Below are 72,089 nucleotides of genomic sequence, written 5' to 3' on the forward strand. Positions count from 1 at the left end.
CTCTAGCCCTTCCTGGAAACCCTAGTCCTAGTTGGAAATCCTAGCCCTAGCCTAGTTAAGTTTGATCAAAATGGGCGGCGGTTGAATCAATCTTACAGTAAAAAACAATTGCACAAAATACAAACACATACCCTCCTTGGCGCAGGTGGTAGCGTGTCAGTCTCATAATCTGAAGGTCGTGCCTCACACGGGGCACACTTTTATATAGTCCTAACTCTAGCCCTAGTTCGAAACACTCATCCTCGTTGGAAACCCTGGCCACAGTTTGAAACCTTAGTTGGCCTCCTTGACCTGAGTTGGAAACCCTAGTTTCAGAATACTCCGACTTAAAGTCACTATTTCTTTCTGTGAAGTTCAGTTTGATTGAAATGGCCGGTGGTTGGATCCATTTTACACCAAAAAAGAATTGTAACATCACAAATGTACAGCCTCATAGTGCAGGTGCTAGCAGGTCAGTCTCACAATCTGAAGGTGAAGAGTTCGGTCCTCAGGTGGGGCAGACTTTTTATATACCTAGTCCAAACTAGCCCTAACCCTAACTCTAGCCCTAGTTGGAAACCCTAGTCCTAGTTGGAAACCCTATTTTCAGTAGGGAGCAGGTTGCTCAGACTAAAATAACTTTTTCTTCTTTTAAGGGGTAGGGCAGCAAAGTAAGCAGGGATTGTGAATATCAGCAAGCACAGGTTGCTCGACTGGAGTCAAGAGAAACAAATTACCGTTTTTTTCCGTGTATAGTGCGCAAAATTTAACTAATTTATTGTCCTAAAATCTGGGGTGCGCATTATACATGGGTACAATTTTATTTTATTTATTTATTTTTTTTAAGAAAATCATGGTACAAGAAAACCAACAACAGGACTGACCGACAAAGACGTGGAACAAAAAGACAGGGTGACATTACCAAAGACAAGAACAGAAACCAAACAGACATCATGACAGTAACACATGCAATGATCCGACGGTGAGCGAGGGGCAGACAGGACTTAAATACAAAACACGTTACATTGATTGAGGTGACACAGGAAGGGAGGGGCGACGCGAACAGAAACTATGGCAACCTAGACACATAGCAAAACTGGGGACGAGACATGACAAATCTCCCTCGAAATAAAACTTGAAATCACCTTTCTTCTTGTTTGTTGTCAATCGCGCATCGCATTCAGCCATCCTGCCCAACACACTTAGTAAAATTCATAATTGACGACACATCGTTTGATGCGATGGTGCAATCCTTGATGGTGTGTTATTGTCAAATATTGTTTGTTTTTTAATCTCCATCGCGGACCGGACGTCATACGGAGGCAGTATGACTGCGCATGCGCACTATGGATCCGATGCGCAGAACGGATGCGCAAGACACGTCAGCTATATAAAGAGCGAGAGTTGTTTTCTTCCTATTAGTTTCAATTCACAGTTTAATTAGCAGTTTCAATCAGCAAATAACAAAATGCGTATTACAGGTAATATTTTATTTCACAACACTTTGCCTTGTTCCTTTCGTCTCTGCTGTTTACTTCAAACACGCTCCATACGACTGCAATGCTCTCGTATCAGACGCTTGCTCAATCACCTGCTCGTTTGCTGTCACAATGTACCCTACACAAATCCGAAACATTTGTTGCGGCTCCGAGTCACGACGAGGGGCAAGTTTTGGTTTCCAAGGGTGTTTTTATTCCTCTTCAACGTCTCTCCCATACAGAGCCGCCTTTTTCACGTCCGCACGCCTTTTTCACATGTGCGCACTGATCGCGGTGGTGCCTTTACGGGCAGTCGGAGAAATTAACGCCAACAAAAAAAATTACATCCAGCCTAGTTAAGACCATACCAAAGACTATAAAAATGGGACCCATTGCCTCCCTGCGTGTGTGACGATCATTGGGACTTAAAAAAAAAAAAAAATCATAAAAATTAGATGTGTATTATACATGGGTACAGGCTTTTTTCCAGCATCAACATGCCATTTTTAGGGTGCGTATTATACATGGGGGCGCATTATACATGGGAAAAAACGGTATGTGTATTTTAACCATTTGTAAAGGTTTCTAAAACAGTACTGAAATGGGACAATCTGCTGGTCTGGTTCATATATGCCTGCCTTCAAGTTTAGAGGGCACTACCTTTAGGGGGAGCATTAAAGGGGAGGGTTAAAGGTCAGGGGGTTACTGTTAGCGAGTTAGCAGGTTAGGGGTTAATTATTAGGGTTTGGTTATTGTTAGGGTTTTAGAGTTAGCGTTAGGGCCTGAAGTGAAGGAATTAGGAGCCTCAGGCCAACCAGATTCCATTTATTCCATTAATCACTGACATTCAGTCTTCAGGTCCATGTCACATGGGCTACCAATCGGAATGTAACGGGGTCAGCTTGTCCACTATGAGGCTCATTGGTACAGGGGAATGATTCTTGCATGATTCTTGCTTAGGATGCATGATTGCCCGGGTTTAGCTCCCGGACGAGCTCTTCTTGCAACCATCGGTATCTATCATTATGTGGAGCGTTTGACAAGCCAACGTTACATAGTCTGCCAGTTCTTGCTGTGGCTCGTTGGTCTCGGGGTATGATTCTCCCTTTGGGTGTGGGAGATCCTTGGGTCGACTCCCCGACGAGCCCTACTTTAAAACATTGCTGTTGATCAACTAGCCCAATTGAATCTTGGGCGCTAGCCCGAATCCATACACGGTAGGGATGGGCGATACCAATGATTTTGGAATCGATCCGATACCAAGTATTTCCTACCCAAAATACCCGATATTTGATCCGATATCGATACCGGAAGTGTAATTTCCCGCCAAAAAAACAATTTAAATGCAGTGGCATTCTTGCTCTTGGAGAGTCATCTATTGAATTTTGTAGAAAAAAGTATTACGTCATGTACATGAATTATTAACCTTTTTAGACATTAGTGCATTAGTGGAAGATGCATATTAATAGTATAACTTTAATAAAAAGGAGCTATTCTTTACTTTTTTCTCTCTCTCTCTCTGTTGTTGGGAAAAAGTTTTGTCTTTTAGTATGATCTAAAAAGAGACATGGTACCAACAGAGATGCAGGGTTTAATCGTCATGAGCAGCGAAACTATCAATTTGTAAAGCCACTGGATACTTACATTTAATATTGTAATACTTTAGTGTTGTTTATAGGAAGTGGAGTTACAAATAAAACGTATGGCGTTCGACCACAAATTGAAAAGGGGAAAACTTTATTTATAAATGACTGACTAAAGCGTAGTAATTATTGCTTCAAATAGCACATCAACCACAAATGCTTACGATTTTTGGTTAGCACCTGATACCTGGATATGTCTTGCCTTTCTGAAACGCTGCTTCTAAGGTACTTTGGTACCTTAGCCTCGGTGTGGCTGCAGGGTTTTCCGTCGCTGCCTTAGTGTCTGCGGCACGTTTCAATTGCAGCTCTTCATGAACCGTGGGGTGAATTTTGCTTAAATGTTTTGTCAAGTTTGTGGTGTTGCCACAATATTTAATTGTTTTGTGACATATTTCACATTTTGCCTCGTTGTTATTAAGTAAAATATAATATCCCCAAAACTGACTTCTCTTGCGTTCGGACTGGGCCGCCGCCGTGGCCATGCTTGTTTGTGTTTGTTTGGATTGGAACGGGGGGCGGAGGAGGAGGGCTTGGCTTGTGAGAAAAGGGGGCGGGAGCAGAGCAGTGCAGGACACGCCGGTGCAGCAGGCGGAAGGAAAAGTAGTGCTAGCATGAGTGCAAGTCGTCAAATTGGAGCAGAAAAAAAATGAGGAAAAATATAATTAAATAATTGTAAGTATCGATATTTTAGCTAGGGAGATCGATACTCAAAAATGAGCAGCCTGGATCGATATATCGATATTTTGGTATCGATCCGCCCTTCCCTAATACACGGTGGATGGCGGCAGTGATATTTGAGAAGTGAAATGAGTTTATTGGATTTGCAGACAGTGTGCAATCATTATTTCAACAAAAGTAGGCAGGTACATAAATTTAGTAGATCCTCCTTTTGCAGAAATAACAGCCTCTAGACCAGTGGTTCTTAACCTGGGTTCGGTCCAACCCTGGGGGCTCGGTGAGTCGGTTTCAGGGGTTCGGTAGAGCCTCCACTGCAGAGGTCCGAACACACCTGATTTATATATCTGCATATCTGAACTGGTCTCGCAAAGGCAACAGCAGAAGTCACACTGATTTGCTGGAATGTCATTTGTCGTGAATTCATGCATTGTGTTGGTGTTATTCTTTGAACAAGGTGATGTTTATGCACGGCTCATTTTGTGCACCAGTAAAAACATCTCTGTCTTGAAAATACAAAACAAAACAAAATTCACTAAAGAAGGGTCCGGTGAATGCGCATATGAAACTGGTGGGGTTCGGTACCTCCAACAAGGTTAAGAACCACTGCTCTAGATATTTCCTATAGCTTCCAATGAGTGTGGATTCTGGTTGAAGGTATATTTCACCATTCTTCTTGACAAATCTGAAAATCCTATAAACTTCATTTCACTTTTCAAATATCATTGTGTCTGTCCGCTATATGATATATTTAACTGATATTGCTGATCTGAACAGCCAACGATTTACAAAGAAAAATCTTGAAATTGATTTTGCATACGAATGAAACTTTTGCATATGACCTCAAACCAAAGGTTTGAGGTCCAACCGAGACTTGAGCTGGGATCAATGGATTCAGAGTCCAGAATGTTCAAGGAAGCCACAGGTGTATAGAAGAATAGGTTTTCATCGGGGAGCAAACAAGCAACCCTTTCACAGATTTTTCTCAGCAATATGACAATATATTTTAGGTCCCACCAAGACTTGAACTCAGATTGGTGGATTCAGTGTCCAGAGTACTCACCATTACACCATGGAACCCTGGCAGTGATGGAAGGAGGAGCATAATTTTTCTGAGCACAATGCGCTATCTAAGGCGCTCATTTTACGAAATTGACAAAATTATTGGAAGCAGTGATTACACACTCATAGTGCTGTACACAATGTACTGAGATTTTTGTTCCAGGTAAATGACTACAAATTGGAACTTCCAGCAAGACCTGAGCTTGTATTGCTAGATTCAGAGTGCTCACAATCACACCATGCACACATTACACGGTAATCTAGAAGAGCATTTGCTTTCGAACCATCCAAGATCTAGTAAAGTTAGTTCCACCAGTTGACGTTGTATCTCGGAAAACGTGATTACTTTATCAAATACTATTAGACCAAATATTTGAGGTCCTACTGAAACTTAAAACTCGGGTCACTGGATTCCAGAGTCCAGAGTGCTAACCATTACAGAGAGAAGGTGTGAATTGGATGAGCGGAGGCTTCGGGTGGCAGAAGGTCGTCTCAGGGTCGTCTACTTGTGGGTCCGCAGGTGGGCGTAGAGGCCGATCCGGGATCCACGTATTTTTGTGCAGTTTGGGCAGGGGAAAGTGGTGAGTGGTTGTGGTCGTGCTGGAGCCTGTTTTTGTCTTTCCTTACGGAGTTGTCGTTTGGTTTTTAGGACACGGAGTTCCTTTTCATGATGTGCTGCACCTTCTTGCACCGCTACCCTCCAGCAGTTCCTGTTCAAGGTGATGCGCTCCCAGTCCTGAGATGTTATTTGGAATTTCTTGAGATTGGTCTTGAGGTTGTCCTTAAAACGTTTATTCTGCCCGCTCGGGGCTCGCGGACCTCTCTCCAGCTGGGAGAATAACATCTGTTTGGGGAGGCGGGTGTCAGCCATGCGGATGAGATGTCCTATCCATCGGAGTTGGTGCTGCATTATTAAGGTGGTGATGCTCGGTATCCTGGCTTCCTCCAGAACGCTGATGTTTGTGCGTCTGTCTTCCCATTTGATCCTGAGTATTTTCCTCAAGGTTCTCTGGTGGTGTTGTTCAAGAGCTCTTAGGTGCATGCTGTAGGTTGTCAATGATTCTGCCCCATAAAGTAAGGTGGGGAGAACCACAGCTTTGTAAACCAGGAGGTTGGTGTCAACCCGGAGGTCTCTGTCTTTAAAGACTCTTTTCTGGAGTCTGGCATACACTCCACTGGCACAGCTCAGGCAATGGTTGACCTCAGAGTCAATGTCCGCTTTGGAGGAGAGAAGGCAGCCGAGGTAGGGGAAGTGGTGAACATATTCAAGTGCAGTGTTGTCCACATTTATGATGGGCGGACTAGATGACTGGTTGGGTGGGGGTTGATGTAGCACCTGGGTCTTCTTGATGTTCACGGTCAGACCCAGGGCTCTGTATGCCTTAGCGAGGGATTTCAGGATGCCCTGGAGGTCTTCTGCAGAGTGTCCTGCAATGGCATTATTGTCTGCATACTGAAGCTCCACGGCCGTGGTGGTTCTGATCTTGGTTTGGGCTTTGAACCTGTTAAGGTTGAAGAGCCTGCCATCAGTTCTGTACCAAATTGGGATTCCGTGTGGTAGTTCTTCGTTGATGAGGTGGAGTATGGGGGCAATGAAGACAGAGAACAGGGTGGGTGCAATGATGCATCCCTGTTTGACCCCTGTCTCTACAGTGAAAGGCTCAGTCAAGGAGCTGTTGTTGAGCACTGTGGCTGTCATTCCGTCATGTAATAAACGCAGAATTCTGACGTATTTATCCGGGCAACCATACCTCAGAAGGATTTTGTCAGGTCTATGAAAGCCATGAACAAAGGCAGTTTATGCTCACGGCATTATTCCGAGAGTTGGCGTGCTGTAAAAATCATGTCTGCAGTGCCTCTAGATGGGCGAAAACCGCACTGCGATTCTGGGAGAACTTCCTCAGACAGTGGCAGCAGGCGATTGGCAAGAACACGAGCAAGTACTTTGCCAACTGTTGAAAGGAGCAAGATGCCCCTATAGTTTCCGCAATCCGCTTCGTCCCCTTTCTTGAAAATGGTCACTATCAGAGCATCCCTGTGCTCCGAGGTGAGTACTTATTTTTCCCAGACCTTCAGAAAGAATGAATGGAGGTGGCGCTGGAGCTCTACTCCACCTTCCTTTAGGACCTCAGCTGGGATCCCATCTGGCCCAGAGGCCTTGTTGTTCTTCAGGGTCCTGATGGCATCTTGGACCTCTGCTAAAGTGGGAGGGTCACCCATGTCTTCCCTGATGGGACTCTGAGGGATGTGACTGAGGAAATCTGACTGAGTTGTGCTGTCACAGTTGAGGAGTTCCTGAAAGTGCTCTCTCCACCGGTTGTTTGTTGACTCATTGTCCTTCAACAGCTCCTGCCCGTCTTTAGAGCGTAGGGGGTTTTGGCTGCGATGGCTTGGGCCGTAGACAGCCTTAATAGCGCTGAAAAAGCCTCTGGTGTCAACAGAGTCTGCCAAACTCTGGATTTCCAGTGCCCTTTCTGTCCACCAGGAGTTTTTAATCTGTCTCACCCGGCTCTGGACGTCAGCCTTGGCTCTGGAGTGAGCCTGTCTCTTTGCTGTGCAGGTGATGTCATTTTGCGAGACACGAAAGGTTTCCCTTTTCTTGGATATGAGCTGTTCTATCTATGTGTCGTTGTCATCAAACCAGTCCTGATGCTTTCTGGCCTTGTACCCGAGAGCGGCACGGCAGGTGTCGAGGATGGAAGACTTGAGCAGGCTCCAGTGTTCTTCAATGTCCTCAGGGTATTCCTGATTGAGGCTTTCTCCAAGAGAGGCCCGAAACAGCTGCAGAGCGGCAGTTTTGTTCAGGGTCTCTAGGTTTAGTCTCTGCCGGCTCAGCTTCTTTTGCAGTCTCCTCTTCCTCTTGAGTCCGATGGACATCGTGGATCGTATCAGGCGGTGATCTGTCCAGCAGGCCTCTGAATCCATCATGGCTTTTGTGATGCTCACGTCGTGCTGATCCCTGGCTCTGACAATGACATGGTCAGTAAGATGATGTCACGACTCATCCCCGATCATGTCTGTGTGCTCATGTCCGTGTGTCTGTGTGCTCGCCCCTCCCCTCCTGTGTGCCCATGATTAGTGTGATCATACTCACCTGCCTCTTGTTACCTGTCACGTATTTAAGTCCTGTCTGTGTGTTACTCCCTGTCGGAGCATTGATGAAGTTTACTGTCATGGGGTTTGTTTGGTTCCTGTCTTGTCTCACGTCTCTGTTTGGTTCCTGTTGTTGGTTTCGTTAGTCAGTTATGTCAGTGTACCAAGTCTGTTAATTTGAGTTTGTTTCAATAAACCCTGGTCCAAACTGCACTTGGTCGCCCTGCTCCATTTCCACACTCCGATCCGTGACAGAATGCTCCGACCACTACAGCGACCAGCGCTTGGACCTCCCTCCACCACTAGCTCCCACTGCGACACCCGTCCATCGTCCGAGCAGGTTCCAGCGCGATCGGCTCCACTGTCGCCATCGGACTTCGCTGCCGCGACGCCGGACCCGCGGTCGCCATCGGAGTGCTTCTGGCGACAGCAGCTTCGCGGCCGCGATCGGACTCCACTGCCGCGTCGCCAGATTACAGGCCAGCTGCGACGGACCCGCGATCGTCCCTGGCCCCACTCCCACAGCTGCGGCGCGTGGTGGCTCTTGCTGTTGCCGCAGCCCCGCCTTCCAAATGCCGCTGATCGCGGTCCGGACTTTCAGGTGCCACCGAATGCGGCGATGACTTTTTTATGCCGCCCGAGTGCGGTTCTGTGCCGCAAGTTGCCGCCCGAGTGCGGTTTGGTTCCCCAAGTGGCCGCCCGAGTGTGGTTCGGTTCTCCAAGTTGCCGCCCAAGTGCGGTTCGGTTCCCCAAGTCGCCGCCCGAGTGCGGTTTGGTTCCCCAAGTCGCCGCCCGAGTGCGGTTCGGTTCCCCAAGTTGCCGCCTGAGTGCGGTTCTGTCCCCCAAGTCGCCGCCCGAGTGCGGTTCTGTCCCCCAAGTCGCCGCCCGAGTGCGGTTCTGTGCCCCAAGTCGCCGCCCGAGTGCGGTTCTGTGCCGCAAGTCGCCGCCCGAGTGCGGTTCGGTTCCCCAAGTTGCCGCCCGAGTGCGGTTTTGTGCCGCAAGTCGCCGCCCGAGTGCGGTTCGGTTCCCCAAGTTGCCGCCCGAGTGCGGTTCTGTGCCCCAAGTCGCTGCCCGACTGCGGTTCTGTGCCCCAAGTCGCTGCCCGAGTGCGGTTCTGTGCCCCAAGTCGCCGCCGTGCACGGTTCAGGCTATTTCAAAGACCAGTAGGGTCGTCTGGACTGGTGCGCTTAACCCCCCCCCCCCCCCCCCGCGTGCCGCCGTGGGGGGTTGGGTTTTGGGACGTCGGGAGCCGTCTCTTGTGGGGGGGGTTCTGTCACGACTCATCCCCGATCATGTCTGTGTGCTCATGTCCGTGTGTCTGTGTGCTCGCCCCTCCCCTCCTGTGTGCCCATGATTAGTGTGATCATACTCACCTGCTTCTTGTTACCTGTCGCATATTTAAGTCCTGTCTGTGTGTTACTCCCTGTCGGAGCGTTGATGATGGTTGTTACTGTCATGAGGTTTTGTTTGGTCTTGTCTTTGGTAATGTCACCCTGTCTTTTTTTCTCACGTCTCTGTTCGGTTCCTGTTGTTGGTTTTGTTAGTCAGTTATGTCAGTGTACCGATTCTGTTAGTTTGAGTTTGCTCCAATAAACCCTGGTCCAAGCTGCACTTGGTCGCCCTGCTCCATTTCCACACTCCGATCCGTGACAGATGCCATTGTTTAGAGCAGTGGTTCCCAAAGTGGGCGGTACCGCCCCCCTGGGGGCGGTGGAAAGATAAGGTGGGGCGGTGAGGAAGAAAGGGGCGGTAGGGGGACGGCAGTCCGAAGTCGACGTTTGTTTGACTGAAAACAAAAACGACTGAAAATTACTGACCGTGGGGATCTACGACTTCTTCTTAGTGAGTTCCAGCCTGATGTTGAGAAGCTTATGTCCCTGCACCAAGCACAACCATCCCATTAATATTAAGTGTGAGATAATGAAGGTTACTGGTGGAATGTTTATTTACCATTCTATGTTGCTGAAACAGTTAAAACTGCTAAAAAATGAATTGGTTTACTAAATTGGGTTTTATTTGTGAAATACACATTTGTGTTTAACCTTTCTCTTTTCAAATTGCAGCATACCAAATATCAAGAAAGAGGTGTTTGTTTCCATATGTGTCTGTGGGGGGGGGGTCGCTAGGAATTCACTGGGGAGTCAAGGGGGCGCCAGCCTGCAAAGGTTTGGGAACCATTGGTTTAGAGCGAGGGTGTCCCTTGAGGTTGTTCTTCTGGTGAAAGATGGTATTGGTGATGGTAAGGTCGTATTGAGCACATTTGCTAAGAAGGAAAACCCCGTTGGAGTTGATGTTTCCAATACCTTCCTTTCCAATGGTGCCCTTCCAGAGGTGGTGGTCTCGGCCCACTCTGGCATTGAAATCTCCCAATATAATCATCTTGTCCTCCTTAGGGATTTTTGACAATACCTCATCCAGACAGGCATAGAAGGACTCTTTTTTTGTCCTCATCGGAAACGAGGGTAGGTGCATAAGCACTAAGAACTGTTGCCGTCTGGTTGTTGGCCAGCACCAGACGGAGGGTCATCAGGCGCTCACTGATTCCCACAGGGAGTTCAGAGAGCTGACTGATCAGTTGGTTCTTGATGGCAAAACCAACCCCATGGATCCTAGGGTCATCTGTGGCCTTTCCTTTCCAGAAGAAAGTGTACCCACCCTTTTCCTCCTTCAGATGAGCTTCCTCTGCCCGTCGGGTTTCTGAAAGAGCAGCTATGTCAATCCGGCATCTTCTCAGTTCCCTGGCAATGATGGAGGTTCTCCTCTCCGGCCTATCACTGGTCACACTGTCCATTCCATGTGTAACCCAGGTTAACATAGCCTTGTAAAATAAGAGCCTGTTAAACATAGCCTTGTAAAATAAGAGCCTGTTAATAAAAACAGTCAAAAGAAAGTACATTGTAAATATCTTCTAAACAGACCAACACAGATTAAAAGCATGTAAAATATTAAAACAATACAAATTTATTATTTTATTAACGTTTTGTAGTTGATAAAATGACAAAAGTGTGAACATTCACTTTTATTTTGAAGGGACATGATGACGTAGGAAAAAACCCATGTGACCAGAAATGCGAACTCTACTTTTTTCCTTTTCCCGCCGTTTTTGTTTTTTTTGGAGAGAGGATGACAAAGGTGATACGGGAGTAAGTCCGTTAAACTAAAGAGAGAAAGGGAACGTGACACAGTATTGTATGAAGTTTTTTGTATTTGATGGACCTATTTTTCTGTTTCCAAACTTTTTTTTCACCTTGGTGATGCACTAAGTGCGGAACAGGACTGGATTCACGAGAGTTGGTTCGGAAACCTCTGAACTAATAACGAAGCTGATTTCTTGTGCGAGTCGCAAGATGGCGAGCCACCAAAGAGGCCTTTGAATTTTTTCTCACGCAGGAGCGGAGAGCACTTGCTGGACGAGGTTCATCGAACCTGGTAGGATCTATCCATATTTTTTTCCCCACTGCTACACCGAGGTGGATTTCGGAAAGGATTGATTGATTTTGTCACTTTAATTTTTTTGTGAACTATATGTACGATGATGCTGAAATGGTGTTATTGAAATATTGATTGGTGTGAACAAAACCAGTGAAATCGAGGGAATTTAAAAGTGGCTTTACTTAACTCAAATTAGATTTATTATTGTTTCGAATTACTTACTTGTATTGAATATTATTCAAACAACACAAAGTGAGGTAACTAAACCGATTGAACCTTAGAATTAATAAAACAACCCGGGTTTTAATTGAAATCATTTAAACTGAAAAGTTTACTGAAAGGAAACTTATTTTCTTCAACTAACGTTGAGTTTAAATGTGAATTGTATGTCTATTGTTGTAAATTGTATGTCAACTATTTTTCTCTATTTTTCTCTTCTAAAATAAGCCGGCAGTTCAATTCAAACTTTGGTCTGTGGTCATTTATTCTGCTCACTCTATCACCACTGCAAATATAGCCGAACTTAGAATTGGTCCATGATCTAAATTACTGTAAGCACTGTCCAAAGCGATATAGGTGTTACAGAAAGTGGCGAGCCAGCCAGGAGTGGTGGTTAATTCAAATAATATTACCTGACCCAGACCTTAAAATAGACCAAGCCGGAAAAAAAAATGGAGGTCATTGATAAAGAAAATATTAAAACCCCAAACTCAGTTATAGTTAGTGGGCTCACTGACACTGATGTTGATGAAGAATTAACTGACTTCCTGAGTAGGTACGGGCAGATTGCTAGGACAATTCAAATAGATGAACCCCAGTCTTCCTACCACAGAAATGCCATTGTGGAATATGAGAGCGGCGCTGCCTTGACCGCACTTGAACCTTTACTGCCCCATACACTTGAATGCTCCAATGAAGTCTCTTACCACATCAGAGCTCTGTCAACTGAGTATTTATCAACTGTTACGAACAGTGCCACCCACAGCTTTTTCAGTGAACTGCAGAAAATTGCCAAAATAAGCGGCAAATCTTTCGAAGATGTTTTGCATGAACACCTTTCCAAATGTGCTCAGTCGATTGTAAGCAACCCAAAAACACCCGAAGATATGGATTCCGTCTCAGAGAACCAGAATGAGCCAACAACCACTGTTGAAAGACCACCAGAAGTCACTGACCAACGTCAAGATGAAACTATGAAACCAATTAATCCGAATATAAGCTTCAGTTCTCCTGTAACAGTTAACCAACCACAAAGTGACCAACCATCTCACATACCAGCACGCTTTCTAACTCCTCCAGAGGTTCAAAAGGTTGTTGTGGAACACATAGTGCGAAGTGAAGCTCCTGTCTCACCGATAAATTCTTCTTTCCGCCTCAGACAGTTTTCAGGTAAAATACCTTATCCCAGTCACGAGGTTGATTTTGATACATGGCGTCACAGTGTTGAGCTCATATTGCAAGATCCTGATTTATCTGATTTGCATCGTTCACGGAAGATCTTAGACAGTCTTGTATCACCTGCTGCAAATTTGGTGAAACCTCTTGGGCCTAATGCCTTACCATCTGCCTATCTTGAACTGCTGAACTCAGCTTTTGGCACAGTGGAAGACGGCGATGAGCTCTTTGCCAAATTTCTCAACACATTTCAAGACCCAGGTGAAAAGCCTTCACACTATCTCCATCGGTTGCAAACAGCGCTATCCAAAGCCTTGAACAGAGGTGGAGTAGTAGCCGGTGAAGCTGACCTTCTGCGTCAATTCTGCCGCGGCTGTTGGAATAATGCCCTGTTAACAGATCTTCAGCTTGGAAAATTGAAAGACAAACCTCCTACATTCACTAATCTACTTCTACAGTTGAGAGTAGAAGAAGACAACCATATTGCAAAGGAGAGTAGGATGAAACAACATTTTGCTGCAACCAGACCAAAAGTAACAGCACATTCTATTGCTGCTAGCGCGAACTTCTCAGATCCTCCAATGCAAACTGATCTTGCTGAAATGCAAACCCAGATAGGTGACCTACAAACTCAACTGACACAACTGAAACTTAAAAAGGGACAACCAACGGAAATTCCACAAAATGACATCTTCAAAGAAATGAGAGCACAAATCGCTGAACTCCAGAGCCACATCACTAAGCTACAGCCACAAAGAAGCAAGAAAAGACTTAATCAACCATCAGCTAATACCAAGACAAACCCTGAACACAAAGTACCTGAACAAGCTCTCTTGCCACCTCAAGCTGCAAGTAAAAGACCAAAGCCTTGGTACTGCTTCCAGTGCGGTGAAGATGGTCACATCATCTCGACATGTACCAGTGAGCCAAACCCATCCTTAGTTGCTAAAAAAAAGAAACAGTTGAGAGAGAAACAGTCACTGTGGGACAAGCAAAACAACCAGACCCCACCTTTAAACTAAAAGTAGCACTCATGGCGGGACAAATGGGTGCTGAAACGGAAACTAGTCCCACTGAACATTCACCAAAAACCAAAAGACAATTCTTCCACAACCGCTTCACCACTGTGAAAATTCCTAAAGGTCTGATTGGAGCTAAATACACTGCTCAAGTACAAATCAATGGACACGCCTGCCATTGTCTTCTTGATACCGGATCGCAAGTGACCACAGTGTCCCAGTCTTTCTACAAAAGCTATCTCTCACACCTGACAATCCATCCAATACAAGATCTGTTGGAAGTCGAAGCTGCAAATGGTGAAAATGTTCCCTATTCAGGCTACATTGGTGTTGATATCACTTTTCCAAAAGACTGTTTTGGAACTGAACTCACTGTGTCCTCTCTTGCATTAATTGTTCCAGACACACGCTCTAGTGTCCAGTCTTCTCTCCTGATTGGCACTAACACGCTTGACCCTCTTTTTGAAAACCTTCCCTTGACTGATACAGATCTCCGTGTCCTCCCACATGGTTACAGAGTGGTCTTGAGCGTGTTACAACAGAGACACAAAATGAAAGATGACGGCAGTCTTGGTCTTGTCACACTGTCGGGAAAAGAACCTGAATTACAGGCAGAAATGCATGCTGTGCAAGAAGTGATGCAAACCAAGCAGAAATCCAACTTGAAGTCCACAGAGCTAAATTTAAATTTCTCTGATTCTCCCATTTCTGCTGAATGGAAGGAGCGAATCATACAGAAGCTGAGTGCTATGCCAGAAGTATTTGCACGACATGACACAGATTTCGGTTGCACGAACAAAGTCAAGCACCAAATCAAACTAAGTGACGAAACCCCTTTCAAGCACAGACCCCGACCAATACGGCCACAAGACATCGATGCAGTACGTCAGCACTTGCAAGAGCTGATGGAAGCAGGAATAATCCGCGAGTCTGAATCACCGTTTTCCTCGCCAATAGTTGTGGTAAGGAAGAAAAACGGGGATATAAGACTTTGTGTCGATTACCGGAAGCTGAATTTAACCACGATCAAAGACGCCTATGCACTTCCTAATTTGGAAGAAACCTTTTCTGCACTCACAGGATCGAAATGGTTTTCGGTCCTTGATCTCAAGAGCGGATACTACCAAATCGAAGTCGATGAGACAGACAAGCACAAGACAGCCTTTACATGCCCGATGGGATTTTTTGAATTTAACAGGATGCCTCAGGGTGTTACAAATGCTCCCAGCACATTCCAAAGGCTGATGGAGAAATGCATGGGTGACATCCATCTAAAAGAAGTCCTTGTCTTTCTAGATGACCTCATAGTGTTTTCAGAAACACTCGAACAACATGAAACCCGACTTCTCCATGTACTCAATCGCCTCAAAGAATATGGCCTAAAACTTTCCCTTGAAAAATGCATGTTTTTCCATACATCCGTGAAGTACTTGGGCCACATCGTTTCCCAACATGGTGTTGAAACAGACCCTGAGAAAGTTAACGCTTTAAAAACATGGCCAAGCCCCAAAAATTTGAAAGAGCTACGTTCTTTCTTAGGATTCGCAGGATACTACAGGCGATTTATCAAAGACTTCTCTAAGATTGTCAAACCTCTTACCGGTCTTACTGCTGGATATCCACCGCTGAGGAAGAAAAATGTCTCACAGTCGAATAAAGTCCAGTACTTTCAGCCGAAATCTCCTTTTGGGGAAAGATGGACAGACTGTTGCCAGCAGGCATTTGAAACGATAATAAACAAACTGACTTCTGCCCCAGTTTTGGCCTTTGCCAACCCCAGGTTGCCGTATGTATTACATACAGATGCAAGTACGACCGGGCTGGGGGCAGCCCTTTATCAAGAGCAGGGTGGAGAGATGCGTGTAATTGCATACGCGAGCAGAGGACTATCACAAAGTGAAAGCCGTTACCCCGCTCACAAACTTGAGTTTCTTGCCCTCAAGTGGGCTGTCACGGAAAAGTTTTGTGATTACCTTTGTGGCAGTCCTTTCACTGTAATAACTGACAGCAACCCTCTAACTTACATTTTGACCACCGCTAAGTTAGATGCAACGAGTTATCGCTGGTTGTCTGCCCTCTCTACCTTCGAGTTCAACCTCCGGTACAGAGCAGGAAATCAAAATGCTCATGCAGACGCCGTCCACACCCAGAGCCAATAAATGACCGTGTTTCCCTAAAAGAACAAGAGAGAATTCGCCAGTTTGTCCAACATCACTTACCTGGTGCCGATCCTTTCACTGATGTTCCTCCTCATGCAGTGAGGGCAATCTGTGACAAACACCTAGTCCTCCAATCTCTCAACTCAGACCACGATGCTCTTACATATCCACTTGTAACGTCTTTGTCCATGTCCGCTGATGATGTTCCTGACAGCTTCCACCAGTGTGACATTCTCCCTGTAATTCCAAGCATCTCGGAAGAGGAGTTAAGACAAAGTCAAAGAAATGATCCTGCTATCAATGAAATCATACACCAGCTTGAAACGGGTGAAACATCTTCTCCTATGCTACGGAAAGAACTTCCACAACTTTCCATCTTTCTGCGTGAACTAAACAAACTTGAGCTGCAGAATGGTGTTTTGTATCGGAAGAGGAAACTTGGTGAAACCCAGTATCAACTTGTCCTTCCTGAAAGCCTCAGACCCATGACATTGAAAAGTCTCCATGACGACATGGGCCATCTTGGGTTTGACCGTACCCTTGACCTCATCAGAGCCAGATTCTTCTGGCCCAAAATGGCTGCAGACATAGAGCAAAAGATTAAAAGTTGTCAGAGGTGCGTCTGCCGGAAAACATTGCCAGAGAAGGCCGCACCCTTGGTAAACATACAAGTTACCAGACCCCTGGAATTAGTATGTATTGACTTTTTGTCGATCGAACCAGACCGCAGTTCTACAAAAGATGTCCTTGTAATCACAGACTTCTTTACAAAGTACGCTGTTGCAACTCCAACGCCTAACCAAAAAGCTCGAACTGTAGCGAAGGCCCTGTGGGAAAACTTCTTCATCCACTATGGTTTTCCTGAGAAGTTGCATAGTGACCAAGGAGCGGACTTTGAATCAAAAACTATCAAAGAACTGTGTAACTTGGCTGGAATACAAAAAGTTAGGACTTCACCCTATCATCCCAGGGGAAACCCTGTAGAACGATTCAATCGTACCTTACTGAACATGTTAGGTACACTCAAAGATGAAGACAAGAGGCATTGGCATGACTTTGTAAAACCACTCGTGCATGCGTATAACTGTACCAGACACGATAGCACAGGGTTTACACCGTACGAATTAATGTTTGGAAGACAACCTCACCTGCCAATAGACCATGCCTTCAATCTTCCTCGGAACCAACGTCGGGGACAATCTCATTCACAGTATGTCAAAGCTCTCAAATCTCACCTCCAAGAGAGTTACCAACTGGCTATCACAAATGCTGCTAAAGTTGCTGAACGAAACAAAAGCAGATATGACAAACATGTAACTGAATCTGCCTTAACTGTTGGTGATCGTGTGCTTGTGAGGAATGTCCGAATAAGGGGGAAACACAAGTTGGCTGATAGATGGGAGTCCACGGTCCATGTGGTTGTGAGTCAAAAGGACAACTTACCTGTGTATATAGTAAGACCAGAACATCAAAATGGTCCTACTAGGACCCTGCACAGAGACCTTTTGTTGCCATGCGGATTTCTGCCATCTGTCCCTGCAAATTCTCCTGCCGTCCCACAGAAGCCCCGTCGACCAATCACACGACAACATCCAATACCAGACTCTGAAGAACCTGAACCTGACTACAACTCTGAGGAAGAGGATAACTACCCTTTATACTACTCTTCGGGTCCTCCACGGGAGATCTCGAGGTCACTTGAGGAATATAAAGTAGTTCTTCCCAGACCACATTCCAATCTTACTGATGAACAGAATGAACCAGATGATGATGTAATTCCAGAGCTTTTGATGTTGTCTGATAATGCTCCAAAGGATTCCATTGAAACTGAAATATTGCCGGAACTGGAAAGATCACCTGGAAGGGAAGGAGAATCAAGTACTCACTTGAGTGAAAAGGGAAATCCCCCGGATCTAAACCAGACTGACCATGAGGAGACAAGAAGACCTCAAGTAAATGACACTGAAACTGTGACAGATGACAATGAAGAAATTGTCCCAGAATCTGACCAAGTTGTCAGAAGATCTTCTCGAGAGAGAACGAAACCCAAAAGGTTAACCTACCCTCAGTTAGGAACCCCTCTTGTGAGCCTAGTTCAATCGTTGTTCCAGAGCTTAAGCGAATCTGTAACAAATTACATCGAGAACCATGAGGAGAACCATGAGATCAAAGTACTCTAAACTATGCGTTATGCAAAGGGACTTGCATAGATTTAGGCAGGGAGGGTGTAACCCAGGTTAACATAGCCTTGTAAAATAAGAGCCTGTTAAACATAGCCTTGTAAAATAAGAGCCTGTTAATAAAAACAGTCAAAAGAAAGTACATTGTAAATATCTTCTAAACAGACCAACACAGATTAAAAGCATGTAAAATATTAAAACAATACAAATTTATTATTTTATTAACGTTTTGTAGTTGATAAAATGACAAAAGTGTGAACATTCACTTTTATTTTGAAGGGACATGATGACGTAGGAAAAAACCCATGTGACCAGAAATGCGAACTCTACTTTTTTCCTTTTCCCGCCGTTTTTGTTTTTTTTGGAGAGAGGATGACGAAGGTGATACGGGAGTAAGTCCGTTAAACTAAAGAGAGAGAGGGAACGTGACACAGTATTGTATGAAGTTTTTTGTATTTGATGGACCTATTTTTCTGTTTCCAAACTTTTTTTTCACCTTGGTGATGCACTAAGTGCGGAACAGGACTGGATTCACGAGAGTTGGTTCGGAAACCTCTGAACTAATAACGAAGCTGATTTCTTGTGCGAGTCGCAAGATGGCGAGCCACCAAAGAGGCCTTTGAATTTTTTCTCACGCAGGAGCGGAGAGCACTTGCTGGACGAGGTTCATCGAACCTGGTAGGATCTATCCATATTTTTTTCCCCACTGCTACACCGAGGTGGATTTCGGAAAGGATTGATTGACTCTTCAGGAACAAAGCAAGAGAAACAAACTGAAGGGATATAGAGACATTTGGATAACGAAAGTCGTTCAGTCTTTTGCTGAATTGTTTTGAGTTTTGTACATTTTGTCACTTTAATTTTTTTGTGAACTATATGTACGATGATGCTGAAATGGTGTTATTGAAATATTGATTGGTGTGAACAAAACCAGTGAAGTCGAGGGAATTTAAAAGTGGCTTTACATAACTCAAATTAGATTTATTATTGTTTCGAATTACTTACTTGTATTGAATATTATTCAAACAACACAAAGTGAGGTAACTAAACCGATTGAACCTTAGAATTAATAAAACAACCCGGGTTTTAATTGAAATCATTTAAACTGAAAAGTTTACTGAAAGGAAACTTATTTTCTTCAACTAACGTTGAGTTTAAATGTGAATTGTATGTCTATTGTTGTAAATTGTATGTCAACTATTTTTCTCTATTTTTCTCTTCTAAAATAAGCCGGCAGTTCAATTCAAACTTTGGTCTGTGGTCATTTATTCTGCTCACTCTATCACCACTGCAAATATAGCCGAACTTAGAATTGGTCCATGATCTAAATTACTGTAAGCACTGTCCAAAGCGATATAGGTGTTACACATGCTCTAAAATTCATGTTTCTGTGTTTTCAACCGCATATTGGTGATCGCTCTGAACGCGGTAATCCAGTCGTGAGGCTATGTTTAGGGCACCTTTTCTAGCCCCTTCCCCCTCAGGGGTGAGCAGAGTGGATCCTAAAAAGGGCTGCTCAGTCGTGTATGCAGCTACCAAAGAGCTCTTTCTGCCTCGGTCCAAGAGCCCAACGATCATCTAACATCCACCGCCTGATGTGCCAGCTTGTGACTAGGGGCTTCCAGACTTCACAATCCTGACCCCGTTGCCACTTACTGGTCGCCACAGGACTTTAATCCGGGATGTAAGGTGGATTCCCTGAAAAAGACGCCTGTGCGTGACTTTGTTTAGAGTGAGGAGACTGGTGCACCGACAGTCACCACACTGTCCTTGACAGATCGGGGTCCAGTGGCAAGGAGACCAAGACGACTGGTGACCCTCTTCTGCTGCAGCCTTCATCCGCCTTCCCAGCTGTTGTGACGCCACCCCTTAGGTCAGCCATCATCCTCCGCCTGGTCCACCGTTGAGGTCTTCACTATTTAGCTATAGCTGGAGCTGTTTACCCACAGTGGTTGATGGGCAGTAGGGCGTGTCCACACACCGGTGGGCCTACATGCCACATCTCTGGGGCCCACTGCTGCTCCGAGATCCTGCACAACTTAGCCTGGGACCACGAGGTGCCAGTTGCCGTGTGTGGCCACGAGGAGGCGTGTGCAAGTCTTGGCAATGGAGAGGCTGTGTACCGGTTGAGGAGGCTTATACACTCCGCTCCTCTTTTCACTCCCGGAAACAGAGGGCTAGCCGGTGGCGGTAGCTGAAAGCAGAAAAGTGGCAAGCAGAGGCAGCATGCAGCATGCACAAACTACAGGCACTACGACTCCAAGACTACTGCACTGACGCATCACACGCCCTGTGCTGATGGAACAAACACACACACACACAGGGCAGTGACTCTCCAATACACGTAGATATCAAATGGTCAGGTGAAGCTTTCCCACCTTTTCCGGACAGTATAAAACCTTCTGACCTGGAGATGGGGGGGGTGTTGTTACATCTGCTGAAGTGCCATTTGCATTGACCGCCATTAAACAACCCAAGATCTTGCCAATAAAGAACCAACCGTTACTCCACATCTTAGTTTTCCTGACCCATGAACAGACATCATCAACAACATCCAACAGCCGTTGGTGGAATCAAACCTGCACTTTCCAAACTGTGAAGCGGACGTGCTAACCAGTGTACCACCGAGCCGCCAAAGTGTACGAACATTACTATGTTGAGTCAAATACAAGACAGATTACAGATTTAAAACCACCCTTCGACGAGGATGGGAATCCATGTGTGCAGAGCACAGCGGATTATCAATCCATCGCCTTGAACTCTCGGCCACCTCGTCGTGGACAACTTGTGTTGACACATCACATTATGTACGTTGTGCCAAGATACTTTGGATGTGAAGATAATGAAAATCTGGCGAGGATGTGATATGAAATGATGAGTGGAGAGAACAATGGGGTAGCAACACATCGCCTGAATAGCTCAGCCACCACATCTCATGCATGAGTTGTATGGGCGACATGGTATCGTATGTACGGTGTGGTATAAGCCGCAAGGTAATATAATACGATACTTTAGATGTGAAACCCAGAAGAGGTAAGCCACAAAAGAAGTGACACTGTCAACAAAGAAAAACGTTTTTTCAATTTTGTCTCACCCAAAATCTTTGGGATTATCGGATCTGCGCAGTTAGATAATTCCACCAACATTTTAACATCAACATTCTTTCATGGTCTGCCAACATAATCATACGATCAAGATAATCTGGAAAACCCTGACAGCCTGGGTGTCCTGGCTGAAGATCCTAAGGAAAAGACCCTAAAACAGCATCCCCGGAACGAATCTGGGTCATGGCGTAATTAGATTACCTTGCTGAATGTGTCCGTTGTTCACTGTTGCCAAACAGCCTTCTGTTAAACACAAGCTTCCAGACATTACGTCCACCTATATTTTAATATCAACTTTATTTCATAAAGTTTTTCCTAATTCATCTTGGTGAAACTCCCTCAGGCATTCCTATCTTTTTTTAGGCCTGGCTTCCACGAGGCGGCGGTAGACATACAATTATGACCCTGAAAGGATACGCGCAAACTGGCTATGATATTTATCAAAATTCATTGATCACCGAAATGCAGTACTCAGGTCCATGTCATATTCGCTACCAATCGGAATGTAACGGCATCAGCTAATTTGATACGGGGCTCGTTGGTCGAGGGGAATGATTCTCGCTAAGGGTGCGAGAGGTATTGGGTTCAACTATCGAATGAGGCCTACTTTGAAACACAGCTGGCGCATCATTTACAGGCTGCATTTGCGTGACACGTGATATGAATTTAGACAGAGCTAAGAACTACCAAATGGAATGTATCAGAGTCAGCATGGTTCCATCTAAAGTGAGTGAAAGAAGCCAGTTTTCACCCAGTCTCAAATCAGGTACCACAACATAATTGCAGCGCAAAATCGTTTCAATGTGTCATGGACTTTGCATAGGAACCAGCAATGACAAGAAATAGTAGAGGAAGCTGTTTCCACCCAGTCTCGAACTGGGGATCTTTCACGTGTTAGGCCAAGGGTCGGCAACCCAAAATGTTCAAAAAGCCATGTTGTCCCCCCCCCACACATAAAAAAAAACCATACCTGTCTAGAGCGGCAAAAATCTAAAAACCTTTTATAAGATAATATAGACTGTCAATACACGACCTGTATGCCTACTATTAAAATAATTAAGTAGGCTACAAATACAAAGCGACGCAAAACGTTGCCCCTGGATAGCCGCCAGACTTTGTTGTGCAGCAGGAGATCGGCATATTCCCTCTCAACTTCATCTAGCAATTCACGGAACTGATGGTGGTTTAATGCTTTTGCGATTATTTTCTTCACAATTTGGATGACAAGGTTCATTACCTCCATACACTCTGGTGGGAATGTTTACGCACACAACGCCTCTTGGTGCACTATGCAATGGAATGCAAGCAAATTTCGATCCAATGCTTTCTGTCGTAAAGTCACAAACTTTTGCGACCCTCTCAAACTCGGTGTGCCGTCTGTAGCGTCTGAAATCAGGTTGCCAGTGTGTATCGCTGTCATTTAAACACTGCAGCACAGCCTCGCAGATGTCCTCCCCCCGTTTTTGGCCTTTTAGTGGTATAAATTTCTTCTTGCGGCCCATTAGAGTTCACGTCCCTGCATACCAGAGCTGTCTGTTCGATATCCGTCATGTCACACAACTCATCACAGGCAATTGAGAAAGCTGGAGCTGAATTGATGTCCTTGATACATGAGTATCATGAACTCATGCCCTTCTTAAGATCTAAGGCCCCATCCCTGAAGATGAGAGGCCAAGTGTACTCAGCCTGCGTCAGAAGTGGTATGACGTACGGAAGTGAGGCATGGGTCCTGAAAACAGAACACAAAGACAAACTAAACAGATCAGAAATGAGGATGATCAGATGGATGTGTGGTGTGTCAATGAGGGAGGAAAAGACCAGTGCAGAGCTGAGAAAGAAGATGGGAGTGGAGGCCATAGTGGATGAGATGAGGAGAGGCAGACTGCGATGGTACGGACATGTAGTGAGGAAGGACGAGAACGACTGGGTGAAGAAAGTTATGTCGTATAACGTAGAGGGAACAAGACCCAGTGGCCGACCTAAAAAGACCTGGCAGACGACCGTGGCAGCCGACATGAAGGCACTCGGCATCAACCACGAGATGGCCATGGACCGTTCCCGGTGGAAGAAAGCCATATCGATAATCCAGAATCCATGATTTGCTGATCGGTAATATTGTTTGCCATTCGAATTACCATTTCGTTCACTGATTTTGCTGAGAGAGGCAGGTCTTTAATTTTTGGAATGATCTTGGTTTTGTTTTTGAAGTCCGAAAATAGGCACTGATATTTTAACGAATGAGTCCTTCATCGGCCATCGGTGAATGGTTTTCCGCGCTTTATTATCTCCCGGGCTGCAACAAAACTTGCAGCAGTCGTAGAGTTTGGAGATGCAATCTATTTCTTGAAACTGTTTTTTCGTTCCTCAAATTGCACCTTTCCTCTCAGTTCCAACTGGGTGATCGGCAGCAAATTTAGCATGCTTTAGCTGAAAATGTCACTCCAAATTTCTCTTTTTGTTATATTTGACAACTTCTCATTGCAAATCCAACATTCAGGCAATCCTTCAGCATTGGTAATGAAAGCAAATAGTTGAGTCCATTCTTTCTTAAACCCTCTGTTCTTATCAGCAATCTTTCTCTTTTTGCCTTTAGAATCCATGGCCCGTCACTCAAACACCTGTTTGTTTACAACTCGCCTGTGCTGTGTCGCAATTTTGCGCCATTCTAAAATTCAGTATTTTTAATATATTCACAACTACATACATTTTCTACAGAATAAGAATGTTTGTGTCATGATTACCATCTAAAAACATATATATAAAAAAAACAGCTTTTTCCATTTTCACGCATTTTTGCAAGAGCTACAGGGAGCAGCTAGGATTGTGCTAAAGAGCTGCATGAGGCTCTGGAGCCGTGGGTTGACGACCCCTGAACTAGCCCCATTTAATCTGAGGTGCATGTCATATGGGCTATCAATTGCAATGAAACGGCTTGAGTTAATTGACCTTGGGTCTCTTCCGTCTGCTATTTTGTTTCTCATCATACATAAAACATCACTTAAACCTGCCATCATGTGTTACCCATTGCGCCACTCGCCCTACAACACTGTATTGACTGTAAACTTGTGTGGAAAACTGTCATTGTCCAAAGGAAGGCTGTTTAGCAAAAGTGACCAGCAGACAAATTCAACAAGGTAATTTGATTATGCCATAACCCGGATTTGAACCGAACCAAGAAACGAACCGAAAGGAACCAATCAGATGGCCCGAATCCAAGCACGGTGGATGGCGGCGGTGGTAAACAGTGATATTTGAGTGAAATGAAGTTTATAGGATTTGCAGACAGTGTGGAATCATTATTTCAACAAAAGTAGGCAGGTGCATACATTTGGGCACCCCAAGAGAAAAATGACATCAATATTTAGTAGATCCTCCTTTTGCAGAAATAACAGCCTATAAACCAGGGGTCCTGAACCTTTAATCGGTCAAACTAGGGGTTCGGTGAGTCGGTCTCAGAGGTTCAGCAGAGCCTCTACTGGGGAGGTCCGAACACACCTGATTTATCAATTTGTGATAACGCATATCTGAACTGATCTCGTAAAGGCAACAGCAGAAGTCACACTGATTTGCTGGTATGTCATTTGACGTGAATTCATGCATTATGTTGGTTTTATTCTTTGAACAAGGTGATGTTCATGCACGGCTCATTTTGTGTGCCAGTAAAAAACATCTATGTCTTGAATTTGAAAAAAATATATAACATTTTTTCACTAACGAGGGGTTCGGTGATTGCGCATATGAAACTGGTGGGATTCGGTACCTCCAACAAGGAACCACTGCTCTAAACACTTCCGAAAGCTTCCAATGAGAGTGTGGATTCTGGTTGAAGGAATATTGGACCATTCTTCTTGACAAATCGTTAACTCCAATAAACTTCATTTCACTTCTCAAATATCACTGTGTCTGTCTGCTATAGGATATATTTAACTGAAATTGCTGATGCGAACAGCCAAGGATTTATAAAGAAAATGTTGAAATTGATTGGGGCGCCCAAACCTTTGCATACGACGTATATGTATATGACCAAAGATTTGAGGTCCAACCGGGACTAAAACTTTGATCACTGGATTCAGAGTGTAGAGCGCTCATGGAACCCTCAGGTGTAGGGAAGCATACAATTTCATGGGGCAGCACACAAGCTATCACCATTTTGCAAATTTTTCCCAGCTAAATGACAAATTATTTGAGGTCCCACCGAGACTTGAACTCGGATCACTGGATTCAGAGTCCAGAGTGCTCACCATTACACCATAGAACCCTGGCAGTGACAGACGGAGGACCATAATTTTTCTTAGCACAATGCACTAACTAAGGTCCCCATTTTACGAAATTGACAGAAGTAGTGGAGGCAGGGCTGACACACTCATAGGGCTGTCCACAAAGTACTGAATTGGAATTTCCAATTGTTTCATGTAAATGACTACAAATTGGAAGTTCCACCAAGACTTGAACTTGGATTGCTAGATTCAGAGTGCTCACAATCACACCATGCCAACATTGACTAAATGATTGATTGATTGATTGATTGATTGATTGATTGATTGAACATTTATTGATCCGGGGGTGGGGAAATTCAGGCCCAATCAGAATCCATACCACAGAGCGGGTATACAAAAGACACAGAAGGCATGAGCGCAACTCAATAGGCTCTCATAAGGCTGCCACACAACAGCGCCACAAAGAAAGCCAGTAAGTGCGAAAGATAAAAGCCATCAAAGCAAAGGAAAAAAAGTAACAGCGGCTAACCAGCACCCCTCAATATCAAAGAACACCCCAAAACACACAAAATAGCCTCCATGGGGTCCATAAACAGGTGTAAGGACAGTCCAATTCAACGGCGCCCAATGGACCGTGGTCGTGAATTGGTGAAAACATCACAAAACAGGCAAACGTGTGAGCAGCGTCCTGGGCACGTGCAGATGGACACCACGGGGCTAGCACGGCGAAAGTCGTTGGTTCCGACGAGCACGAGGCTGCGAGGCCAAGGCGAGGGACCCGTCAGCACCGGCCGGATAAGCAGGAAGCCGTCGTAGAGTTACGCCGGTCTCAACCGATTACTCGGTAATCCAGAAGAGCATTAGCTTTAAAACCATCCAAGATCTAAAGTAAGTTCCACCAGTTGACATTGTAACTCGGAGAACATGTGATTACTTTATCAAATACTATATGGCTCCTGTTTGCCGAGGTGTCTCTGGCACACTTTGCAAAGCAGACAACACTGACAAATAGATTTAGAAAATGTTGTTTCCACCCAGTCTCAAACAGGGGGTGTTTCGCGTCTTAGAAGAACATGATGACCACTACGCTATGGAAACTGCTGTGAAGTCCAAAGCATTTTGAGAAGCCTGGCAAAAGTTCAACAAAAGTGAGTGAGGAAGAAAGCAGGCACTTATAAACTTTTTGATTTGCTTTTCAAAACTGTGCCAGCAAAAGCAATTTTTCCATACAAAGAAATAAACACGTCGGGGAATTGAAGCCCGATTTGCCGAGCCCAGGCTGCGTCGTTTCGCTAAAGGGTACCTGATTTGAGACTGGGTGAAAACCAGGTTTCGCACTTTTGTTTAACTTTTGCCAGGCTCTTCAAAAGGCTATGTGTCAGCGCAGTTTCCATGGTGTAGTGGTTATCACATTCCCTCACACGCTGAAGGTCCCTGGTTGGAAACAAGTCTTATGATCCTTTTGATTTTAGACTCCGTGTCGGGGAATTGAGCCTCAGTTTGCCGAGCCGAGGCCGTGAATAGTATAGCTAAAACGGCCTGTTGCGTTTTGTTCAAGGTGTCCATCGTTAAGCAAGGAAAACAAAAATGTGGAGTAACAGTTTTTGTAACAGATATTAGGTTTTTTAATGGCAGTCAGTGCACAAGGCACTTCAGCAGATGAAACAACAACGTCAAACTTCAAATCAGAAGGCTTTATACTGACCAAAAGCAGGAACTAGGAAGGGAACGGAAGGGAAGGATAAGGTCTGTTCTGTTATCACCTGAATGTCCTGTTATATACTGACTGTTTTGTGACTATGTGTCATGGAACTTAACTGAGCTCTGTGTGCCGTGTCTGTGCTCACTGCCTATGTGTAAGTGAAAGTCACAAAGCTCTGTGTGCTGTGTCTGTGCTCTGATTGAGCAACTGTGTTTGGGTAAATTATTTACACATTGATTGATATGTTTGTATAAACTAATAGGAGTATCTGCATATTGCTGTTGCTCCCTCTTCAGGCCCTAAACTGATCGGCATTCAATTCCATCCATTCCGTCCATTATCGGTACTGCGAGGGGTCGCAGGCGTGCTGGAGCCTATCCCAGCAGTCATCGGACAGTAGGCGGGGGACACGTTATAACCGGTTGCCAGACAATCGCAGGGCACACAGAGACAACAATCATTCACACTGGCACTCACACCTATGGGCAGTTTGGATTACTAAATCGGCTGACCAAGCATGTTTTTGTGATGTGGGAGGAAAACCCGGAGAACCTACAAACTCCACACAGGGAGCACCAGATCACAAGTCAAAAGTCCTTACATGATACAAATGGATTTGCTTTCATGTCGAATCGTATGCTTTGCATGTTTGAGTGGGGATTTGGGGAGGTTTCACCAAATGTGAATAAATGATGGAGTAACCGTAAAGATCTCAAATAGTGATGGTTCGGGTGCGCTTGGTGCCCAGCAGCCCTCACCTTTGGTCCAGTAAGTAAGGTGCACCACTCTAGCAGATGTTTCCATAGTGTAGTGATTATCACGTTTGCCTAAGACGCGAAAAGTCCCCAGTTCGTGACTGGGTAGAAACAGTTTCGTTACATTCCGATTGGTAGCGAATATGACATGGACCTGAGGACTGCATTTCAGTGATTATTCTGATATCATAGCCGGTTTGGACGTGTCCTTTCAGAGTCATAATTGTGTGTCTACTGCTGCCAGGCCTAAAAAAAAAAATGGGAACGCCTAAGGGAGTTTCGCCAAGATGAATTAGGAAGAACTTTATGAAATAAAGTTGATGTTGAAACGTAGTTGGACGTAATGTCTGGAAGCTTGTGTTCAACAGAAGGCTGTTTGGTAACAAAGTCAAAGTCAAATTTATTTATATAGCACATTTCATACACAGAGGCAATTCAAAGTGCTTTACAAAACAAATTTTTGAAAGCAGGTGAAGCAATGCATAGCATTTATTGTATTTTCCGCCCTATAAGGTGCACCTAAAAACCTAAATTTTTATCAAAAGTCGACAGTGCGCCTTATAGTCCGGTGCGCCATATTTATGGATCAAGTGATGAATTTGTTGATCCATACTGGTTGTACACAGTGCTCTGCCACAATGTTTTAGTACGTTTTAGTACGACTAGTAAATTACAAGGTCGCATCGCTTCCCAACATTACGGTAACTGTAGTCAGGGGCCGTCACCGAATAGCTGTTGTGCCCGCGAGGCTATTTCATGTCAAAATAGGCTGCTCTGTTCATGTTTCGAGTAAATCTACGGATCAATATGGAGGGGAAACATAGGTAAGTAGTACCAATGCGTTAGATCGAACTTTAGTCAGTTCTGATCATTTTATAGGAGATCGTTTGAGAAACGCGATTGTTTACACTTTACTGAGGCTCATGGGAGATTGCGAGCTGAGGCTCATAGGAAATTGCGAATGGCTAATGCTATAACGATAGCTGCTATACGCGCGAGGCTATTTCATGTCAAAATAGGCTGCTCTGTTCATGTTTTGAGTAAATCTACGGATCGATATGGAAGGGAAACATAGGTAAGTAGTACCAATGCGTTAGATCGAACTTTAGTCAGTTCTGATCATTTTATAGGAGATCGTTTGAGAAACGCAATTGTTTACACTTTGCTGAGGCTCATGGGAGATTGCGAGCTGAGGCTCATAGGAAATTGCGGATGGCTAATGCTATAATGATAGCTGCTATACGCGTGAGGCTACTTCATGTCAAAATAGGCTGCTCTGTTAATGTTTCGAGTAAATCTACGGATCGATATGGAAGGGAAACATATGTAAGTAGTACCAATGCGTTAGATCGAACTTTAGTCAGTTCCAATAATTTTATAGGAGATCGTTTGAGAAGCGCGATTGTTTACAGAGGGCTCATTGGTTATTGGCTAGTGGGTGCATACCGCAACCCTAGTCAACCTCAGTTTGTTGCAGTAAAGCTTCTATTTTATGCGCCTTATAGTTCGGTGCGCCTTATATATGGACAAAGTTTTAAAATGGGCCGTTAATTGAAGGTACGCCTTATACCCCGGTGCGCCTAATAGGGCGCAAAATACGGTACATAAATTCATTTAAAAAAATAGATTTAACGTCATTGATAGATTATAGAACAGAATCACATCAGGTCAGAGCCTGGCATAAATTCATTTAAGAACATTTAAGAACATTTTAGATTATGATAAACAAACAGAAACAAAAACAACATCATTGCTTTAGAAGCAGCTAGAAAGCAAAAGAGAATAAAAAAGTTTGAAGTTTTATTTAGATGAAGTTTAGATTTAAAGATGGGTAGGGTAGGTGTTAGGGTGGTGCTCACTCTAACTTATTTTGCAAGAACCACACAGGAGTCAAGTAAGTCATTTTAAACATCTGCAGGCGGAGAGTCCATTCATAGCTGTGGTTACAGCGATGGTCGAATGGAGGTCTGACTCAGGCCTTTTCAGGTGCATATTTATTGAGAGAAAAAGAGTGGGGTTGAAAGTGGGGGTGTGGGAACACACAGGAGGGGGTGAAGCTGCTCCCCTGCTGATCAAAGCATAGCAGGGGGCCTTTTACGACTTTCTGTAAACAAAGCAACTTTGATTGCTTCCTCTGCGTCTAGTCAATCAGTTGAAAAGATCTTAGCACTTTGGTCAACTACTTTTGTCTAGACAGGACAAGCTAGTTAAATTATTACAGGTTACATTACAACATAATCATACGATAAAGATATTCTGCAAACCCTAACAGTAGGGGCAGATCTAATGTCCTCTGGGAGTTTATTCCAGCTATGGGGGGCATAATGGCAAAAAGCAGCTTCACCATGTTTTGTTTTGTACCTGGGAACAATTAGCAGGCCTGTTCCCGATGACCTAAGTGATCTAGAAGGTTCATAGTGTTGGAGCAGTTCAGAGAGGTATTTTGGCCCTGGCCCATTTAGAGATTTATAAACTATTAGCAGAATCTTAAAATCTATTCTATGGCATACTGGTAGCCAGTGTAGGGACTTGAGTATTGGTGAAATGTGTTCTGCTTTCTTGGTTCTTGTTAGAACTCGAGCAGCAGCATTTTGAATGAGCTGTAGTTGTTTCATAGCTTTCTTTGGTAGGCCTTCGAAGAGGCTGTTCCCATAGTCCAATCTGCTAGATATGAAGGCATGAATTAATTTTTCAAGATCTTGTTTGGATGTATAGCCTCTGAGCCTTGCTATTTTTTTTAGCTGGAAGAAGGCACATTTTCAATAATAATGCCAAGAATTTGTACTTGTTCCTTTTGTTTAAGGGCTAGGGATTTTAATTGAGCAGTGACTTTGAGCCTTTCTGCTTTAGCGCCAAAGACAATTATCTCTGTTTTGTCCTTGTTTAGTTGGAGGAAATTCTGGCACATCCAGTCATTTATTTGCTCAATGGTTTGGTATAGTGTATTTATAGGGGTATAGTCATCCGATGAGAGGGCTATGTAAAGTTGTGTGTCATCTGCGTAGCTGTGGTAGGCTATGTTGTTTTTTGGAGTATTGGGCCAATTGGGAGCATGTAGAGATTGAATAGGACCGGATTTAGGATTGAGCCTTGGGGTACCCCACATGTCATATTGGTCAGGTCAGAGATGAAATTGCCGATAGAGATAAAGTAGTTCCTGTCTTGCAGATAGGATCTGAACCAGTCAAGAACCTTGCCGGAAAGACCCACCCAGTTTTCCAGTCTGTCTAATAGAATTTCATGGTCAACCGTATTGAACGCAGCACTAAGGTCTAGTGCAGGGGTGGGCAAACTACGGCCCGTGGGCCACATCCAGCCCACGGGACCGTTTAATCCGGCTCGCCAACCCTGAACAAATTGTATTATTAAACTTTTTTTTTTTTGGTAATTTTGCCTGCAATGACTGCGTTTCCCCAGTAGATGGCGAAGCGCTCGCATGCGCATTTACTACCAGAAGCCGTGTCAGAAAGCTCGGTGCACACTCACAAGTGCGTGTACGTACTCAGTAGTACGGACATGGCGCACTCTCGCTCTATTCGTATCAGTCCCGAATTTAGAGCGTGGGCTTTGACGACAGCATTCTTGTAATTCGCGCGCTGAGCTTTCAGATGCAGTTTTGCGCTAAAGCCAGCCACAAACCTTCCCCTGGAATCTTTCCATTAAAATGAGTCCCCCAAGGAAAAGCAAGGTGAACACAGTGCCGAGCGTTTAAAAGAGTCGCCAATTTGGCCCGACGTACGCGACGTGACGTTATTCTGTTATTCATAATAACAGTGTCGTATTTTATGAGAATCACTGATAGCAGGTTTTTTTGTGAATTTTTTTTTTTTTTTAATGCTGTTAATAAATGCATTTGTTTTCAAAAAACTTGTTTGGAATATCCATGCTTTACTACCTACTAAAGGCCAAAATCTTTTATGCAATGACCTTTGCAGGTCGCTTATATGACTTCACACAAAGCCTACGTCCATCTGCTCCTGGTTCGACCCACCGGTCCAAATTTAGAACCCAGTTCGGCCCGCGAGTCAAAAAGTTTGCCCACCCCTGGTCTAGTGACACTAGAATTAAGATTTTACCTGAATCCGTGTTCATTCGGATGTCATTGATAACTCTGAGAAGCGCAGTTTCGGTGCTGTGATGGGGTCGGAAACCGGATTGGAAGGGATCTAGTATGTTATTGGAGGATAGGAAGGCACAGAGTTGTTGATAGACAGTTCTTTCGAGTATTTTGCTTGAAACAGGAAGATTTGATACTGGTCTGAAATTGCTGATTATGGAGTGGTCAAGATTAGGCTCCTTTAATAGGGGCTTCACAACAGCAGTTTTCAAAGATCGTGGAAAGATGCCTGTAAGTAGAGAAGTGTTTATTATCTGCAGTAGGTCTGGGGCAAGGCATTTGTGGACATTTTTTTAGAAAGCTTGTTGGCAAGGTGTCAAGGCAGCATGTTGAGGATTTAAGGCTTTGCACTGTTTCTTCTAGTTGTTTTTGGTCAATGATATTAAATTGGGTCATGTTTACTAGGCACCTTTTCAGTTGGTGCATTGGTGCCATAGGTCCTTTTACTGATGGCTAATCTGATGTTTTTAATTTTATCCTTGAAGAAGGTTGCAAATCCATTGCATTTGACAGTGGATAGGAAATCAGGGGCAATTGGAGGGGGGGCGTTTGTTAGCCTGTTAATGGTGGCAAAGAGAGTACGAGCGTCATTTGTGATTTTGTTGATTATGTCAGCAAAGAAAGATTGTCTGGGGTTTTTTAGTTCTTGGTTATAGGATTTAAGGCGGTCTTTGTAAATATCATGATGAATGTGAAGTTTAGTTTTCCGCCATTTGCGTTCTGCTTTTCTAGACTCTCTTTTTTATCTTTTACAGAGAGAGAGTATGTCCATGGTGCTTTCTAGGAGGTCATTGACAGATTCTGATGGAAGGGTAGGGGCCTGCGAGAAGGCCTCCATAAATAGTGTACTAGTGGCCTGATTAAAGTGCCGCTTTTTAATGGTTTGTGGTTGACTGAGAGCTATAGGGGTGACCTTCATTTCGATAAAGATGCAGAAGTGATCAGATAAGGCAATATTGACTGCTGAGAGGAAAGATGACTCAAGACCTCTGGTTATGAATAAATCTAGTGTATGGCCTCTGTTGTGTGTAGGTCCAGAGATATGCTGGGATAGGTCGAAGGTGTCAAGGAGGTTGTTTAGTTCTTTGATGTTATTATCATTGAGGTTGTCTATGTGAATATTAAAGTCACCTACTATTGATATACAGTCATGTTTAGAGATGCACCGATCCGATATCTGGATCGGATATCGGTCCCGATATCAACAAAATAGATGGATCGGGTATCAGAAAATACAGCCGATCTGTGAGCCGATACTTTCCTTAATCTATTGGGACGCGGGCTACGTCATACGCTAGCAGCACGTGTGCCGCATGCCACGAGAGTTTTCTAAACAAACGCAAACATGGAGCGAACGTTCGCTTCTCTTCCCCGGGTTGCTAAGCGGACGTCAAACCCTGCGCGTTCGCTTCTCTTCGGGTTGCTAATGGGACGTCAAAGGCTGCGCGTTCGCTTCTCTCCCGAATGGGGGGGGGGGGGGCTAATCGGATGTCAAACGCTGCGTGTTCGCTTCTCTTCCGGGGGGGTGTTAATGGGACGTCAAACGCTTTGTGTGGCGGGCTCCATCTAGTGTGGAAACTGAGAAGCTGAGCTCAAGCTTCTTGTGCGGGTCATATTCAATTATGTTTTCAGAATTTGCTGCGGGCCAATAAAAACTGGACCGTTAGTTTGGACACCCCTAATTTAGAGCAGAGAACTGTGTAGTCTGCCTGATGCCATTGCCTTTGGTCTTTTCTGTTCCACATGTAGAGTTATGTAGCTTCTTAAATAAAATCGGAATTATTATTTCAGTGAGTTCAATTATTAAATTGAACTCACTGAAATACAACGACCTAGTCGACTTTAAAACCATCCAACTCATGTACAAAATAAAAAATAATCAATTACCAAACAGTATCCAGAGGTTGTTTGAGTGGAGGGAAAGTACCCATTATTTAAGAGGAACACGTATGTTTAAAAGAGATTTGGTGAGAACAAACTTAAAGTTACATTGTATAACAGTTAGAGGTGTGGAACTATGGAACACCAGCAGTGACGAATTAAAGAACTGTAGTACCTTACCTAAGTTTAAAAAAATGTATAAGGACAAAATATTGACGGGATACCGTAACATGCTGTGAAGTTGTTTAAGTTGATTTGTATTTTAATGAGAAAATATATGGTATATATATGTATGTATATGTGTATATATGTGTATATATATGTATGTGTGTATATATATATATATATGTATGTGTGTATGTATGTATATATATATGTATATATATATATATGTATGTTTTTTTTTTCTTTCTTTAATATATTGACTATGGACAAATTCTTGACAGAATTAAATAGAAACATGTAGTTACATGGGGTAGAGTCAGATAAGCTTAGGCTTCCTTCTACTCCCTTTTTGAACAAATATGATTTTACGATAAAGGAAAATTATGATGCAATATCTTTTTTCTTTTATATTCTATTGTATTATGGAGTTATCATTTTTCTGTATTTTTATTTTTTTCTTGTATTTCTTTAATGTTCGAAATAAACGTTTAAAAAAAAAAAATCAACCATAATATCGGATCGGTATCGGGTATCGACCGATACGCAAAGCCACGGCATCGGTATCGGTATCGGAACTGAAAAAGTCGGATCGGTGCATCTCTAGTCATGTTCCAAGGAGATTATAGCGAGGAGTTCAGAGAATTCGACGAAGAAGTTATTAGCATAACCTGGGGGTCTGTATACAACCATAAGTAGGACAGGGGGAGAAGACTTCATTACAACTGCAAGATACTCAAACGAAAGACAATCTCCAAATGACGTCCGTTTACATTGAAACAAATCAGAATAGATTAGGAAAACGCCTCCCCCTCTCTTTCCGATTCTGAGGGCGTCAATGCAGTTGGAATTAGGTGGAGTTGATTCATTAAGGATATATTCTCTGTTATCTAGATCAAGCCAGGTCTCTGTAAGAAACATGATATCTAATTCATTACTCGTAATGAGGTCATTGATGAGAAGTGATTTATTGACTAATGATCTAATATTGAGCAGGGCCGCTCGAATTGTTTTGGTTCTGGTGGAGTGTTTTGATTTCTGGAGCTGTTTCTGACGGATGGGTATCAGGTTTGATCCAGGGACGGAACAAACTAGGATGATAGGGTTGTTTATTCTAGGAGTGATCAGCGTTGTGATAGCTTCTGGAGTATGTTGCTGTGTGACCTTGTTCTTGCTGTTTTTGGGTGAGGAATTTTCTTTAGAACTCTGGCTTGCGGGGAGTAATGGGACAAGGGAGGACGTATGGGGGGAGTTAGGTGAGGGAAAGGGGGTTTGTGTAGAGAGCTGTTCAGTTTGCTTATGGGGAGGGGTTGAGCCTGGGTGGAGCATCGATGGGGGCTGGGTTCGTTCAGGTCGGTTTGGGGATCCTGGGTGGAGCATCGATGGGGGCTGGCTATATTGATGTTTGCCCGTTCAATCCTCTCATTCATGTGTGATGAGAAGGGCAGTGGAGGGGGGGAGGGAGAAAGGGATATGGAGGAGGGTGGGAAGTGGGGGGTGGATTAGAGAAGGGGGGTGGGGTTCTGGGGGTGTGTAGGGTGAGGTGTGGGGGGTGGATGAGAGGAGGGGGGGGTGATGGGTTTCTGGAGTTGGAGAGGTGGGGGGGTCTGAAGCATGTGGGAGCTGCTGAGCATGGTTGGTCTCCGTACCGGCGGCTGTAGGCGATAGAGGGTCGGTCTGGGTCCGGTCTAGTGGTTGAGATGATTCTGTGGTTGCTGTTTGTAGGGTTTCGGCTTCTTCTGCTGGAGCAGTGGTCTCTGCGTCTAACAGTGAACAACGGACAAATTCAGCAAGGTAATTTAAATACGCCATGACCCAGATTCGTTCCGGGGATGCTACGGCCACAAAAGTCAAAAAGTCAAAGTCAGCTTTATTGTCAATCTCTTCACATGTCAAGACATACAAAGAAACCGAAATTACGTTTTCTCTATCCCACGGCGACGAGACATATTACACGAAAGACATACAAGTAAACGACACAATATAAAAACAAGAAGGCACAAACAATAAATAAGAGTGATGAACAAATAATAAATAAACAGATAACACAATAAATAAGAAGAGCAAAACGGAGCCAGTGTGCATACAGCAGACAGTAAGCATAGCGCAAAAGTACAGGACGCTACGCAGAAAGGGAAGCGAGTTCAGGATCCTAACAGCCTGGAGTATGAAGCTGTTGTTGAGTCTGGTGGTGCGGGAGCGCAGGCTCCTATACCTCTTCCCAGAGAGCAGAAGATCAAACAAAGAGTGAGCGGGGTGACTCACATCACTCACAATCGTGGTCGCCTTGCGGGTGAGATGGGAGATGTAAATGTCTTTCAAGGAGGGGAGTGAAGCACCAATAATCTTACCAGCCGTGTTCACTATGCGCTGCAGGGCCTTCCAGTTGTAGTCAGTGCAGCCGCCACCCCAAACAGCAATACAGCTGGAGAGGACGCTCTCAATGGTGCCACGGTAAAATGTAGTCATGACGGCCGGAGGCTATACAGTCATGCAATAGCATACAAGAAATTTAGGTTCTTTTCTTTAGGATCTTCAGCCGAGATACCCAGGCAGACCATGAAAGAATGTTGATGTTAAAATGTTAGTGGAACTATCCAACTGCGCAGAGCCGATGATCCCAAAGATTCGGGGTGAGACAACATTGAAAAAATGTTTTTCTTTGCTGACAGTGTCACTTCTTTTGTGGCTTAGCTCTTCTTCATTTCACATCTAAAGTATCGTATCATTTTACCTTGTAGCTTATACTACCCCGTACATGACATATCATGTCGCCCATACAACTCATGCATGAGATGCGATGGCTGAGATATTTAGGCGATGGGTTGCTACTCCATTGTGCTCTCCACTCAGCATTTCATCATACTCGTCGGATTTTCACACAAAGTATCTCGGCACAACGTGTTGTCAATGCCATATGAGCAAGACGAGGTGGCCGAGAGGTTAAGGCGATGGATTGCTAATCCATTGTGCTCTGCACGCATGGGTTCAAATCCCATCCTCGTCGAAAGTTAATGTTACATTCTTTTACAGTGGAGCCTCGGTTTCTGAACGTCCCGGTTCTCGAACAAATCAATATTTGAACAAAAAATTCGAGAATTTTTTGCTCCGGATGTCGAACGAAATTCGATTGTCAAACCTCACGAGAGGACCCGCATGCCAACTGACTCCGTTCGTTATTACATTCTAGTTACTCTGAAGATTGCAACAACTCTAATCATGCCTCCAAAGGAAGCAAGTGGGATAAGTGTTGTTGATGATGTCCGTTGTTGGGTCAGGAAAACTAAGATGTGGGGTAACGGTTTGTTCTTTATTGGCAAGATCTTGGGTTGTTTAATGGGGGTCAGTACACATGGCACTTCAGCAGATGTAACAACATCCTCCATCTCCAGGTAAGAAGCTTTTATACTGTCCGGAAAAGGCGGGAAAGCAACACCTGATCATTTGGTATCGATGTGTATTGGAGAGTCACTGCTGCGTGTGTGTATTTGTGTGCGTGTGTGTGTGTGTATGTGTTTGTTTGTGTGTGTTGTTGTAAGGCGGACGTAGTTGAGAGCGCCATGAGAACGTTAAAGGGGCGTGGATTGTATATATAAAACCCGCACCCTATGATGCGGTGCGCCATATGTGTGTTAAACACAGTCATGGCACACATAACTGAGACTGCGCCTTTTATTACGGTGCACGTTTTAATCGTGAAAATACGGTAACTCGTCAGCGTTGGTTTACTGCAATTTGACGACAAACCGCAAAACTATTGGACATGGAAAGTATCATTTATTGGCGCGACTAAAGACTTAAATTTATCAGAAAGAGAGGAGTTCGACCTACTAACAAGGTGGCTAGATCCAAGATCTGCAGAACAGGTGAAAAGGGTTCATGCAGTACCCGCTGGAGGCGTAAAGATGATTTGGGAACGGCTTGAAGAGTGTCACCGTTCCTCAGAAGCAATTGAGGACACACTGCTAAACAAGATAGAGGAGTTTCCAAGGCTAACAAACAAAGACACGAGCCAGCTAAGAGACCCGGGAGACATCTTGTATGAGCTATTGTTGTCAGGCTTGGATCAGGGAGAGGACTCGGATGCAGAGTGCAAACAAAAGGTATTTATTCGAACAGGCTGGAGACAGCACAAAGAAACCAAAAGCGCCTCAAAAAGAGGGAAAACAAGGCTGAAGACAGCAAAAACCAAAAGCACCTCAAAACGAGGGAAAACACGGTGGCAAAAAACAAAATTGAAAAACAGCGCTCAGGCTTGACAAAAAAAAGGTATCTTCTAAACTAGGTTCTCTAAAGCAATATCTGTTACTCACGCGATCGCTGGTGCTCAAGACGGGACAAGACGTGAAGGAATGGGGTCAAAATACAAAAAGTCCTGCCTAGCTACAAAAACAGATATGCTCAAACCTCATTGAATAAAGTACATAAGTAGAAAAGTATATTCACATATTCAATCAATAAAAGAAACATTTTAAGCATATAATTATACCTACACACCAACTCAATAAAGAAGACATAACTAGACATTTTTGATAGGTGGTAATGACAAAGGTTTTTATAACTTTATGAACTGATATATATTTCTGAGCACTTTGAAATAACAAATGTTTTTTGATATATTGCTTGAATAGCTTAATGACCCTTAAGGAACTGTTTAATGCATGCCTGATGATTCTCTAAATCACGGACACTGCCAAAGTCGTCTAAAAATGTTCAGTACTTGATTGTATTTTATGTTTTGACTAATGCTAGACGCCAATTTTCGATTACTACTGAACGTTCTGGACAGAGGGAAATATTTTGCCTAACAAAGAAAATATATGGTTGGAAGCATGATTAAACTAAGAAAATAATGACGTAAGCAAAGACATGGAGTATCAAAAGAACAAACTTTGCATAGTCAAGGAACATTAATAGATTAATGATGTCACAGACAAAAAGCTCACATAATTTCGTACAAAATGACAAAATTGAAATAATTATGAAAGGATGAGGTGAGACAGTCTATGTGCAAGAATGGAGGGGAATGTTTACAGGAAGGTCACTTGGAGATAAAAACCAGCAGGTGCCAGAGGGAGCCAGCCAAGGACTCGGCCAAAGATGATCGCCAAGGCCGAAAGACGGGATGGAAGACAACAGCCCCCACACACACTGAATCGCTCATAACCACCACCCACTCCCATGAAATCAGAATCTCCTGCGAACTTGCCACACCCCCTGACTCATCACCCAACAAACTCGGCCCACATTGGCATGTGGAAATGAATATAAGCTGACCAAAGAACCTTGAATGTGGCGTTTTCTGAATGGAGACTCTCTGCTCTTGAAAGGCCCAGCGCTGTATTGTACTTTCCTGAAAACAGAGCTTTCTTAACAAGAATTGTGATTGAACTCAACCAACCTGTGTAAGTCTAATTTCTGCTTCAGTGTCTTAGCATTTTCCTAAATCTGAAGAAATCAAACGAGCATGCAGTGAGTAAATTGGATAACAGGTGATTGGCAATGGCCATGAGGCGCAGATAGCGCGCTCCCTAAATTGTGGACAAAATCCAACAGACGCACTGGCACAAGACAAGGGGAAGACGCTGGCTAAATACACATAGAAAGGTGAGGACACAGGTGCAGACAATTAGGACCAAAGACACAGGTGCACACAATTGGGATCAGGGAAGACAAGTAGCCTGACACACAGAGGAAGGACCCACGAACTGAAACGAGAGGAGAGTTACCAAAACAAAACAGGAAGTGACAATACGACAAACAGGACAAGACAAAAACAACTCACAAAACATAACAGCATGACAATTGTGGGAGCTGTCAGGGTTTTCCAAACTATCTTGATCATATGATTATGTTGGAATGTATGTAACCAGTAATAAATAACCTAGCTAGATTAGTTTTATGCTTATGTTGGTGCGTAACCAGTAATAAATAACATAGATTGTCCCATCCTACACAATGTCGTAAAACATCTCCTGCTATGCTTTGACTAGAGGTCAAGGGCTTTTTCTTCTCTATCCAGTCCACTGTCACCCCCACCCTGTTTTTCTCAATAAAAACGCTCTTGCGGGAAGCGAGAGTCAGACGTCGTTCGATCATTGACGAATGGACTCTCCACCTGCAGGTGCCCAAAAAGACTTAATTGTCTCCCATGTGGTTCTTGCAAAATAAGTTGGTGAGCACCACTCGAACAGGAACCAAGACAGATGATTGATTGATTGATTGATTGATTGATTGATTGATTGGTTGATTGATTGATTGATTGATTGATTGATTGATTGATTGATTGATTGATTGATTGATTGAAACTTTATAGATCCCCGGGAGTGGGGAAATTCAGGCCCCAGTCGCCGTGGGATAGAGAAAACGTAATTTCGGTCTCTTTGTGTGTTGTGACATGTGGAGAGATTGACAATAAAGCTGACTTTGACTTTTGACTTTGATAGAGCTGGTATGTAAAAGACACCCAGATGACATGAGCGCAACTCAGTGACGTCATATGATGGCGCCGCGGATGGCAGCCACGGTGAGTCGCTCTCTGTTTATTTGTCTTATTTTGTGTGTTTTCTGTGTCCTCTGCTGTCCATCCCGGATCACTTTTACCAGAGAAGCTCTGTTAAACATCGGACAGACTTCTTCTGGTATTTTCTCTCCTGTTCTCTCCGATTCAGACTGTTTGTCGGAGATTCTAGCCGGAGCGGCGGTGCTGTACAAGCTAGCGCGACGACGGCGGCGCGGAAAGCGAGCCGGAGCACTCGTAAGGCTGAGGCAGAAAGGGTTCCGTTCTGCCCTACCGTCAATTCATCTGGCGAATGTCCGCTCCCTGGCGAACAAAATGGATGAACTGCTGCTCCTCACTTCAAGGAACACGGACTTCAGCAGATCCGCTGCGCTGTGCTTTGTGGAAACGTGGCTTAGCGAACAAACCCCCCACCACGCCGTGGAGCTAGCCGGGTTCAGGCTAATGCGAGCAGATCGCAGCGCGGAGCTCTCCGGAAAATCAAAGGGAGGTGGTCTCTGTTTCTACATTAATGAACGTTGGTGTACTGATGTCACGGTGTTGAAAGAGTTTTGCAGCCCTCTCCTAGAAACACTTTTCATAAACTGCCGGCCGTTCTATTCACCACGTGTTCTCCTCGATCGTCATGACGGCTGTTTACATCCCACCACACGCACGTGCGAGTGAAGCCACGCAGATGCTGGCTGACCAGGTAACAGACATGGAGAAACTTCTACCAAACTCACTAATCATTGTTCTGGGTGATCTTAACAGGGCGAACCTCACACACGAACTCCCCAGATACAGACAGCACGTAACGTGTCCCACCAGAGGGGCACAGACTCTGGACCACTGCTACACCGTGATCAAGGATGCATACCACTCTGCGGCTCGTGCAGCTTTAGGACTCTCGGACCACTGTCTAGTTCATCTGATCCCGGCCTACAGGCAGAAACTAAAAACTTCTAAGCCTGTGGTGAGGACTGTGAGGAAGTGGACAGTGGAGTCAAGGCAGGACCTCCAAGCCTGCTTTGACTGCAGCGATTGGGGAGCTTTCGAAGCTGCAACTTCAGACTTTCATGAACTCACTGACACTGTCACATATACATCAGTTTTTGTGAGGATCTGTGTGTGCAGACTAAGACCTTCTGCACGTACAACAACGACAAACCTTGGTTTACACCGAACCTCAGGAGGCTGCGCAAAGTCAAGGAGGAGGCCTACAGGAGCGGCGACCGCGAGCTGTTCAGGCAGACCAGAAACACACTGAACCGAGAGGTCAGGAAAGCCAGGAGGTGCTACGGGGAGAACCTGAAGAGACACCTCTCTGCCAATCCTGATCCCTCAACGGTGTGGAAAGGTCTGCTGAGCATCACGGGCTACAAGAAACGAACCCCCCGTCCTGTCGAGAGCCCAAGGCTTGCTAACCAGCTAAACAAGTTCTACTGCAGGTTTTATCTGTCCTCCCACACAACGGGACCTCCGGCAGCACAATCTACATACTCACCTCTACCCACAACTGCTCTGTCCACACCTGTATCATCGTTGTCACCCACTCACTCTCTTGCAGAGGCCGCGCCGGCACTCCAGGTCCGCGAGGAGGAAGTGCGCCAGCTGTTCCGGAGACAAAAGACCAGAAAGGCACCGGGCCCAGACGGCGTGTCACCTTCCTACTTGAAAGTCTGCGCTGAGCAGCTGGCGCCCACCTTTGCACGGATCTTTAACCGTTCTCTGGAGCTGTGTGAGGTGCCCTCGTGCTTCAAGAGCTCCACCATCGTTCCAGTGGCCAAGAAGCCCGCCATCACAGGTTTGAATGACTATAGACCCGTCGCACTGACATCTGTGGTCATGAAATCGTTCGAGAGGTTAGTGCTGAACCACCTGAAGGAGGTCATGGGCCCCCTGCTTGACCACCTCCAGTTTGCCTACCGGGCAAACAGGTCAGTGGATGATGCGGTCAACACGGGACTGCACTACATCCTGCACCACCTGGACACCCCAGGAACGTACGCCAGGATCCTGTTCGTGGACTTCAGCTCGGCGTTCAACACCATCGCCCCTGACATCCTCCAACAGAAGCTCATCCAGCTTGCGGTGCCTGCCTCCACCTGTCAGTGGATCACCAGCTTCCTGACCAACAGGAGACAGCGTTTGAGGCTGGGGGGCATCACATCTGACACCCGGACCACCAACACTGGAGCCCCTCAGGGGTGCGTCCTCTCCCCACTGCTCTTCTCTCTCTACACCAATGATTTCTCCTCAGGTGACTCTCCTGTGAAGCTCCTGAAGTATGCAGACGACACCACTCTCATCGGACTGATCCAGGACGGTGATGAGACTGCGTACAGACAAGAGGTGGAGCGTCTGGTCCACTGGTGCAGTCAAAACCATCTGGAGGTGAACCCGCTCAAGACCGTGGAGATGACAGTGGATTTCAGGCGAGACCCTTCACCACTTTTACCCCTCACTATCCGCAGTAATACTAATCTCTCCACAGACACCTTCAAGTTCCTGGGAACCACAATCTCTCAGGACCTGAAATGGACTGGCCACATAGACTCTGTCCGGAAGAAAGCCCAGCAGAAGCTGTACTTCCTGAGACAGCTCAAGAAGTTCAACCTGCCGCGAGAGCTTCTGAAGACCTTCTACACTGCCATCATCCAGTCTGTCCTCTGCACGTCCATCACTGTCTGGTTTGGATCGGCCTCCAAACAAGACAAGCACAGACTACAACGGACAATCAGAACTGCAGAAAAGATCATTGGAATCAACCTCCCATCTATCTAAGACTTGTACCTGTCTAGGACCAGGAATCGGGCAAGGAACATCTCTACAGACCCTTCTCACCAAGGTTGCAGTCTGTTTGAACTACTCCCCTCCGGACGGCGTTATAGAGCTCGGTACGCCAAAACCAGCAGACACAGAGACAGCTTCTTCCCCCAGGCTGTTGCTCTGATGAACTCACACCACTCATAGAGTCTCAGAGACATTACTGTGCAATAACATCTCTTCAGCTCTTCACACCTTTTTGAATTTGTCTACACTGTTTTTGCCATTATTCACGTCCTGAATGTTGTTAGTCACCTAAATGTTGAGGGTGTGTTTTTACCGAAGTTAAATTCCTTGTTTGGCACGCTCAAACATGGCGAATAAAAACTCTTGAATAAAAAAAAACTCTTGAATCTCAGCCATCAAACCAAAGCAACAAGACAAAGGAAAAAAGTAACACCGGCCAACCAGCCCCCTTCAATTCCAAAGAACACCCCAAAACACGCAAAATACCCTCCACAGGGTCCATAAACAGGTGTAAGGGCAGTCAAGTTCAACGCCGCCCAATGGACCGTGGTCGTAAATCGGTAAAACATCACAAAACAGGCAAACGTGTGAGCAGCGTCCTGGGCACCCAGTCGGGGCACGTGCAGATAGTCACCATGGGGCTGGTACGGCGAAGATCATTGGCTTCAACGAGCATGAGGGAGCGGACCTCCCACACGGGTCGCGGCTGCGAGGCCAAGGCGAGGGATCTGGTCAGCACCGGCCGGATGAGCAGGATGGCCATCGTAGAGTCACGCCGGTCTCGACCAATGTGTGCAGCCATCCCATCTCCCAGGGAAAAAAATATCCGATCCGAAACAATCTGCACACACCGAGTTGTGATAGATGGCACCAGCTAGAGATGCACCGATCCGATATCTGGATCGGATAACGGTCCCGATATCAAGAAAATAGATGGATCGGGTATCGGAAAATACAGCCGATCTGTGAGCCGATACTTTCCTTAATCTATTGGGACGCGGGCTACGTCATACGCTAGCAGCACGTGTGCCGCATGCCACGAGAGTTTTCTAAACAAACGCAAACATGGAGCGAACGTTCGCTTCTCTTCCCCGGGTTGCTAAGCGGACGTCAAACCCTGCGCGTTCGCTTCTCTTCGGGTTGCTAATGGGACGTCAAAGGCTGCGCGTTCGCTTCTCTCCCGAATTGGGGGGGGGGGGGGGGGGGGGCTAATCGGATGTCAAACGCTGCGTGTTCGCTTCTCTTCCGGGGGGGTGTTAATGGGACGTCAAACGCTTTGTGTGGCGGGCTCCATCTAGTGTGGAAACTGAGAAGCTGAGCTCAAGCTTCTTGTGCGGGTCATATTCAATTATGTTTTCAGAATTTGCTGCGGGCCAATAAAAACTGGACCGTTAGTTTGGACACCCCTAATTTAGAGCAGAGAACTGTCTTTTCTGTTCCACATGTAGAGTTATGTAGCTTCTTAAATAAAATCGGAATTATTATTTCAGTGAGTTCAATTATTAAATTGAACTCACTGAAATACAACGACCTAGTCGACTTTAAAACCATCCAACTCATGTACAAAATAAAAAATAATCAATTACCAAACAGTATCCAGAGGTTGTTTGAGTGGAGGGAAAGTACCCATTATTTAAGAGGAACACGTATGTTTAAAAGAGATTTGGTGAGAACAAACTTAAAGTTACATTGTATAACAGTTAGAGGTGTGGAACTATGGAACACCAGCAGTGACGAATTAAAGAACTGTAGTACCTTACCTAAGTTTAAAAAAATGTATAAGGACAAAATATTGACGGGATACCGTAACATGCTGTGAAGTTGTTTAAGTTGATTTGTATTTTAATGAGAAAATATATGGTATATATATGTATGTATATGTGTATATATGTGTATATATATGTATGTGTATATATATATATATATGTATGTGTGTATGTATGTATATATATATGTATATATATATATATGTATGTTTTTTTTTCTTTCTTTAATATATTGACTATGGACAAATTCTTGACAGAATTAAATAGAAACATGTAGTTACATGGGGTAGAGTCAGATAAGCTTAGGCTTCCTTCTACTCCCTTTTTGAACAAATATGATTTTACGATAAAGGAAAATTATGATGCAATATCTTTTTTCTTTTATATTCTATTGTATTATGGAGTTATCATTTTTCTGTATTTTTATTTTTTTCTTGTATTTCTTTAATGTTCGAAATAAACGTCTAAAAAAAAAAAATCAACCATAATATCGGATCGGTATCGGGTATCGACCGATACGCAAAGGCACGGCATCGGTATCGGTATCGGAACTGAAAAAGTCGGATCGGTGCATCTCTAGCACCAGCATTGCCGAATGGACAAATAGAAAGAAAGAAAAAGGAGAAAGGAAGGAAATAAAGAGGAAAAGAGAGAACACTGCTGCGGGGCTGCCACTCACAGTGGCGCCAAACAAAAAAAAAGGGGCTTGCATATTAGGTAACCGCTCGTGGTGTCCGACAATTAGTGGATTTTGAAGTTTCTCTTCAGAGAGAATCTTTGGCCACAAAGTGAGTAGGAGACAGGTTTTTCACCAGTGTGTTCTTGCATTTGATTTTAAGTTTACTTTCTGAGAGAATATTTGGCCACAAGCTGAGCAGGAAAAAATTTTTTCACCTGTGTGTGTTCTTCCATGTGTTTTTAAGTTTACCTTCTGATAGAATCTTTGGCCACAAACTGAGCAGGAAAACGTTTCCTGTCCTGTGTACTCTTGCATGTGTTTTTAAGTGTCCCGTCTGACCGAATCTTTGGCCACAAACTGAGCAGGAAAAAGGTTTCTCATGGGTGGGGGTATTTGTGTGTGTTTTTAAGTCACCCTTCTGTGAGAATATTTGGCCAGGAACTGGGCAGGAAAAAGGTTTCTCAACTGTGTGTGTTCTTGTCATTATTTTTAGGTGACAGTTCTGCGAAAGATTGGCTACAAACTGAGCAGGAAAAATATTTTTTCAGCTGAGTGTGTTCTTGCATGTAGTTTTAAGTTTACTTTGTGAGAGAATCTTTGGCCACAAAGTGATCTGGAAAAGGATATCTCACTGGTGTGGGTTCTTGTGTGTGTTTGCAAGTCACCCTTCTGAAAGAATTTTTGGCCACAAACTGAGCAGGAAAAACGTTTCTCCCCAGTCTGGGTTCTCATGTGACTTGTTAAGTGCCTCTTCTGAGAGAATCGTTGGAAAAACGTTTCCCTTCTGTGTGTATTCTTAGGTGTAGTTTCAAACTCCTCTTATGAGCAAACATTTTCCAAGACTGAGAACATTTCCAGTGTTTGGTATAAAATATCAACTTCTGACTCAAGACAAGTTGAGGGCATACTGTAGATATCCTCTTCGTCCTTCTCTTTCCCCTCCTCTTTTATCAAAGTTGCTCTGGCCCGGCCTCCTGTTTCTCATTAATCATGGCTGTTCCTGGCTGTTGTCTCATTCAAACTTGTACATAAAAACTAGCGCTTCAACCACCAGCTTCAACCACCAGCTTCAACCAGAGGTTCAAGCACGCTAACTGATTCTCAAACTTGGCCAAGCTATCTAGCCTTGCTTGGTCGCAGAATAGTAGCATGGGAGGTAAACGTGGTGACATCCTGATTTCCACTTTGTAATATTGTAGTTAAATAATTTATAGTTTATAATCAACCACAGCAGAACAGGCCTTGTAGCTCAGTGGTTAGAGCACTGGTCTTGTAAACTAGGGGTCGTGAGTTCAATTCTCACTGAGGCCTGATTGTATACTAAACATTTACTGCGCAAGCTTGACATATAAGAGTTGAGGGTGTAATTCCACTTATCTTGTCCATAGTACTGGTGACCAGCAGTTATGTGATGAGTTGTTATTGTCTTTGAGGATATTAAGGGAAATTTTATAATTTCAGACGGCACACCAATGTGTCCACACTGGATGAGAATCACTGGCTTACAGTCCTGTTTAGACTACATTTTCAAGCGTTTCTTTTGGTCAATCTTCTAAAAGGTTGACACAGTTTTGCCAGGCAAGACCGCGTAGCTCATTAATAAGAGCATTAGAATTGTAACTCAGAGGGTGTGAGTTAAATTCCCACTAGAGTCTGACAGACAGCTACATCTGCTAACCCTGCTTGGTTGTAGTGTGTTTGAATTTTTGATTAGCGGTAGGTGTTAAAGCCTCATTGCTAGCAAGAGAACTAGTCTTGCAAACAAAGATTCACTCGCTGTGTCTCAATTCACAGGCTGCATCCTCAGAAATACTTTTTTTTTTGCCAATTATCAGGCTGCATGACATGACTTCTGGTGCGACGCGAACGCACGTCATGTGACACACGAATTCAGCCTTGAAACCGGCATAATTTAAATGGCAACAGATGCTGAGCGGAGACTACATATATTTTAAAGTAATTTCCCATATTACTCTTTCAAATATCTATTCAGAAACTCTGAACATATAAGGACATATTTATTGAGAAAAAACAGGGCAGGAGGGGGAGTTTGTTCCCCTCAGCAACTGGTTAATCAATATAGTCTACATTCCAACATAATCATACGATCAAGAACAGTGGAGCCTCGGTTTTCGACCACAATCCGTTCAAGAAGGCTGTTCCAGAAGTGAATCGTTCGAATTCCAAATAATGTTTTCCCTTTACAAATAATGGAAAAAAAAATTATCTATTCCAAGCAAAAAAACCTGTCTTTTTTAACAATTTTTTTCCATTTGCGCATTTTTGTCCGATCACGTAACTGCAGCGCAGCGCCGAACACGCAACTGCACCGTGCTGGTCGCATTATTGCGACAGAGCCGTCGCTAAAATTTAGAAAATATTTTTAAAGTCCTAATGGCCCCTCCATGAGTCGTCACCTTATCGTGGTGGAGGGGTTTGCGTGCCCCTATGATCCTAGGAGCCATGTTGTCTGGGGCTTCATGCTCCTGGTAGGGTCACCCATGGCAAACGGGTCCTAGGTGAGGGGCCAGACAAAGCACGGCTCAAAAAGCCCCTTATGATGAAGAATATATATGGAAACAGATTTCCCTCGCCCGGACGCGGGTCACCGGGGCCCCCTTCTGGAGCCAGGCCTGGAGGCGGGGCTCGAAGGCGAGCGTCTGGTGGCCGGGCCTTCGCCCATGGGGCCCGGCCGGGCAAAGCCCGAAAAGGAAATGTGGGTCCCCCTTCCCATGGGCTCACCACCTGTGGGAGGGGCCAAAGGGGTCGGGTGCAGTGCGAGCTGGGCGGCGGCCAAAGGCAGGGACCTTGGCGGTCTGATCCCCGGCTGCAGAAGCTGGCTCTTGGGACATGGAATGTCACCTCTCTGGCTGGAAAGGAGCCCGAGCTGGTGTGCGAGGCAGAAAAGTTCCGACTAGATATAGTCGGACTTGCCTCCACGCACAGTTTGGGTTCCGGTTCAAGCCCTCTCGAGAGGGGCTGGACTCTCTTCCACTCTGGAGTTGCCCACGGTGAGAGGCGTCGAGCAGGTGTGGGTATACTTATTGCCCCCCGGCTGGGCGGCTGCACATTGGGGTTCACCCCGGTGAACGAGAGGGTAGCCTCCCTCCGCCTTCGGGTGGGGGGACGGGTCCTGACTGTTGTTTGTGTCTATGCACCAAACGGCAGCTCAGAGTACCCACCCTTCTTGGAGTCCCTGGAGGAAGTGCTGGAGAGCGCTCCTTCTGGGGACTCCATCGTTCTACTGGGTGACTTCAATGCTCACGTGGGCAATGACAGTGAGACCTGGAAGGGCGTGATTGGGAGGAACGGCCCCCCCGATCTGAACCCGAGCGGTGTTCTATTATTGGACTTCTGTGCTCGACACGGATTTTCTATAATGAACACCATGTTCAAACATAAGGGTGTCCATGTGTGCACTTGGCACCAGGAGGCCCTCGGCCGCAGTTCGATGATCGACTTTGTAGTCGTGTCATCGGATTTGCGGCCGCATGTTTTGGACACTCGGGCGAAGAGAGGGGCGGAGCTGTCAACTGATCACCACCTGGTGGTGGGTTGGCTCCGATGGTGGGGGAAGATGCCGGTCCGACCTGGCAGACCCAAACGTTCTGTGAGGGTCTGCTGGGAACGTCTGGCGGAATCCCCTGTCAGGAAGAGCTTCAACTCCCACCTCCGGCAGAACTTTTCCCAGGTCCCGGGGGAGGCGGGGGACATTGAGTCCGAGTGGACCTTGTTCCGCGCCTCCATTGTTGAGGCGGCCGAACGGAGCTGCGGCCGTAAGGTCATTGGTGCCTGTCGTGGCGGCAATCCCCGAACCCGCTGGTGGACACCGGCGGTAAGGGATGCCGTCAAACTGAAGAAGGAGTCCTATCGGGCCGTTTTGGCCTGCGGGACTCCCGAGGCAGCTGACAGGTACCGGATGGCCAAGCGGAACGCGGCTTCGGCGGTTGCTGAGGCAAAAACCCGGGCGTGGGAGGAGTTTGGCGAGGCCATGGAGAATGCTTTCCGGACGGCTTCGAGGAGATTCTGGTCCACCATCCGGCGTCTCAGGAGGGGGAAGCAGTGCAACGTCAACACTGTTTACAGTGGAGATGGCGTGCTGCTGACCTCGACTAGGGACGTCGTGTGTCGGTGGGGAGAATACTTCGAAGACCTCCTCAATTCCACCGACACGCCTTCCATTGTGGAGGCAGGGCCTGGGGACTCTGAGATGGACTCTCCAATCTCTGGGGTTGAAGTCACTGAGGTAGTTAAAAAACTCCTCGGTGGCAAGGCCCCGGGGGTGGATGAGATCCGCCCGGATTTCTTAAGGGCTCTGGATGTTGTGGGACTGTCATGGCTGACACGTCTCTACAGCATCGCGTGGACATCGGGGACAGTGCCTCTGGATTGGCAGACTGGGGTGGTGGTTCCCCTCTTTAAGAAGGGGGACCGGAGGGTGTGTTCCAATTACAGGGGAATTACACTCCTCAGCCTCCCTGGGAAGGTCTATTCAGGGGTGCTGGAGAGGAGGGTCCGTCGGGAGGTCGAACCTTGGATTCAGGAGGAACAGTGTGGCTTTCGTCCTGGCCGTGGAACAGTGGACCAGCTCTTCACCCTCAGCAGGATCCTCGAGGGTGCATGGGAGTTCGCCCAACCAGTCCACATGTGTTTTGTGGACTTGGAGAAGGCGTTCGACCGTGTCCCTCGGGAGGTTCTCTGGGGGGTGCTTCGGGAGTACGGGGTACCGAGCCAACTCGTAAGGGCGGTTCGGTCCCTGTATCACCGATGCCAGAGTTTGGTCCGCATTTCCGGCAGTAAGTCGGATTCGTTCTCAGTGAGGGTTGGACTCCGCCAAGGCTGCCCTTTGTCACCGATTCTGTTCATAGTTTTTATGGACAGAATTTCTAGGCGCAGCCGAGGCGTTGAGGGTGTCCGGTTTGGGGACCTCAGCATCGCGTCTCTGCTTTTTGCAGACGACGTGGTGCTGTTGGCTTCTTCAGGCCGTGATCTCCAGCTCTCACTGGAGCGGTTCGCAGCCGAGTGTGAAGCGGTCGGGATGAGGGTCAGCACCTCCAAATCCGAGTCCATGGTCCTCGATCGGAAAAGGGTGGAATGCCCTCTCCGGATCGGGGATGAGATCCTGCCCCAAGTGGAGGAGTTTAAGTATCTTGGGGTCTTGTTCACGAGTGAGGGGAGGATGGAGCGCGAGATCGACAGGCGGATCGGTGCAGCGTCGGCAGTAATGCGGACTTTGTACCGGTCCGTCGTGGTAAAGAGAGAGCTGAGCCAAAAGGCAAAGCTCTCAATTTACCGGTCGATTTACGCTCCTACCCTCACCTATGGTCACGAGCTATGGGTCGTGACCGAAAGAACGAGATCCCGGATACAAGCGGCCGAAATGAGTTTTCTCCGCAGGATGTCCGGGCTCTCCCTTAGAGATAGGGTGAGAAGTTCGGTCATCCGGGAGAGACTCGGAGTAGAGTCGCTGCTCCTCCACGTTGAGAGGAGCCAGATGAGGTGGCTCGGGCATCTCATCAGGATGCCTCCTGGACGCCTCCCTGGGGAGGTGTTCCGGGCATGTCCCACCGGTAGGAGACCCCGGGGACGACCCAGGACGCGCTGGAGAGACTATGTCTCTCAGCTGGCCTGGGAACGCCTTGGGATCCCCCGGGATGAGCTAGATGAAGTGGCTGGGGAGAGGGAAGTCTGGGAGTCCCTCCTGAAGCTGCTGCCCCCGCGACCCGACCCCGGATAAGCGGAAGAAGATGGATGGATGGATGGATGGAAGTCCTAATAGACTTTCCAAAATTTAAGTGGACCTCAGTGCGCAGGGAGCTTAATTTGGTCCGATCTGGCAACCGCAGCGCGCCGGGCGCTCACTGTCGCATTGCTTTAGGAGCGTCTTTGTGTTTTAGGATGGCTTTACTGCTCCCACTTGCTTACTTTGGAGGCGTGATTAGAGTTGATGCAATCCTCAGAATAACGAGAATGTAATAACGAACGGAGTTAGTTGGCATGCGGGTCCTCTCGGCTCATCTCGCGAGGTTCAACCACCGAATTTCGTCCGACATCCGAAGCAAAAAAATCTCGAATTTTTTGTTCAAATACTGATTTGTTCGAGAACTGGGACGTTTGAAAACCGAGGCTCCACTGTAATTTGTCAACCCTAACAATCTTTGGCCACAAACTGAGCAGGAAAAACGTTTCTCACCTGTGTGTGTTCTTGCATGTGTTTTTAAATGTCCCTTCTGACAGACTCTTTGGCCACATCTTTTTTGATGAAAGAACACACCTTGTCCTTTTGCTCGTTAGGCATGGCTGTTGTCACATTTGGTGCTCACTCTTTTGCAAGAACCACATGGGAGACTATTAAGTAATTTTCTGGGCACCTCCAGGCGGAGAGTCCATTCGTCACTGTGCGTACAGCAATGACTGCGGGACTGCTGTGTGCTCGTGTTCACTGAGACTTGGTTGACTGTCAACATTCCGGACTCTGCCGTACATCTGGAGCGGCTAGCGTGCTATCGGGCGAACCGGGCCATTGTGAAAGGGGGTAAATCTCGTGGAGGTGGAATATGCGTCTACATCCGTGACGAATGGTGCCGAGACTCTGTAGTGGTATGCAAGCACTGCTCACCACTGGCGGAGTTCGTGATCATTAAGTGCCGTCCTTTTTACCTGCCAAGGGAATTTACCGCGATTCTGCTAGTCGCGGTTTACATCCCGCCTTCCAACATCGAAGGCGACAGGATCGCGGCTCCTAGTGAACTGTACCAGGCTGTCAGTGAACAAGAGACAGCGCACCCTGACGGTTTGACCATCTTCGCTGGGGATTTTAAGCATGCTAACCTGAAGTCTGTTTTTCCGAGGATTCACCAGCATGTTAATTTTCCTACGCGTGGCGACAGCTTCCTGGACCGGGTCTACTCTTCACATAAAGGAGCTTTCAAAGCCGCCCCCCTCCCCCATCTTGGACCTTCTGACCATATCACTGTTATGCTTTTGCCCGCATACAGACAAATGGTGAGAGCGTCCAGGCCGGTTCGCAAGCAGGTACGGGTGTGGCCTGAGGGTGCCTCTGATGCACTGCGTGACTGCTTTGGCTCTACTGACTGGGACATGTTTAGGAGGGCTGCCACTTGCGACGATCGGACAGACATTGAGGAGTATACTGACTCTGTTTCCTCCTACATCAGGAAGTGCATTGATGTTGTGACTCTCTCAAAATCCATCGTCGCTCGGGCTAACCGGAAGCCATGGCTGACAGGGGCTGTCTTCAGGCTGCTGAGGGCCAGGGACAAAGCCTTTAGAGCGGGGGATGAGGCTGGCTTGAGGACTGCGAGGGCCGACCTGTCCCGGGGCATCAAAGAAGCAAAGAGGGCGTTCTCGTGCAAAATTACCGCCCACTTCAAGGACAGCAGGGACGCACGGAGCCTTTGGCAGGGCATTCAGACCATCACGGATTACAAGCCCGCGCCGCAGAGCTGTGAAGGCGACGTCCGTCTGCTCAATGACCTCAACCGCTTCTTTGCTCGCTTCGACGCTCAGAACAGCACTTGGCCGCTGAAGGCCACTCCCCCTTCAGACGAGCTGCCCCTGTGCCTCTCCGCCGACAGCGTGAGGAGGGCGCTTTCCGCTATCAACATCCGTAAGGCGGCGGGCCCTGACAACATCCCGGGTCGAGCGCTGAAGGACTGAAGGACTGGTGAACTGACGGATGTCTTCACAGACATCTTTAACACTTCCCTGCAGCAGGCCATCGTCCCGTCGTGTTTCAAAGCTGCCACCATCGTACCTGTGCCGAAGAAACCCGCTCCGTCCTGCTTCAATGACTATCGCCACGTGGCACTTACGCCCATCATCATGAAGTGCTTTGAGCGGCTTGTCATGGAGCACATCCGATCCGTTCTCCCCCCCACCATTGACTCCTTCCAGTTTGCGTACCGAGCCAAACGGTCCCCTGAGGATGCCATCTGCTCTGCCCTCCACTCGGCCCTCACCCACCTGGAGAGAAGGGACTCGTATGTGAGGTTGCTGTTTGTGGACTTCAGTTCTGCCTTCAACACCATTGTGCCACAACGCCTCATCAGCAAACTTGACGCGCTGGGCCTCAGTACCTCTGCAACTGGCTACTGGACTTCCTCTGTCACGTGGTGCAGGGACAACAACCTCCTGCTGAACGTCGACAAGACCAAGGAGATTGTTGTGGACTTCCGGAAGGGTCACACCCAACACCTGCCACTGACCATCGACGGTGCTGTGGTGGAGAGAGTGAGCAGCGCCATGTTCCTGGGGGTGCACATCAGTGAGGATCTCTCCTGGTCCACCAACACCGCATCACTGGCAAAAAAAGCCCAGCGCCGCCTGTACTTCCTGCGGAAACTCAGGCGAGCGAGCGCTCCTCCGGCCGTCATGACTGCATTTTACCGCGGCACCATTGAGAGCGTCCTCTCCAGCTGTATTGCTGTTTGGGGTGGCGGCTGCACTGACTACAACTTCAAGGCCCTGCAGCGCATAGTGAACACGGCTGGTAAGATTGCTGGTGCTTCGCTCCCCTCCCTGAAGGACATTTACACCTCCCATCTCACCCGCAAGGTGACCACGATTGTGAGTGATGTGAGTCACCCCGCTCACTCTTTGTTCGAGCTTCTGCCCTCTGGGAGGAGGTACAGAAGCCTGCGCTCCCGCACCACCAGACTCTCAAACAGCTTCATACTCCAGGCTGTTAGGATCCTGAACTCGCTCCCCCGTTCTGCGTAGCGTCCTGTACTTTTACTGTCTGTACTGTCTGTATGCACACTGGCTCTTATTTGTTGTGTTATCTGTTTATTTATTATTTATTATTACTCTTATTATTTATTGTTTGTGCCTTCTTGTTTATGATATTTTTACTTTTGCGCTATGCTTGCTGGCTCCGTTTTGCTCCTCTTATTTATTGTGTTATCTGTTTATTTATTATTTATTCATCACTCTTACTATTTATTGTTGAATTTTTGCCTTCTTGTTTTTATATTGTGTCGCGTACTTGTATGTCTATCGTGTTATATGTCTCGTCACCGTGGGATAGAGAAAACGTAATTTCGGTCTCTTTGTGTGTTGTGACATGTGGAGAGATTGACAATAAAGCTGACTTTGACTTTGACTTTGATCGAATGACGTCTGAGAGCATTTTTATGAAGAGAAACAGGGTGGGGGTGAGAGTGGACTGGATGGAGAGAAAGCCCTTGACCTCTAGTCAAAATATAGCAGGGGATGTTTTACGACATTGCGTAGGATGGGACAAGCTAGGTTATTTATTACTGGTTACATACATTCCAACATAATCATACGATCAAGATATCGCAGGTCCTTCCTCCCTGCTGCCATCAGACTGCACAACCAGGCCGATCACCGTAGCTAACGGACAAAATAACATGCAATAACGTGCAATACCATATGTGCAATCACACTATGTGCAATATCTGTCTACCTCACACTCTTCTACCTGCTTTCTTTGCACTGTTTTTTGCACTATTTTTTTTACCTAATATTTTTTTTATCTCCACTGCATATTGTGTATTGTGTATTTTGTATACACTGTCCATCCATCCATCCATCCATTTTCTGTACCGCTTAGTCCCCACTGGGGTCGCGGGCGTGCTGGAGCCTATCCCAGCCGTCATCGGGCAGTAGGCGGGGGACACCCTGAACCGGTTGCCAGCCAATCGCAGGGCACACAGAGACAACAATTATATATACCTTCTACTTCTTTAAAATCTTTTACCCCCTTCCCCGCATGCGTGTGTGTGTGTATATGTTAAGTGTACTGCTGCTAACATAGGAGTTTCCCCATTGAGGGAATAATAAAGGATTATCTTATCTTATCTTATCTTAGTTTGGAAAACCCTGACATATCCCTTGTGTTTTATCACGTGATTATGTCAACCCAATCCACAAACACAAGCAAGAAAATATAAAGAAGAATAGTAAAAATAATAAAAACACTAATAAAAAAGATCAATAAAAAACAGAGACGAGGCGGACAGGTTGGGGAACGTGTAGGGTAGGGGTGTCCAAACTATGGCCCGCGGGCAAACCGCGGCCCGCGGTCCAGTTTTTATTGGCCCGCAGCAAATTCTGAAAACATAATTGAATGTGGCCCGCACAACAGCCTGAGCACTTCTCAGTTTCCACAGTAGATGGAGCCCGCCACACAAAGCGCTTGACGTCTGATTAGCCCCCCACCCCCACCCCCACCCCCCGGAAGAGAAGCGAACGTTCGATTTGACGTCCCACTAGACCCCAGCCCCCCGCCCCCCCGGGAGAGAAGCGAACGCGCTGCGCTTGACGTCCGATTAGCAGCCCCCCCACCCCCCGGAAGAGAAGGGAACGCGCAGCGTTGGACGTCTCACTAGCAACCCCCAAGGAAGAGAAGGGAACGCACAGCGTTTGCCGTCCCACTAGCGCCGCCGACCCCCGGAAGTGAAGCGACAAAAAATATTGGCCGTCGGGCCCCTTCATGTTACTAAATATGGCCCTCCTTGCAAAAACTTTGGACACCCCTAGTGTAGGGTGAAACATGACAAAAACAACAAACAATGATAGCAACAATCTCAAGTGAAGACGAGGATTTTCCTCAATACTCCAGTTCAAACTTATTGTGTGATCTAAAAACCTGGTGGCCGATGTTAATATGTAGGAAAAGTCTCACACGGTCCCTCTGCCTTAGGCGACCAGAAAGCTACCAATAAAAAAGAAAAAGAAAAACACAGAAACAGTACATCATTGTATCCATCTCTTGCGAAGCATTTTCGATGGTCAAATCATCAAGTTTCTGTAAAACACGCACAGTATAACAGCACCTACGAAATCTGCGTTTCATTATGGTTATCACATCCATCACGACCAAGAAGTTGCATATGTACTTGCGCTACGGTAGAAGAGACAACCCTCGTCACAGCAGACTTCAAACATGGGATAACACAGGTCGTAAACAAGCACAACAACACCAGCACAACCAGCACAGGAGACACAATTTTCAACAGCAGTTGCTACCAGTTGCGAGAGAATAGCCATGAAAAGAAACCCCACTGTTGTGGAACTTTGTCATTCGACATGACCTGCTGTAAGTTCTTCAGTGAAGCCATGGCGTCGTAGATGTGTGTGTCATTTTTTCCCGGAATGTATGTGCAACAGGAAGTCCCAATGATGTGGCACACACCGCCTTGTGCTGCTGTTAACAAGTCCAGAACCATCCTGTTTTGCAAGACCATCAGCCTAATAGCCTGAATCTCTCTATTTTGTCCATCGTTGACTTGTAGTGAGAGATTCGGAAAGGATTGAAAACAATAGTTCAGTGTCTCGATGAAGAGTGAATGTTTTCCAACTCTGACCCAGGGAAAAAGCGCATGAACAACTTTGTCTCCAACGGACCATACTTTATGGTCGTCTGGAACATTCGCACCCCAGACAGGGCCATGAGGGTCAAAGGTTGCAACCACCCTGCGTTGACGTCCAGAAGAGTTGTGTGCTGTCCCCAGCTGACGATGTCGTATCCTGTAGGTGTGGTCTGTCACCCACACTGGTGCACACACTCCTGTCCAGTTGGCTGGCAGCATCGGGTAAACCTTGTGACCACAAAGCCACCAGCCATTCTGTATGAAGTATGTTCCGTTCGATGGTGCAGCCATGTTGGTAGGAGAGCCCTTACGCCTTGAAATGGCTCTCCCATCCTGGCACACAGCGGTGATGTCCAAAGCTCCCATCCAGTTTCCTCCTGGAGAGCAGTTGTCGTTAATGCATTCGGGGGTCTTGTTTTCTTGGATGAAACACGTGTAGTCCATTCCAGGTAGCCTTTTTGTTTAGGCCACTTGTGGCATCTGTCGTCCTCCAACAGTTACATTGGGATCAATCCAAAAGAGTTCAATCACAGATTCATTTCTGCGAGTCCAGGGCGGTAGGGGTAGCGTCACTGTCTGTGACAGCACGGTGTTGTTATCCAACTCCTCCCATGGATGCCATACATTTCGTTTCAGTGACATTCATTGCTCTGGCCTCCAAATGAACTTGTGTGGAGTAAGAGGCGTTTTCGAACACACACATAACATCCCTCCTGTGTGTGTGCTCTCACAGTGACCTTTACATACCGGTACCAAGTGTTGGTTTTGTATGGGTTTCCGGGATCTCATGACGAGTCCTCAAAGTTCTCATTGTGTGACGATTGTTTTCCACGGTCAACACTGTCTGTTCAGATGGTTCCATAGACACTAGCACGCTCCAACCACAACGCAGCAGAGGATCCACCTCGCATGTGGAACCCCGTTGCTACTAGGATGGCAGAGACACCGGGACATCCCCTCGCCTAGCGGAGTGGGGATGGTTGTTTTCTTCACCAACATTGAGACGTCCCAGCCTAAACGATGGGACCCCTTTGAAGTCAGCCTTCCCCACCACTCCGAATTAGGGGTCCAGCACTCTCTGCAACTTGCAGTGGCTGAGGTGAATCCAGCTGGGCCGTTCAGCGACCTTCACTACGGTGGGGGTAGTCAGCAAAATTGGAATGGTCCGTCCCACCATGGGCTGACCCAGTTCTTTCTTTTAACAACCTTGATGTAGACCCAGTCTCCTGGATTGATGGGGTTGTTGACCTGTGAGGAGGAAAGATCAGGCGGCAGTAAATTTCTATTTGACACATTTTTCAGTTTGAGCGTCCTTATCATATAGTCTGCCAAGGACTGTTCTTCATCTGCTTTTTGCACATCTGCAGGGAACACAGGTAGTCTATATGGTCTCCCATGGATGATTTCAAAAGGTGTTAACCCTTCTGAAGTGGGAGTAATTATCATATAGCGCTTCACTAAGTCTAGGCACTCTGGCCACGATCTGCCTCATTCATTGCTCTGGCCTCCAAATGAACTTGCGTGGAGGAAGGGGGGAGTTTTGAACAAACATAACACCCCTCCTGTGTCTGGGCTCTCACAGTGAACTTGACGTACCGGTACCACGTGTTGGTTTCGTATGGGTTTTTGGGGTCCCATGACCAGTCCTCAAAGTTCTCATCGTGGGACCGTCGTTTTCCACGGTCAACATTGTCACTTGGTCTGTTCAAATGAGTCCATAGACCATAGCACGCTCCAACCACAACGCAGCAGAGGATCCATCTGCCATATGGAGCCCTGTTGCTACTAGGATGGCACAGACACCGGGACATCCCCTCGCCTAGCGGAGTGGGGATCGTTGTTTTCCTCACCAACATTGAGACCACCCACCCTAAACGATAGGACCACTTTGAAGTCAGCCTCCCCCACCACTCCGAATTAGGGGTCCAGCACACTCTGCAACTTGCAGTGGCTGAGGTGAATCCAGCTGGGCCGTTCAGCGATCTTCACTGTGGTGGGGGTAGTCAGCAAGACTTGGAATGGTCCCTCCCACCGTGGGCTGACCCAGTTCTTTCTTTTAATGGGGTTGTCGACCTGTGAGGAGGAAAGATCAGGCGGCAGTGAATTTGCATTTGACACATCTTTCAGTTTGAGCGTACTTATATAATCGGTATGATGGCTTTGCAGATGGCTTTTGCCACTGTTAAGGCATCTGCTCGTTTAGATGGAACTATTTCCACCCATTTGGAAAATGCACCAATCATCACTAAGCAGTATTTGTGAGGTCCACTTTGTGTGAGCTCAATAAAATCCATGTGCATTTGAAATGGGCAAGATGGTTTTGGAAATTAGCCTCTCTTTGGTCTCATATTTCCTTGTGGATTATGTTTCACACAAACAGGACATGCTTTACAATTTTGTTTTAAGTAAGCATCTAAACCAATTGTAGTGAATTGTTGATGTATGATGGACTTCATCCCTCCTGTCGACACATGGCAAGGCCCATGTGTCGCAATTGCTGCTGCCATCAATTCGCTAGTAACGTTTGTTTACCAAACTTCAAATTCTCCTAGTAACAGCGATCTCGTCTTTATATTGTAAGTCCTGCAACTCATCCTATTTCCGAGCTACGTTTCGTCTATAGTTCCAATTTAATGGCACAGCACATTGTGTTTTCAGTACCATCCATCCATCCATTTTCTGTACCGCTTAGTCCCCACGGAGGTCGCGGGCGTGCTGGAGCCTATCCCAGCCGTCATCGGGCAGTAGGCGGGGGACACCCTGAACCGGTTGCCAGCCAATCGCAGGGCACACAGAGACAAACAACCATACGCACTCGCACTCACACCTAGGGACAATTTGGAGTGCTCAATCGACCTACCAAGCATGTTTTTGGGTTGTGGGAGGAAACCGGAGTGCCCGGAGAAAACCCACGCGGTCCCCGGGCCCGCGTGGGTTTTCTGTCCCCGGTCCCCGGTCCCCGGGCCCGCGTGGGTTTTCTCTGGGCACTCCGGAGAACATGCAAACCCCACACAGTGAGGGCCGGAGGTGGAATCGAACCCGCACCCTCCTAACTGCGAGGCGGACGTGCTACCCAGTGCGCCACCGAGCCGCCATGTTTTCAGTACCATTATTCAAAATTAACTCAACGAGGTCTGCGTTCCACATCTAGCCCTGATCTATGTCTTGATCTCTCAAACGTTATTACTTGTGTCATGATTGTTCAAAAATGTGACTTAGAATATGGTGCTGTGAATTTCCAATCTCCCTGATCAAATTGGATCCTGCTTCTTAGCTCTTCTTTTTCATGCTCCTGTTAGCCTGCAATTGTCCAAATCAATAATGTTGTTTTCTTTTAACTGTCTTTCTTTTGAACATCTAAATCTCTCGTGTTGCTAACCTATCTACACCAGGAAACCATTTAAAGGGTCTTAAAGAAAGGACCAACAGATTATTCCCAATATCTCCTCATTATTTATGAGTTAGCCCCCCTTTCCTCACTCGGGTGCATATCTCGTCAGTTGTTAATGGAAACCAGATGTGTCTCATGCCAATGAGATCATGGACCAAGGCCCAAACAATCCCGCACGAACCTGACCCGAAACATGACCCAGTCACACTTAGGCTTACTAGTGAGATATACATTGCATGATACCAGAATAAAAATTTACCACAGTATGACACCTCTCTCTCTCGTTAATTATCAATCCAAAAGCTACGTTTCTCTTTTTAGTATTTAACTTACCGTATTTTCCGCCCTATAAGGCGCACCTAAAAACCTAAAATTTTCTAAAAAATCAACAGTGCGCCTTATAGTCCGGTGCGCCTTATATATGGACCAAATTCCTAAATTTAAACTGGCCCAAAGCATTGTGTCATGAAATCAATCATAAGTGGCCCGCTGAAGACTATGAATCATGACTCAAAAAGACTATGGATCATTATTTTATGATTATAAAGTAATTTGTTCTGTCTGAAGTTGAAATAAAAAAGATAAAATGGAGAATGATTTGATTTGGATTAAAAATCTGACATGATGCATTAATGGTGCGCCTTATAGTCCGGTGCGCCTTATATAAGGATAAAGTTTTAAAATGGACCATTCATTGAAGGTGCGCCTTATAGTCCGGTGCGCCTTATAGGCCGGAAAATACGGTACTCAAAATCACTCTTTCATCAAAGTCGCTCTACTAATTTTCCATAGTAGTCGCCAACAACTTCAACCATTCAACCTGTATTTTCCTTTCATTCAGGGAATCATTCATCAATGCTCATTTGCATCTCACACACAGTCTCCAAAAAGGAGTCTTTCCATCACATTGGACCCAGTTTAACCAAGCTCACCACACAACATTAATATACCATTTTCAACTCAGGCTTCCTGATAGGACAATCCACCAACCCAAAAAAAAAACCTCAACTCATAAAAACTACTGGCAAATTAATCCTAATTTTTTCTTTGTTTTTCAAATTTGAAGAACTCAATCTCTCAGATTTAGCTCGCATATTGAAAACCATCAATCAATTATTCCTATTAATTGTAGCATTGCAATGTCTTAAATTCACAATTTTGCTTCTTCCAATTCCTGAAAGTATGTTCTGTCATTTTTTTTTTCTTCTTTCAAATTTCTCATGAGGGCTCAACACTTAACATGCACTAGTGGGGATCAATTTCTGCTCGCAAACAGATTTCTCTCTTTTCCTCTCATTTTTATCTTTCCAAATCGTTTCTGTTCTGCGGTGCAAATTGGATAGACCACAGTCTAGCAAATTTCTTTACACTAAAAGTTTAGCCAATTTTCATCATTTTAACACACATGCACAGCTCTCACGCGCGTAAGGTAGGTCCCAGCACCAATGATTCGTCACAGGCTGGCCATTTCCTGTGGTCGATCATGAGCTGGTCCCTCCCACGCACACGAGGACAGTACATTCTAAATCTTTCATTTATCTTCTAGAAGCAAGTTCCATTTATTTACCACATGATTTGCAAATTTTAACTTTAGTGTACACACACAATTTGATCTCTGGTCATTTGCCATTGGGCATACAAACAGCATTGTCATATTGGCATCTATTCTTTCTTTCTCTGTATTAGCATGAGGAGTCAAAGTGGAGGAAGCTTGTCATGCTGAAAACCATACCAAAGACTATAAAAATGGGACCCATTGCCTCCCTGCTTGGCACTCAGGATTAAGGGTTGGAATTGGGGGGTTAGATCACCAAATGATTCCCGAGCGCGGTACCGCTGCTGCTCACTGCTCCCCTCTCCCCCAGGGGATGGATCAAAATCACATGGGGATGGGTTAAATGCAGAGGACAAATTTCACCACACCCAGATGTGTGAGTGACGATCATTGGGACTTTAACTTTAACTTTAACTTAAAATGTTACTTTTCCTCTGCCTCTTCCTCCGCCCTTTGATTGGTTTTGTTTTTAACGACGACACACTCTTGCCAAGTGTCCCCGTTCCCCACAATTCCAACAGTCCAAATTTGATGTGGAGTTTGAATTGAATGGCGGCCTGCGGCCTTGTTGGTCTCTAACTCTTCCTCTCCCCCTTTGGGAACTTTGGAAGAAGACCGTTGTATCTTCATCTAGATCATTACCATCATCATCTAGATGAAATACATCAGAACTTTTGCCTTTTTGGATTACTTTTTTAGCATGTCTGGCCCACTGCATAGTTGTTGTATACAAGTTTTGCGCACGAGCGGAATGCCTCCCTTGCTCCTCTGCTTGCGCTGCAACCGGGACAGTGCGCCTGCGCACTGTGGCCTCATTGTCTTCCAGCCTGACAAACATAGTCGCAACCTCATCACTTTTCAACTTTCTATCTTTTGTTACATTTCAACTTTCCTTATACTTCATACTTTTTCTTCCACTTCGGCATGTATTGCATACAATTAAGAAATCTACTCGCCATGGACTTCTCATCTCCTTCAAGAGCTAGAGATTTATCGTTCCTTTTTCCCATCTTAATTTTAGTTTTTCCAGTTTTTTTTTCAATCTTTTTTTCTTTGAGGATCCTCAATGCAGGTTTAAATTGACCTTTCAACAATAACTAGCCTGTATTATTGCCGTTGATCAATGCTAGAACTGCTATCTAGTCAATTTATTCTACCAGTCACACTTTCTCATTCACACAAACTCTAGCGCTTTTTATTCTTAGGCCTATCCAGGATGGGTGTAAAACCCTCCCAAACAGCTTGGAAAAACGGAAAGAAAAGAATCTACGCCCTTCTTCAATTAGGAAAAATAAACTGTTTTTTTCTTAGCCCATTCCTTCCACTGGGACTAGAATCCCAGCTGTTTCATAGCCCGGAAAAAACAAAGCCGTACCTCATAGCTCGGACAAACCAAAGCCGTATCTCATAACTCGGACAAACCAAAGCCGTATCTCATAGCTCGGACAAACCAAAGCTGTATCTCATAACTCGGACAAACCAAAGCCGTATCTCATAGCTCGGACAAACCAAAGCCGTATCTCATAGCTCTGACAAACCAAAGCCGTATATCTCGTGCACCTTTAACTTTTTACGCGTTTCACAACAACACAATCACACAACTTTAGGGTTTTAACTTACTTGTCACCTGGTTCGTTGCACTGCCGGGTCCCGTCAATCCACCTCTGTCAGACGAAGGCAGATTTAAGATGCTGGCCCAGCAAAAAATTCTCTTCCCAGGACTTTCTTTTCTAGGTCCTCCTAATGGACCCTGGCTTGTCGACAATGCAGCACGTCCTCTTCCGTCAGCCAGATGGCGGGTATGAGGGTCCCGGGTTTCGGCAGCAGAATGTTAGAGTGGTGCTCACTCTAACTTATTTTGCAAGAACCGCATGGGAGACAATTAAGTCATTTTCTGGGCACCTGCAGGCGGAGAGTCCATTCGTCACTGTGCGTACAGCAATGATCGAATGACGTCTGACTCTCGCCTCCCGCAAGAGCATTTTTATTAAGAGAAACAGGGTGGGGGTGTGAGTGGACTGGATGGAGAGAAAGCCCTTGACCTCTAGTCAAAACATAGCAGGGGATGTTTTACGACATTGTGTAGGATGGGACAAGCTAGGTTATTTATTACTGGTTACATACATTCCAAAATAATAAATAACGATCATGATAGTTTGGAAAACCCTGACAACATTCAAACTTGTACATAAAGGAGAATCAAAATCAGGACTCGATCCTGCTTTCCAAGACCAGCACTTACACCAGCTATGAGGTTCGAGCACACTAACTGGTTCTCAAACTTGGCCCAGGTATCTTGCTTGGCCAGTGACAGGTTCGACCTCCCGACGGACCATCCTCTCCAGCACCCCTGAATAGACCTTACCAGGGAGGCTGAGGAATGTGATTCCCCTATGGTTGGAACTCACCCTCCGGTCCCCCTTCTTAAAGAGGGGAACCACCACCCCAGTCTGCCAATCCAGAGGCACCGTCCCCGATGTCCATGCAGTGCTGTAGAGGTGTGTCAGCCATGACAGTCCCACAACATCCAGAGCCTTTAAAAACTCTGGGCGGATCTCATCTACCCCCGGCGCCTTGCATCAAATTACCTCAGTGAGTTCGACCCCAGAGATTGGAGAGTCCACCTCAGAGTCTCCAGGCCCTGCTTCCACAATGGAAGGCGTGTCGTGGAATTGAGGAGGTCTTCGAAGTACTCTCCCCACCGACTCACGACGTCCCGAGTCGAGGTCAGCAGCACGCCATCTCCACTATAAACAGTGTTGACGGTGCACTGCTTCCCCCTCCTGAGACGCCGGATGGTGTACCAGAATTTCCTCGAAGCTGTCCGGAAGTCGTTCTCCATGGCCTCGCCAAACTCCTCCCACGCCCGAGTTTTTGCCTCAGCTACCGCCGAAGCCGCGTACCTCTTGGCCATCCGGTACCTGCCAGCTGCCTCCGGAGTCCCGCAGGCCAAAATGGCCCGATAGGACTCCTTCTTCAGCTTGACGGCATGCCTTAACGCCGGTGTCCACCAGTGGGTTCGGGGATTTCTGCCACGACAGGCACCAACCACCTTACGGCCACAGCTCCGGTCGGCTGCCTCAACAATGGAGGCACGGAACATGGTCCACTCGGACTTAATATCCCCCGCCTCCTCCGGAACGTGGGAAAAGCTCTGCCGGAGCAATACGTTTGGGTCTGCCAGGTCGGACCGGCATCTTCCCCCACTGTCGGAGCCAACCCACCACCAGGTGATGATCAGTTGGCAGCTCCGCCCCTGTCCAAAATATGCGGCCGCAAATCCGATGACATGACTACAAAGTCGATCATTGAACTGTGGCCTAGGGTGTCCTGTTGCAGACAATCTGTGTCAAGAACAGATGTCCAATAATAGAACACTGCTCGGGTTCAGTTCGGGGGGGCCGTTCCTCCCAATCACGCTCTTCCAGGTCTCACTGTCATTACCCACGTGAGCATTGAAGTCACCCAGTAAAACGATAGAGTCCCGAGACGGAGCGCTCTCCAGCACTTCTTCCAAGGACTCCAAAAAGGGTGGGTACTCTGAGCTGCCGTTTGGTGCATAGACACAAACAACAGTCAGGACCCATCTCCCCACCCGAAGGCGTTAAGGTTAGGGTTGTCTCTCGTTGACTGGGGTGAACTCCAATGTTCAGGCGCCCAGCTGGAGGGCAATAAGTATACCCACACCTGCTCAACGCCTCTCACCGTGAGCAACTCCAGAGTGGAAGAGAGTCCAGGGCCAGCTTGTACCGGAACCCAAATGGGTGTGGAGGCAAGTCCGACTATGTCTTGTCGGAACTTTTCTGCCTCGCACACCAGCTCGGGCTCCTTTTCAGCCAGAGAGGTCACATTCCATGTCCCAAGAGCCAGCTTCTGCAGCCAGGGATCGGTCCGCCAAGGTCCCTGCATTTGGCCGCCGCCCAGCTTACACTGCACCCGACCCCTTTGGCCCCTCCCACAGGTGGTGAGCCCATGGGAAGGGGGAACCATGTTTCCTTTTCGGGCTGTGCCCGGCCGGGCCCCATGGGCGAAGGCCTGGCCACCAGACGCTCGCCTTCGAGCCCCACCTCCAGGCCTGGCTCCAGAGGGGGGCCCCGGTAACCCGCGCCCGGGGGAGGAAAAACGAAATCCAATTATGTTTTTCTTCATAAGGGGCTTGTGAGAGCTGTGCTTTGTCTGGCCCCTCACCTAGGATCCGTTTGCCATGGGTGACCCGACCAGGGGCATGAAGCCCCAGACAACATGGCTCCAGGATCATTGGGGCGCGCAAACCCCTCCACCACGGTAAGGTGAGGACTAACGGAGGGGCCTCGTTTATCAATGCAGTTTAAATTCTGGTGGTTTGCATTTGAATGGACACATGTCAGTCTATTGTAATTTGGCAAAAAATATTGTTTTCGAATAAAACCAATAACCACCGCCCTCAATTACACACACACTCCTCTTTACTGTTTACAAGCACAATCACAAGTACAAGTCATCTTCATCCATAAGCACATCAGTCTTTCCTTGTTAAAACACAGCATCCCAACAAAAAAAATGTGTTCCATCAACTTTTAGCTTCTTAATAGACAACGATGGTATTTATTTACATATTGAAACACACGTCCACCTCCTTCAATGTTACACGTGAATGCACATACAGAGAGAAGTTTTATTCATTTTGATCAGGCTACATGAAGCAAAATATAAAGGTGAATGTAATTCTCATTCATGGAATAAATTACTCTTTTTGACCAGCAGGGGGGGGGGGGTGTTCACATGAAGCCTCGAGAAATGAACCTATTTGCAAACCGTTTGGTGGGAAAGCCTCGAATCCCAACATCTTACATTGAGATCAGACCCCATCAAGTCATAATTGACTGCTTAATCCTGTAAGAATGAAGCGAACGGATTGAAATGGTTTTGGTTTTGAACTATTGATTTAACCAGTAGAGGGGGTGCACCATTCCTGGAGGTACTGCAATACCTGGTCGATGTCTCCTAGGCTTGCCGTGTGCAGCTGTGAGAGTTGCTGCAGCCATTTGGAGCACAGCCACGGGCTGGGGGGGGAGATCTGTCTGTGCTTCCTTACCAGTTAGTTTCTGGAAGTCCACATGGCGTCATTGATGGCAGCAAAGGTCAGCAACTGCTTTGTAAAGTCTTCTTGCTTCATTTTCAACGGTCTCACCCCATAGAGTACAAGGTCTGCATTCAGCGCTTTCCTTGCGGGGAATTGCAGGTCGCCCACAGGTCTACGGCAGCCCTGCACTACCAGAGCAGGTCCCACACTGACTCCTGGGCGCCACAGCCAGATCAGGGGCACGTTGAGAGCGCTGACATGCCCCGAGAGTGCATAACCGACCTGACTGGGAGGACATCACGGGCCACCATCCATGACAGGTCCCGAAGTTTGTTTCGAGAGGGCGGGGTGGTTGACGTTGCGCCAAACTGCAAGGCCGCGCACTGGACACACCGCTTCCCGCTCCTGTGGGACAGAGATCATAGATCTGTGATTTGTTAAAATTTCACTATTTTCTTGCTCTATGTAATTTAAAGTTCTTCAAAAACTTCTTGATTAAGGAAAAAGAAGGTGGCAGGTTAAAAGACACAGGAATTCTTTGGTCGATGGTTTTTAGCTTTAGTTTCCGGAGGTATGAGCCCATCCAGAATCGTGTTATTGCTTGGCTTTTCGGTGCATTTGGTGTAAGGGATTGGACAGTACAGCCAAGTGCGTAGCGATAGACTTTATTGCGGTGGGAGTAGCTGGAACTAGCGCTGGATCGGCGATCAGGCTGGGAAGAACAAGCTGTTCTGCGGTTTCTTCGATTCTTCATGGACCGGATCGTGGACCGGAGAGCGAAGCAATATCATGCGACAGACGGACACTCGGGTCTGCGCTGGCGGCGTTGATATAGCGCTGTCCCTGAGCCTGTGGCAGGTGGCGGCGATTCGGCTGATAGGGGGGCGTGGTCCTGTCACAGGTGGCGCCGGTACGTGACATTTGGTGTAAGGAGCGCGCTTCGCAGGTGCAGGGCAACATATCTGCTTCCGAGGAAGAGCTTTAAGTCCGGCACTCCTTTTCCTCCTTTTTTTTGTTTTTCTTCATGGTGTCCCTCTTCAGTCTCTCCAACTTGGATTTCCAGATGAAGTAAAAAATGGCTCATTCCAATTTTAAAATCACCTTCATTGTTGGGATGAAAACAGAACTGATTAGTAAAAGCAAGGGTAAAATCACCACTTTTATTGTTACATTTTTCTCTTCTATGGTCAGCTCTCTTAATCCCCCAAACCCAAGAACAGATACTACACTTGATTTGAGCCAAAAGGCAGAGGAGCGATGGAGTATACGAGTGACGGATTCGCTTACATGTCATGAACTGGTAAACTGTAAAGAACTGGGAACAAACTTAACAGGTTACAGTACGGAACAGAGTGCTTCTCTTCTGGGCACTAATAAATCCCCAAACTTGTCTGCTGACTTATTTGTTCACACTTCTTCACCCGCAGCAATGCATGTAGTTCACAAGGCATATATGTGTCCCCTTTCAGCAGTCTCTATCCAAATACACAGTGTAGGTACCTATTAAAAGTGTAGTCCCGATGAACATGAAAGGAAAAGATTGATCATTCACAAAGAACTTTCCATGGTCATCATATCTACCTAACGGCTGCGCCGAAAGAGTTGGGCCAGAAGAATAGAGCGGAACTCATCCAGAAGTGCATGAACACCACCTTGTTGAAAGAATAAAACCAACACAATGTATGAATTCACGACAAATGACATACCAGCAAATCAGTAGGACTTCTGCTGTTGCCTTTGCGAGACCAGTTCAGATATGCGTTATCACAAATTTATAAATCAGGTGTGTTCGGACCTCCGCAGTGGAGGCTCTGCTGAACCCCTGAGACCGACTCACCGTACTCATTTTCTCACAAGCCAAGCCCTCCTCCTCCGCCCCCCGTTCCAATCCAAACAAACACAAACAAGCATGGCGACGGCGGCGGCCCAGTCCGAACGCAAGAGAAGTCTGGTTTGGGGATATTATATTTTACTTAATAACAAAATGTGAAATATGTCACAAAACAATTAAATATTGTGGCAACACCACAAACTTGACAAAACATTTAAGCAAAATTCACCCCACGGTTCATGAAGAGCTGCAGTTGAAACGTGCCGCAGACACTAAGGCAGCGACGGAAAATCTAAGGTACCAAAGTAACTTAGAAGCAGCGTTTCAGAAAGGCAAGACATATCCAAGTATCAGGTGCTAACCAAAAATCGTAAGCATTTGTGAATGATGTGCTATTTGAAGCAATAATTACTACGCTTTAGTCAGTCATTTATAAATAAAGTTTTCCCCTTTTCAATTTGTGGTCGAACGCCATACGTTTTATTTGTAACTCCACTTTCTATAAACAACACTAAAGTATTACAATATTAAATGTAAGTATCCAGTGGCTTTACAAATTGATAGTTTTGCTGCTCATGACGATTAAGCCCTGCATCTCTGTTGGTACCATGTCTCTTTTTAGATTATACTAAAAGACAAAACTTTTTCCCAACAACAGAGAGAGAGAGAGAAAAAAGTAAAGAATAGCTCCTTTTTATTAAAGTTATACTATTAATATGCATCTTCCACTAATGCACTAATGTCTAAAAAGGTTAATAATACATGTACATGACGTAATACTTTTTTCTACAAAATTCAATAGATCCAAGAGCAAGAATGCCACGGCATTTAAATTGTTTTTTTGGCGGGAAATTACACTTCCGGTATCGATATCGGATCGAATATCGGGTATTTTGGGTAGGAAATACTTGGTATCGGATCGATTCCAAAATCATTGGTATCGCCCATCCCTACCTTCTACACCCTACTTTTTCTTCCAGTTCGGCATGTATTGCATACAATTAAGACATTTACTCGCCATGAACTTCTCATCTTCTTCAAGAGCTAGAGATCTACCGTTCTTATTTCCCATCTTAATTTGGTATTTTAGGTTTATACAATTTTTACAATTTTTTTTTTCTTTTCTTTGAGGATGCAGGTTTAAATTGACCTTCCACCAAATTCTCTTTGCAGTCAATTTATCCTACCAGTCGCACTCTCTCAACCACACAAACACCAACGCTTTTTATTCCTAAGCCTATCCAGGATGGGTGCAAAACCCTCCAACACAGCTTGGAAGAACGGACAAAAAAAATAATCTACGCCCTTCTTCAATTAAGAAAAAGAAGCTCTGTTTTTTCTTAGCCCGTTCCTTCCACTGGGACTTGAACCCAAGCTGTTCTTTGGCCGGAAAAACATACAAAGAAAAATCTACGCTCTTCTTTGATTAACAAAAAAGAAGCTCCGTGTTTCTTAGCACGTTCCTTCCACTGGGACTCTAACCCAAGCCAGAAAACCTTCCAACACAGCTTGGAAGAACGGACAAAAAAAAAGAATCTACGCCCTCCTTCAATTAAGAAAAAGAAGCTCTGTTTTTTCTTAGCCCGTTCCTTCCACTGGGACTTGAACCCAAGCTGTCTCCCGTGCACCTTTTACGCGTTTCACAACCTCACAATTTTTTAACTTACCTGACCCCTGGTCCGTTGCATTGCGGGAACCCGTCAATCCACCTCTGGCAGACGAAGGCAGACCTAAGATGCTGGCCCAGCGAAGAAATTCTCTTCCCAGGACTTTCTTTTCCAGGTCCCCCTAAAGGACGCTGGCTTGTCGACAATGCAGCACGTCCTCCTCCGTCAGCCAGATGGCGGGTATGAGGGTCCCGGGTTTCGGCACCAAAATGTTAGGGTGTTGCTCGCTCTAACTTATTTTGCAAGAACCACACTGGAGTCAAGCAAGTCATTTTAGACACCTGCAGGCGGAGAGTTCACTCGTCGCTGTGCTTACAGCGATGGTCGAATGAAGTCTGACTCAGGCCTCGTCAGGTGCTTATTTATTGAGAGAAACAGAGTGGGGTTGAAAGTGGGGTTGAAAGTGGGGGTGTGGGAACACACAGGATAGGGTGGAGACGCACCCCTGCTGATCAAAGCATAGCAGGGGGCCTTTTACGACTTTCTGTATACAAAGCAACTTTGATTGCTTCCTCTGCAGCTAGTCAATAAGTTGAAAAGATCTTACCACTTTGGTCAACTACTTTTGTCTAGACAGGACAAGCTAGTTAAACTATTACAGGTTACATTCCAACATAATCATACGATGAAGATATTCTGCAAACCCTAACAGGCCTCCACTCCCATCTTCTTTCTCAGCTCTGCACTGGTCTTTTCCTCCCTCATTGACACACCATACATCCATCTGATCATCCTCATTTCTGATTTGTTTAGTTTGTCTTTGTGTTCTGTTTTCAGGGCCCATGCCTCACTTCCGTACGTCATACCACTTCTGACGCAGGCTGAGTACACTTGGCCCCTCATCTTCAGGGATGGGGCCTTAGATGTTAAGAAGGGCATGAGTTCATGATACTCATGTATCAAGGACATCAATTCAGCTCCACCTTTCTCAATTGCCTGTGATGAGTCGTGTGACATGACCGATATCAAACAGACAGCTCTGCTATGCAGGGACGTGAACTCTAATGGGCCGCAAGAAGAAATTTATACAACTAAAAGGCCAAAAACAGGGGGAGGACATCTGCGAGGCTGTGCTGCAGTGTTTAAATGACAGCGATACACACTGGCCACTTGATTTCAGACGCTACAGACGGCACACCGAGTTTGAGAGGGTCGCAAAAGTTTGTGACTTTACGACAGAAAGCATTGGATCGAAATTTGCTTGCATTCCATTGCATAGTGCACCAAGAGGCGTTGTGTGCGTAAACATTCCCACCAGAGTGTATGGAGGTAATGAACCTTGTCATCCAAATTGTGAAGAAAATAATCGCAAAAGCATTAAACCACCATCAGTTCCGTGAATTGCTAGATGAAGTTGAGAGCGAATATGCCGATCTCCTGCTGCACAACAAAGTCTGGCGGCTATCCAGGGGCTCCGTTTGTTGCATTGT

General features: G+C 46.0%; 3 non-coding genes and 1 pseudogene across 3 annotated transcripts; 2 read left to right on the forward strand and 2 right to left on the reverse strand.

Annotated features, from left to right (window-relative positions):
• Positions 1 to 25,405: 25,405 nt before the first annotated feature.
• trnaq-cug (transfer RNA glutamine (anticodon CUG)) lies at positions 25,406 to 25,477 on the reverse strand. The gene has a single exon. It is a non-coding gene; the product is annotated as a tRNA-Gln (tRNA).
• An 11,501-nt stretch (positions 25,478 to 36,978) lies between these two features.
• On the forward strand, positions 36,979 to 37,060 carry trnas-gcu (transfer RNA serine (anticodon GCU)). The gene has a single exon. It is a non-coding gene; the product is annotated as a tRNA-Ser (tRNA).
• Positions 37,061 to 47,031: 9,971 nt separating this feature from the next.
• Positions 47,032 to 47,104, forward strand: trnat-ugu (transfer RNA threonine (anticodon UGU)). Its single transcript has one exon. It is a non-coding gene; the product is annotated as a tRNA-Thr (tRNA).
• A 21,144-nt stretch (positions 47,105 to 68,248) lies between these two features.
• On the reverse strand, positions 68,249 to 68,420 carry LOC133160274 (U2 spliceosomal RNA; annotated as a pseudogene).
• Between the last annotated feature and the right edge of the window lie 3,669 nt (positions 68,421 to 72,089).

This window comes from Syngnathus typhle, linkage group LG9 (assembly GCF_033458585.1).
Source record: "Syngnathus typhle isolate RoL2023-S1 ecotype Sweden linkage group LG9, RoL_Styp_1.0, whole genome shotgun sequence".
In the NCBI taxonomy this organism is placed as follows: Eukaryota; Metazoa; Chordata; class Actinopteri; order Syngnathiformes; family Syngnathidae; genus Syngnathus; species Syngnathus typhle.